The 59,242-nt window shown below is 42.3% G+C and overlaps 1 protein-coding gene across 1 annotated transcript; it reads left to right on the forward strand.

Annotated features, from left to right (window-relative positions):
• Positions 1-28,392: 28,392 nt before the first annotated feature.
• On the forward strand, positions 28,393-57,176 carry DDR2 (discoidin domain receptor tyrosine kinase 2; the record flags this gene model as incomplete). Its single annotated transcript, XM_080823918.1, has 15 exons — positions 28,393-28,472; positions 29,908-30,139; positions 30,448-30,595; positions 30,982-31,087; positions 34,966-35,149; positions 38,761-39,004; positions 42,176-42,238; positions 43,011-43,141; positions 45,822-46,032; positions 47,453-47,676; positions 48,898-49,025; positions 51,273-51,464; positions 51,737-51,971; positions 54,692-54,841; positions 56,829-57,176. The coding sequence occupies 15 exons, from the start codon at positions 28,393-28,395 to the stop codon at positions 56,961-56,963; spliced, it is 2,463 nt and encodes an 820-aa protein (XP_080680044.1). The 3' UTR covers positions 56,964-57,176.
• Positions 57,177-59,242: the final 2,066 nt, after the last annotated feature.

Genomic DNA, 59,242 nt, shown 5'->3' on the forward strand with positions numbered 1-59,242 from the left:
CATCCCATGCGTTCTGCTTCATTCAGTTAAAAACCATTCTTGAGTACCTGCTTTGTACAAAATATAAAGTACTCTTTTGGAGATAGAAGAATGAGCTATTTTGAAGGTAATGACTACATGGATCATTTTGTAACTATGTTAGGGAGGACCTAATAGAGGCAAAATTGGTGTGTATTTTGGTGAAGGGAGTGGGGTGTAAGAGACAGTCCTCATAGAAGGAAATCCTGGGGAAGGTTCTAAAGGGGAGGAAAGTTATGGCCCACAACTCCTGAGAAAGGTGCCATAAGAGAGAATTGTAGGACTCCTCTACAAAGGGAGAGGGTGGTTAGCTAAGGCAGGGTTTGCACGGCCAAATGGTTGTACGTAAGGAGCTTGGGTCTTTGTGGAAGGACATCATGGATCATGGCCATGGGCAATGCTGGTTTACAGCCATGGCTGTAATGATCTGTAATGTCTCCAAGATCTGCCTGTGTGTTTCTTTTTCTGGGCATATTAGTCTGGGGACTCATTTATGGAAACACAGTGTTCCTGCTGCTGACAGTGATGCGGCACACCAAGACACATATTCTAGCCCATTTAAATCATGCCATGAAACCATGATTATCATCCTTTTGAGGTCTGTGGATCACCCACCCCTTATCTTCACCATTAGCCTACTTTGGTCTTGTGTGTTTGATTAGTTTTGTCTCCATCCTTTTCGGGCATCTGAACATCTGCTTTTTTTTTTTTCTTTTTTTTTTTTTTTTAAACCACTTTTTTTGAGGAGGGCAGGTCAGAGTTCTGCCTAGAAAACATCATAGAAAGCTTCTGTTTCACCAAAAGGGGTCTTGGCTACATTAGCATATTATTTACTCCATTCCCGTTATAGTCCATTATAATCCAACTCAGCCTTCAAGACTCTGATCAGATCAGATTTCTCCATGAAATCACCCCAGTTGAATGGAATTTTGTCTCCCTTTATAATTATGTATTATTTATAATAGTAGATCCAATGTTTGGTTGATGATTAGTGTTACCTCGTGGAAACTTTTGAATAAAATTTTTATTCTAGAACAGTTTTATACTTACAGAATCATGCAAAGATAGTGCCTAGAATTCCTGTTTACCCAATACCAAGTTTCCCCTATTATTAACATCTTACATTAGTATAGTATCTTTGCTACAGTGAAAGAGCCAATGTTGATACACTGTTATTAACTATTATTAACTAAAATCTATACTTCATTCACATGTCCTCAGTTTTCCCCTGATGTCCTTTATCTGTTCAATGATCATCACCCAGGATGCCATTACATGAGGTTGTTATGTCTCCTTAGGCTCCCTTAGCTGGGACAGTTTCTTGGGACTTTCTTGTCTCTTGTGATCTTGACAGTTTGGGGGATGATTCAATAGGAATTTTGTAGAGTGTCCCTAAATTGGGATGGGTCTGATGTTTTTCTCATGATTAGACAGAGGTAATGAGTTTTTAGCAGGAAGACCCTGGAGGCTAAGTGACGTTCTCATCATATCATATCATATCATATCAAGGAGATGTAGTATCAATATGACTTATCAAAGGTGAGATTAACCTCAATCACATGGCTTGAGGTAGTGTTCATCAAGTTTCTCTACTGAAAAATTCACTGAAAAGGCCACTGTGTGCCATTCACCCTAAGGGGTGAGGTTATTTGCCGCCTCCTTAAGAGCAGAGTGTCTGCATAAATCATTTAGAATTCTTTTGAATGGGAAATTTTTCTTTTCTCCCCCATTTGTTTATCCAATCACTTGTTTATATCAACATGGACTTGTAGATATTTATCTTATTATACCTTGAGTTATAGTCCAATGGTACTTTATTTATTTTGTCACTCACATTGTTCCAGCTTTGGGCACTGGGAACTCTTTCAAATGTTTCCTGTGTTCCTTTGGTACATCCCCATCATTTTGGGGGTATATACTTTCTCAATTTCTGTCACTAAAAGATTCTGTATGTGTTCTGACCCAGGGCTGGGATCAGCCACTTATCCAGGGAGCTCCGGTTCCTTTTACTGGAAAATAGCATTCAAAACCAAGATGGCGGCACCAGACTTACTTGCTGCTATTGTGGTATCTGGCTTCTAGGCCCTCTAGAGCCACATGTGTATATACTAACCTGTAATTATGCTATATCTTTAAATACTCCATATGTAACTGTATGTATCTCTATTAAGCCGAACTTGAGTTCAAACTAATGTCTCAACTCTAAACCCTTACCACACAGGTCATTTGGGGAAATTTAAAGATAGAGAATCCCAGGCACCTACCACTCCAGAGCCAGTAAGTCAGGATAAATAATGAACTTAGATCTTTTGAAAGGCAAACACATTAACATCACTGACTATTTTTCTTGGTTTAACATTGGAATGAGTATAAAAGTTATGAAAATTTCATAAATTTAAGTTGTAGTTTATCACCATTCACAATTTGGATAAGTATGTATCTTAGCAAAACCCTGTTACCTGCCTATGGTTTGGTGATTTTAATTCCATGATCTAATAGAGTTTGGAATTTCTTACATTATGTGATCATTGAATGTCCCACCCGATTCTCAGTCTATGATTTGAAGTCCCAGATATAGAAATAAAGACTCTAAGAACAACAAATATAATCATGCAAATTGTATTCATCCATGTTGGTAGTATTTATCTCACTCATTTCCTCTCCTCTTTCTTGTTTTCTCACCTTTTTTGGTGGGCTCCAGGCTCCAGTTCCAACACCATCTTCTGAGCTGACCTCCGTTCCCAGGATGCCCTTGGTGCTGCTTCTGCTGCTGCCCCTCTTGAGTTCTGCGAAAGCTCAGGTTAATCCAGGTAGGACAGTCATTGCTCAGCCACATGCTAGAAGACCAGCTGGACATTCAAGTCCACCAGTGTTCATCTTGGGAAAGGCCCTGCCAAGGGTATCCACAGGGCTTTTTTTTTCTTCTCATCTTTCTTTCATCTTTCTTTTTTCTTTCTTCCTTCCTTCCTTCCTTCCTTCCTTTCTTTCTTTCTCTCTTTCCCCCTCCTTCCTTTCTCTCTCTTTCCTCCTTCTTTCCTTTCCTTTCCTTTCTTTCCCTCCCTCCCTTCCTTCCTTCCTTCCTGTCTCTCCCTCTCTTTCTCTCTCTTTCCCTCATCCTTTCTTCCCTTCCTCCCTCTCTTTCTTCCCCTTCCTTCCTTCCCTCGTGTCTTTCTTTTCTTTTCCTTCCTTCCTTCCTTCCTCCCTCCCTCCCTTCCTCCTTTCCTCTCTTCCTTCCTTTTACTTTCATGATGAAACATGTCCAAAGCAGAATCAGAAACTAAAGTCCTGTATCTGTATAACTTCTTATCTATTGTGAAAGGGCTCCTGATATTAAGTAGAGTGGAGTGAATGGGAATTAAAAAAAAAAAAAAAGGAAATGGAAGAAGTAGCCATTTGCTTCTGCATCTTCTAGGAAATAGAAGGAGAGAACTTTTTAGGTGCCTTCTAGAACCTCTGTAGGTTGGGTTTCCAGTTATTTTTCACTGGTTCAGGCCTGTGTTTTACTTGGGTGTCATGTTGTGCTTTTGGGACACTGGTCTTGCAGGATCTTAGCAGTCTCTCCTACCTGGTGTGGCCATACTCAAAAATAGATGTGTGAAGAGAAATCTTTTTGTTTTCCCCAATTTTTTAAAAAATTAGATGTCTGTTTTAACTTTACATTGATGTGTACAATTTTATCACTTTTCTATTACACAACAGTGCCTCTTAACAACCTGTGTAGTGCTGGTGATTTAGTCTGGGCTTGGTTGAACTATTGTTCTGATCTCTGGGTTCATGCCCATATCCGGGAATCAGCTGGTTATTGGTTCATCTAGGATGCCCTTGGTTCCGATGACTGGGTACCTCGGCAGTGCTCTCCTCCAGCAGACTAGCATGGATATGTTTTCATGGAAATTGCACAGGAGCAAGAGCGGAAGCGGAAACATGTGGCATTTGTCAGGATTTCATTGGTGTGGCCACGCCCAGCATCAGAGTGGGCAGGCGTAAAGAGTTACCTGGGGGAAGATCTGGGTACAGGGAAGGGGGATGGACTGCTGTCCATTTTTCATGTATGCACAAATATAAATATAGGAAAATACCCACAGTGTAAGTGCTCAGTGGGATGCATTTTACAAATAGAATACATCCATCAGCAGGATCCAGGTTAAGAAACAGAACTTCACCAGACTTTAGGGGCTCTCCTCGCACTCCTTTCTAGCCACTTCTCCCCACCCTCACCCCAAGCTAATTGTTATCCTGCTTTCTAACAATATAGATTAATTTTGCCTGTTTTTGTACTTTGTGTAAGTGGAAGCAGATGATGCCTAAACACGTTTTTGTGTCTGGCTTCTTTCATTCAGCGTGGTGTTGGTGATGGTCTTCTGTAGGGTTGCATGGAGTTGGCAGCTGTTTGTTTTCATTGTGTAATGTTACTTTGTGTGACTATTTTATTTATCCAGTCTTCTGTGGATGGGAATTGGGATCGTTTCCAGTTTGCGTTCATTATGAGTAAATCTGCCGTAATCATTCTCATAAAGGTCTTTGGTTGAAGTATGTGCGCAATCTTTTGGGGGTAGACCCCTAGAAGTGGAATTGCTGGGTTATATGTCACATGCAATATGCTTTTCTACATACTGCCAAAGAGTTTTCCAAAGGGCTTTCACCCATTTATCCTTCCACAGTTGGGTCGGAGAGTTCCAGTCACTGCGTGCTATATTTGGATTTTTGAGGACATTTTATTTTGTCCTTTTCCTATACCATGAGGGTACATTGTGAACATTCTCACCCTCTTCCCCTCATAAGAATTCCCTCTTCATGGGATATTCTTCATACCTGAAAAGGAAGATCAAAGATTTATTGGTTTAATAAACCCACTGTGTTACTACTTTCTTGTAATGAGCTTATTTGGTACATCTGAACTCAGATCTGAATTCGGCCTCACTATTCTTTCATTTTTCACCTCTGTGTTCCTCATGCCCCGTTGAAGTGTGGTTGCCTCCTGCTCCATGTAACAAGCCCAATGTCACCTGCCTGACTGGGTCTCCGAGGAAGAGTCACTATGTGTACGCAGAATGGTAGAAAGTTTTGGCGCCAGACACATTCACAGGGACCGGAATGACATGAAGGCATTTCCGTGAATACACCTAAAGAGCTAGTCATCTGTTTGGAGAACACTGCTGTAGCCCTCTGGCAGGAAATGAACTGTTTGAAGACAGCAAACAGTTATCTTTAGAGCATTTTCTCCCTATTCCTACTTTCAACTCTTTCTGTTGGCTCTTTCTGCCACAGAAAAAAGAAATAAACATCTTGTCCTGCAAAGATCTTTATAGGAACATAACATATTTGAGGCATGTTGAAGAACTAATCCTTCTCTCTTCCGTGCCTTCTATTTTATCAAGGTAAGCTGGAGACAAGCAGTGGGAAAATGTAATCCGTGTTAAAGGATATGGTCACAAGGCTTGAGGTTCATGGAGTCTAGGGAATGCACACTGATGAATATAGGGTAGGTAGGTATATAATAATACGTGTGTTTATGGATTTCTGGATGACTTTCTAGAAGTCCTTATTGGTGTCTCTTGAAAGATGGAAATTCTTGGCCAGCTAAGTTATCTCCATAGGTTGGGCACATGGTATAAGTAGATGGCAACTTGGACTTGAGGCAGGAGAACTGGGTCATAAACAGATCTGCTATAGAGCCAACTATTAAAATATTGACACATATTTTAATAGATTATTTGATATGAAATATTGGCTGGCAAATAGTAACTGGATTAAGCATCAGACTTAACCAATAATATAATTAATCTCAAACAAGCTCATTCATTTAAGCCCACTTTGGAGACTTCATCATGACTGCTGGTATCACCGCGGAGGCTGCAGAGTGGTGCTAGGGTGATAATGGGTAGTAGGTTGTGACATGATGGCGGGGGGCTGTCAGCTCCCTGATGTACAGCACCGGAGCTCTGACAGTGGCAGCAAAGCAGGTGATGGGGCAGGTGGTCATGGTGGCATTTCTGGTAGTGGCAGTGTTGAAGGCACCATTGTAGGCAGTAGAGGCTAGGTCCCCATGGGAAATGCTGACCTGCAGGACCATGTACCTGGTTCTAAAGTGTGGGCAGTGTGCTGAGCCATCTTCTAATTCTAACAGTGCACCAGGAACTGGGTCCCGATGACTATTGATTCCATTGGGAAGTCACTGAAAAAGTCTGAGGCAGTTTCCTCTGTCAAAAATCCTGGCTCAGAAGTATCAGTTAGCTGTGACATCTCAACAATGACAAACAGTCATACCAATACTTTCTGAAAAGCATTTCTACAAATTGACAAATGATTTGGATATTATTAGGACATTCTGGTGAATGATTTGCAGCTCACTTAGAATATACTATTTAACTCACTTAAGACGCTATTTTGAGGAAAAACCTGGGTAGGATCCTGGCTTGGTCTTAAATCAGCTATATGACACATAGCATGCCATTGTACTTCTCTTCACACTTCCTTAATCCTTTCACCTATAGTGAGGTAAAGTTGGATTAGATGATCTGTGAGAACCTTTCTGTCAGAAACTTACCATGCTTTTATTGTGTGGGAGCTTTAGTGCCTGTATTGGAAGATGTGGATGGGCTTTGGGCGTGGAAGCAGGTGCTCTGATCTTGCATGGCTGTCCTTTGTAAGAAAATCCACTTGTCCCTAACTTCCTGGCACCTCTCAGACTCAGGGATTTAAAATCTGAACTTCAAGACAACCTTGCCTTGGAGGTGAAGCACAAAGAAGATAGCTGATAAAAATTTATTAAAATATAAATTTTAATATTTATATTAATATTTATATTATTTAAATTATAATTATATTAATTATAACATAATATATTATATTTATATTAAAACCCTCATGACAGGTTGGGTACAGAAAACCTGCCCCAGCCTACCCTGCAGGAGTTTCATAGTACTAGAAGCCTTTTGTAGGGCTTTTGTTCTGTGGAGGTGGGTCTAAGAAGTCTTTCAAGAAGGAATAGCGTACACAGTGGCTGGAAGGCAAGGAGAGGTACACATGGGCTGCCTAGTGGAGGGCGCTGAGTGAGGGACCCAAAGGGCAGCTTTTCCATCCTCTTACAGGTCCTTGGGTCAAGTTTCCCCTCCTTCCCAGCTTGGGCTGGGCTACAGGACTTAAGTGGAGAGCTTGGGAGTACCTCCCGGAGATAGGGAAGTCTTTGGCCTTCGCAATGAAGCATAATACTCTGGGCTGGAGTCGTTGTTTGATCAGCCACCAAGGTCAGACTCCTCCAGGCTTCTCCTTCTCCTTTAATGATCAGAATCTTGTGGATTTCCAGGTAGGGGGGTGGGTAGAAGTGACCTGATTGCCTTGGACACAGAGCCGATGGGTCTGAGGTCCTAAAGACCCACCCAACCAACCAGATAATTGCTATATGTGAGGAGCACAGTGGTGATTGGTCCCAACCTCTGACTTGGCCTGTGACAACTGCTTTTACTTGAAAAAGGGAGAATCAGCTCGTTTCCCTAATAGGCAACCCTGGCACTCAGGCTCCATGGTGCGGAGCCAGGGCAGGGCAGAGCTGGGGCTTCCTGTTTCCATTCCACACTTTCCCCTCATAGGAAGCAGGCAATTTACTAGCAGTTCAGAGCCCTCAGGTAGGAGAATCCTCCTTTGGTGTCTAGAATGTTCTACTTTCAGGGGAGGGGCAAAGACTTTAGGTTGGGATTTGGGGAGGAGGAATTCTTCTCCTATAGATTCCACATTTGTTTTAGGTTCATCACTGTGGTTTTGTTATTTCCAGCATCCATCCTACCTTCCAGTGAGTTCTTCAGGTCCAGGCAACTAGCATCCTAGGCTGTTTGTATTGCAATAGACCATTACAGTATTCAAGTCCCTCTTCCTCATTTTATAGGTAAAGGAAGTGGTGTCAAAGGGGGTGAGTGATTTGTCCATGGGCACACATCTAGCTAATGATAAAGCAGGAACCCACGACACCCGTCTCCTGGCCCCAAGTTCATTCCACTAAAACCACCCAGCCCCATGAGGGAGCCAGTAAGGAAACGACCGATCATGGTTTCCTTTTTGTGATTGCCAGTGTGTGTTCATTGAGGTGAGAGGTCACTGCATTGGAGGGACCGCCTGAAGTGGAAGAATAGAAGAAGACTAACAGGATCCTACAGGGCTCCTTCTGGGAGCCTTGGTCTCATTCGCATGCCCAGCAAGCAAGGCTGGAGCTAGAAGCCCTTCAGGACTAACTCAGCTTCAAAAAGAAACTGAAGCACTAGAAATGCACTGGCTCCCTTCTGCACAGGTTCTCCCTTTCTCCTCACCCCCTTGTCTCCCACCAAAGCTGATACATGTTAAGTTATGTACACACATTTCCAAATTGGAGAACCATTTTTGTTTCCTTGGGTTCTCATCATTCATGTCCCCAGAGACAAGTGAGAGGGTTTGTGGGGCCTCATCTAATGAGACTGTAGTACTAGTTTCAGGTTTCTGAAACCAGACCTGAGGTACTAGTGCTGCGCCTGTGTGTGTGTGTGTGTGAGAAAGAGAGAGAGAGAGAGAGAGAGAGAGAGAGAGAGAGATTGGTTGCTTGCTTTATTCAGCTTGAGCAGGGCCCTCAGAGGGAGATAAAAAGGCTGGGAAGAGACCTCCCTGCTTGCATTTCTCTTAAGCAAGCAATGCCTGATGCTGCCCAGATTGGCTCTTTCTTGCTTGTATGTTTGTTTGTCAAGTCTAGCTTGAGGTCGCCTTTGATATCCTTCCTGCCAGTAAAAAGATCTTTCTCTGGGGACAACAGAGACTCATCTGCCCCTCAAATATCCTTGGTTGTGCCAAATAGGAAAAAGAGAATGCAGAGTTCAAAGAAGAGTACCAGCTAATATCCAGTGAGCACTTACTGTAGTCCTGGTGCCATTCTGAGTGGGTGTCAGCAAATTTAATCTTCATAATAATTTATGGTATATAATCTTAGGTTGTATTATTATTCCAGTTTTAGAAAGGAGAAACTGAGGCCCAGACACGTTAGGTAACTCATTCAAGATTACAGAGCTAGCTAGGGGGCAAGCCTACTCTTGATCTCTGTGCTCTACTGCCTCCTGGAGCGTCAGACTTCACAGAATGTTCATATGCTACTCAACAAGGTCAGGTCTCCAGTGTCCTATTGGTTGAAATACTGAAGGTGTGAGAATGAGCTGGACATGAAGGCATTTGCGAGGCTAGGTGAAAAGAGGAAAGGAGAACATTTGAGCTTAAGGAAAGGCACAGAGCACAAATAGAAAAGTAAGAGTATGGAGATGTTTGTCATTGAGCACTCATGAGGGCAAAAGTGAGGTTAGGGTGGTACCCAAAGCAGGAACCACATAACTGTGGGATCCTCAGTATGTGACAGGTGCTTTCTGATCACAGGCTTTGTCTTTACCCTGTGATAACAAAATGCTATGCCATGTCCTTCCTCCCAGGATGCAGGTTCTTTCTACTACCTGCCCCCAACAGTTAGATTCTTTGTTTTACTTTTTAATAAATTTATATCCCCTTCACCTATTTCTCCCACCCTCTACCCTATGCCTCAGGCAACCACCAGTCTGTTCTCTATATCTGTGAGCTTTTTGTTGTTGTTGTTGTTGTTTGTTTTTTTAGATCCTGCATATAAGACATCTTAGAGTATTTGTCTCTCTCTGTCTGACTTATTTCACTTTGTTTAATGCCCTCTAGTTTTATTCATGTTGTCACAAATGGTAGAATTTCCTTCTTTCTCATGACTATGATTCTGTTGTGTGATACCTCACAATTTCTTCATCCATTCATCCATTGATAGACACTTGGGTTGTTTCCGTATCTCTTATAAATAATGCCACAGTAAACACGGGGGTGCATACTCACTAGTTCAAAAAGATTTTTGAATTAGTGTTTTCATTTTATTCAGATTGTGCAAAAGTAGAATTGCAGGGTCACATGGTACTCCTATTTTTTTTTAAGATTTTATTTATTTATTTGAGAGAAAGAGTGCATGTGTGAGAAAGCAAGCAGGAGGTGGGGCAGGGTTACATGAGGGGAGAGCAGAGGGAGAGGGAGAAGCAAGTGCCCCTCTGAGTGGGGAGCCTGACCTGAGGCTTGATCCCAGGACCCTGGGATCATGACCTGAGCTGAAGGAAGATACTTAACCCACTGAGCACCAGGAGTTCCCTTGGTAGTTATTTTTTTTTTTTTAAAGATTTTATTTACTTATTTGGGAGAGCATGAGCACAAGCATGGGGAACAACAGAGGGAGAGGGAGAAATAGATTTCCCAGTGAGCAGGAAGCTGGATGCAGGGCTCAATTCCAGGACCCCGAGATCATAACCTGAGCTGAAGGCAGATGCTTAACAGACTGAACTACCCTGGTGTCCCCATAGCAGTTCTATTCTTAATGTTTTGAGGGAACTCCACATTTGGTTCCTTTGTTGTAAATTAACTGACCATGTGTGTGTGGATCTATTTCTAAGCTCTTTAGTCCATTGATCTATATGTCTTTTTTTATACCATACTGTTTTAATTACTATAGCTTTGTATTGTATCTTGCAGATGAGGAGCATGATGCCTTCAGCTTTGTTCTTCTTTCTCAAGATTACTTTGGCTATTCAGATCCTTTTGTGGTTCCATATAAGTCTTAGGATTATTTGTTCTGTCTCTTTGAAAAACAAAGGGGATTTGGAATTTTGATAGGGATTGCATTGAATCTGTAGATTTCTTTGGGTAATATGGACATTTCAACAATATTGATTCTTTCATCCAAAAGCATGGAATATATTTCTATTTATTTGTATCTTCTTCTATTTCTTTTATTAATGTCTTGTAGTTTTCGGTATACAGGTCTTTCACCTGCTTGTTTAAATGAATTTCTAGGTATTTTATTATTTTTATGTAATTATAAGGGGATTATTTTCTTTATTTCTCTTTCTGATACTTCATTTTTAGTGTATAGAAATGCAACAGATTTTTTTATGCATTGATTTTATATCCTGTAACCAGGAAAAAGATTCCTGTTGCTATCATGTTTTTTTAAAGGCTTTATTTACTTATTTGAGAGAGAGAGCATGAGCACAGGGAAGGACAGAGAGAGAAGATCTCAAGCAGACTCTGCATTGAGCATGGAACCCAACATGGGCTTGATCTCACGACTCTGAGATCATGCATGACCTGAGCTGAAATCAAGAGTTGGATGCTTAACCAACTGAGCCACCCAGGTGCCCCTTGCTATGGTATTTCAACAAATCTGAGACCAAGATGTTCTAGAATATAGACAGGCAGTAAGCCCTCCTGGGTCCTCTGTCCAGATTGTTCCCCAGATTGGTGGCTCCTCTTGACCCTGAGGTCTCATTATAGATAGTGTGCAGAGTGAGTGCTGACACAGAGTGTTATGCTGATGTGGTGGTGAACAGACCATGGCAATGGAAATCTGGAGACCTAGAGTCTGGGTCCAGCTCTGTCACTACTTAGCTTTGTGACTTCAGGTGAAACTCTGTATCTCACTTTGCTCACTTATAAAACGGGCAAAATTAACTCCACTCTCTACACTTCATGTGGCTATTCTAGAGGGCCCAAATGAGATAAGTGAAGTTAATGGGCCTTGGAAAGTTATATGCAAATATTGAGGGTTGTGATTTGTTACTTTTGGAAGAAAAGGAAAATAAAATAAACCAAATACCATAAAACAATGGTTTCTATTTAGCAGATGATGGGGGAGGAAAGAGAAAAAGAGTTCATTAGTGACCATTATGGTCCATTGTGGTTTCCAAGAAAGACTCAAGTTACCTTTGGGAATTGGGGATTCTAACAACCCTGAATTCTGGCCATCAAACTCCAAGGGAACACAGGGCCCTGTACCCAGCCGAGCTTATCCACAGCAGTGTGTTTTTCTGGGGGAGAATAGTGCGATTGTTGACTTAGCTTTTGGTCCTAGCCAGCAGGCCTCTGAAGAGCATGGATGTGGCAAGATAGGCCTCCCAGAATTTTTTGTGGTTTGGATGCGTCCACAGTAAAGTAAAGTAAAAGTTAAGACATTCAAAACAGTGAGGTTGGGGCGCCTGGGTGGCTCAGTCATTAAGTTTCTGCCTTCGGCTCAGGTCATGATCCCAGGTTCCTGGGGTCGATTCCCACATCAGGCCCCCTGCTCAGCAGGAAGCCTGCTTCTCCCTCTCCATCTCCCCCTGCTTGTGTTCCCTCTCTTGCTGTGTGTGTGTCTCTCTCTCTCTCTCTGTCAAATAAATAAAATCTTAAAACAAGACAAAAAACAACAACAACAAAAAACCAGTGAGGTTTTGTGGGGCTTAAGTAGGAGGTGATGAGTTGTTTAAAAATATGCAACTCCCCCCCCACCGACCCCCGCGCTTCACAGATGTTATGACTTGGGTCTTCGTCTTATTTGGGATGGCAATGATCTCTTACGTATTCACGAGCAACACCTATCACAGTCCTTGGCTTACACAGGCAATCGACAGATACTTGAGGAGTAAGGAGAAGGCGGGAAGGAAGCCAGTCAAGGGGATCCCAGGCTTTTCTCTATTTTTCTGCCAAAAAAAGGTCCAAATTATGCCATTTCAGACTTCATTTCACAAAGATATGAGGAACCTGAGAAGGAGTTCATTAGAAGATCATCTCTTTGAAGAATAGGGATGCTAAGTACAGAGGGAGTGAGCCAGAGGTAGGATGAGGGACCAAAGCTCTAGCTACAGCTGCTACAGTAAAGTGTCAGGGGTCCAGCCTCCTGGTATCTGAGGGCCAGGGGAGCTACAGCCTATGCAGAGAGAGAGAAGCCCCTATGCCTTTCCCCAAATGCTAACAGTCTCCCTGCTTTGGCCTAGCAGCAGAGCATTTTAGTGGTTGTAAATAGAGGGAAGTGTGCTTCAATTTACCCAAGTATGTGTAAAGCTCTTACTTTTGGCATTATGGGAGAGGAATTCAGTCTTTTGGGTGCCATAGCCTTTATTCAAGATATCAGGCCAAGCAATGAATTGTATTTTCTATGGATAAAGCCTGATTAATGTAAGAAATGATTCATCCTGGCATTGGAGAAGCCCTGGCTATGGGGGTAAGGCAGATCCACCTTGGGAAAGTGGTCATTTTAATTCATTGGCTTTCAGTAGGTTAGACCAATACTTAGGACTTTGTTGGGGCTTTTCTTATTGAGAAACTTCCTCACCAGTGATAGATAGCTATGCATTTGGCAGATGTGCTCAGGAGGAAAAATGCTGTTAGCTAGTGGGATCCCTGGTCTTGTTCAAGGGCTCTGGGATTTTGCTCCCTGGGAACACTCTGCCTGTGCAAAGCCCAGAGCCAGCCCTCTATCCCTGCTCCAAACTGAGGACTGGCTAAACGTGGCTGCAAGAGTTACAGGGCCTCTCAGATTTGCCCTTCTCTGAAGTCCTAGTCCCCTGTGCTCACAATCTCTTTGGGAAAACAGCTGTTTTTAGATTCTGCCCATTTTAAACTTTTTTAACCTCAGGCAGCAAGCAGATGCTTTCAAATAGATGCTTTATGAATTTTATCTAGGTCTTCCAGATATGCTCAGGGGGAGCACTGGTTACTGCAAGCTACTCCATCCCACCTGGAAACAGAACTAAAAAGTTCACTTTTACCTTGTTGCCGTTGTGATTCGTGTTAACTGATTATCTTGTGCTCTTTTCATTGGCTCCTGGGAAGCTCAGAGCCAAATTTGAGAGGCCCATCACCAACAAAGGTCTAGATCCAAATGTAATATATTTCCGATATTAACCTTAGCTCTCTGGCTTATCTTATTGTCCCTATTCTCTTTCCCCTTGCATACCTTTATTTGTTTGTTCATTTGTTTGTTTATTATCTTACACAATTTTGGAAGCCAATTCCAATCTTTGTTTTAGAATGAGTCAGAGTCAAAATACCTAAAAAAAATACATAACATCTAACCTTTGTTATTACTGTTCTAAGCTTTACTCTACTTTAAACCATACAAAGTACTTGATATATGTTAACTCCTATTTCCTGACAGCATTCCTGTAAACAAATATTATTATTATCATTAAGCTGAGAGGCTGAAAGTGAAGTAATCCTCCCAAGACCATAAAACCTCCAAATTGCTTAGGAAAGAGTGAATGTAATATTTAAAACAAATAATCCCCTCTCTTCCTCTTTCTGGATGTCATTCCTGGATCGCTATTCTATTTCATGAAGCCCTTTGTATTCATTGTATTAAACCTCTGTAACAACCGTCTTGGTAATATTATTAGTGATGAGGAGATTCGGGTTCAGAGAGGTGTAGTAACTTGTTTTGGAGTCCCATGATCTGGAAGTGGCGGGCTCCAGTTTTCAGCTTCCAGACCATGCCCCAGTTTTCTTCTCAATTCCTAACCTTCATGGCGACCCTGCTGTCCCTTCAACTCACCTCCTTGTGGGAGAGAGGGACGTACTATTTCACTGTGAAGCCTTCGCTGACTTTGTGAGTCAGGATGAAGAATATTTCTTGGCGGACTCTCACTTTACTACCCTGGACTCCAATACAGCCTGGGGACCCCTCTTTTGCAATAACTGTTTCTGGGAAGTATTTTGGGCTTCTAAGAAAGCTGCAATTCAAAAGGACTAATCCTAAGGGGAATTTCAACTTCAGCAAAAAGTGTGTTGGCAAAATAGCTCCGTGTACCTTGAGGAACCCAGATAATCTTCCTTGACTCCTAGCAGCATCCCATTGTGCAGGTTTACCTGAATAGTGAACCAGTCTGCAGTAGCCTCCAGTGTGGAGCTCGTGGTGAGCAGCGACCCAAGCGACAGCTTCTTTAATGGGACCATCTTGTCCTTTCTGGAATTGGAAAAATTCCATCAAGGTAGCCAAGTGTTGAAGAAAGAGGAACCAGGGATCAGGAGACCTGAATGTCAGTCCTCATTACACTCTCAGCAGTACATCCTTGAGTAAGTCAGTTCACTTTTGGGGGGTTCAGAGGTTCTCATATTTAACATGGAGCCATTGGAAGGATTGGTTCCTGAAGTTCCTTCTTGGGTTCAAAGTTTATGATTGCAGATGTTCTTTTAGACCATAGATTGCCTTGGGTCCCCTGGTTGACCCCAGTAACCCTGCTCCCAGTCAGTCTCATCTTCCCGGTGTCCAGTGAGGCCCAGGTGTCAGCTCGCCATGCCCCAGGCCTCACATGTGCTCTGTGTGTGCATGTGTGTGTGTTCCTGGAAGCGGCACATAGGACACTCATTGATGGGTAAGCCCGTGGTCTGGAGCTAGCAGTGAGATGGTAAACATCACGGAACAAGCAGCCCTTTCAGGCTTTCCACCTTGGCAGCATGGTGTGAAAATAATTCTTGGGAAGCTGGGGCCGGTGGCAGCTGCACCTCCTCAGCCTGCCTGCCAGGCGCTACCAGCGCTCAGGACAGATCAAGCTCTGCCTGGGCATGTGGGCAGCTGTAGTTTTCCACTCTGGGAAACTGGAAAGTGAATTGGCTTCTCTGGCCGGGAGATTGGCGGGTAGCGGAAGCGTCAAGAACCACCAAGACAACTCAGCAGGCAAAATCAGGACACATTTCTGTGCTGCCGGATCTCTTGCTTCTCTTACTGTTCTCTGCCTTTTCATGCTCCCCTGTCTTTCATAATGTGAAGTACAGAGACAGATGGAGGGGCGCTGATAAAAAATGAAGTGGGCTTGGGGAAAGGCAAGGGGGCGTGACACTTAGGACTTGGCATTCTGTGTCTTTGCTATTGGCTGGGATCCCTTCCACAGAAGGAGTTTACCAAAAATAGGCATACTCAATAGGAAAACCACAGTGGTACTGCTGAGAAGTGCCACGTTGGTTGCCCTGGGCCAAAGCTTATCCCAGTTCCAAAGACCCACTAGGATGCGAAAGGCCATCCAAGATCAGCTTGTCTATTTTCCTATGCCCTTTCTCTGAGGCCCCTGGGGATACTGATTCACCAAGAAACTTTGCCTAACGGCTGCTTTTCTGGCTCTTATCTCTGAATTCTCTATCCTTATCCTTATATTCTTTGGTCCCAACATCTAGACCTCCAGGCCCATTCCCATTGCCTAAAGAAGGTTTGTGATACCAGTGGCTCAGAGCCTTGTTCTGGAGTTGAGCTGGGGATCCTCATCAAGGCATATGGTGGGATTCCCACCTCTTTTCTCATCTTCTGTGCCTCTTGTCACCAACGCTTGAGATCCCTCCTTAGTAAAGCTTGTTGGACAGTTATCCAGTGTCCATTGACTAATATCCTTGCCAGAGCTGCTCTTCCTCTCATGCAAATGGCCACAAAGCCCTTGAAACAGCATCCCTACTGCTTGCTGTTGTTTAGAGATGGTTGAGAAATAATCATTTCTGGAGACATGAACCAGTCACAGCAGCTGTCCTCTAGAGTTCAACCCATGTGAATTCTCCTTCGTTCAGCCTTGCATCCATCCATCCATCCATCCACCCACCCACCCACCCATCCACCCATCCACCCACCCATCCATCCACCCACCCATCCATCCATCCATCCATCTACCCACCCACCCACCCATCCACCCATCCACCCATCCATCCATCCACCCACCCACCCATCCATCCATCCACCCACCCACCCATTCAGCCATCCATCCACCCACCCATCTCTCCATTCCTCTACCTTTATTTGCCAAGTGTGTATTGAGCATCTAATGGGCACCATGTGCTGGCAGTTGCTGAGGAGGAAAAGGAGGAGTCTGACCTGGTTACTATTCTCAAAATTGCTTACAGCTTCAATAAGGAGGTAAACAGGTACTAGGGAACTAGAAAATCTCTGGTGAGGATTACCTCAAAGAACACACTGACCGTCTCTGTTAAACCCCTGTCATATTTTAGCGTTTTTCCATAGTTCTGTCATACTGTCTGAAATAGTACCAACTGATAAAAGCTGTGGTCAAATAGACAATTTAACAATAAGCAGGAACTTACTTGTTCAGTAAATTCAGTAAATTCGTGAACATTAAATAAATTTACACTAAATACATACATTCATTAAATTAATACATGAACGAAAAGATGGGTTGCCACAGATACGTAATGACCCCAAATAACAAGGAAGTCTTATATGTCTACTGGCTGGTTAAAGATCACTGGTCAAGGCGACCATTGTCTGATCTCCCAGGTCTCTGTTTTTAAGCCCCATAATTATGAACAACAGAAAACTCCTCCTTTATTGCTTTTTTTTTTTAAGCAGATATTTACCGAGCACTCAGTTAATGCCAGACACCCTACTAGAAATTAGGGAAACAAAAGGAGAAAGAAAGACAGGCTCCCTGGCCATATGCCACTTAACTGTTTAGTGGAGAGAACCAAACTAACCAAATAACTATTTGTATTACAAGTGTGAGGAACACTAAGAAGGGAACCAGTGCGTTATAAGAGTATGTAATTTCCCCAAGGGCTCAGAGGAATTCCCTGAGAGTTGGAGGATGAGAGGGAGTCAGCAGGTAAGGGAGGGGAAGGGAAGACCATTCCAGATAAAGGAAACAGGACACACAGAGAGACCTTGAGGTCGGAAGGTACTTCGTGCATTTATGAGGTAGGGATGAGACCAGTGTGCTGGGATCTAGAGAGTGGAGATGTGGGGAGAGCCCAAGGTGAGGCTGGGGAGGTAGGCAGAGGTCCGATCCTGCAGACCTCATGGGCTACACGGTCCCAGGAAGTCCCTAAGGCTGTTAGAAGGTTCTTGTCAGAATAAGGTTTTAGGAAGCTCTCATGGGCTGCCATGTGGACAAAGGCTGGCGGAGGAACCAGGAAGAAGAGCTAGATGGCATTAGAGAGGTTCAGCTGTGAGGAGACAAACAGCCGGACTCCCGAAATTTGCAGGAAGTAGGAGTTGTGGGATTTGCTAATAGACCTGACAACAGACTCCCAAAGGACAGGTTTATTTCTCACTCCTCGACTGCTTCCTCGCAGGAATAAACATGTTGTCTGTCCTTCCTGTCCTGGTCCCCAGGTCCCCAGGTCTCGGGGAGACCTGCCAGTTCTTGTCCTGGTGTTGCCACTGCTGTCTACACGTGCTTGGGTGAGGGAAGGCCTGGAGGGGATGAGAAGTAGGGGCACACCGACAGAGTTAGAATTGTGGTTTTTTTTTTTTTGTTTTTTTTTTTTTTTTAATGTGGAGAACTAAAGTCTCCTTTTGTACCCCAGTCCTTCCCGTTATGAAACTGGGGCTGCGTCAGAGTCCCTTGGAGGGCTGGTGACCACATAGTTGGTTGGGCTCCCCCTCAGAGTGATTCTGTTAGTCTGGGGTGGGGAATGAGGCTTTGCATTTGTAGCAAATTCCCAGGTGGGGGTGGGGCTGCTGGTCCCTGAGCAACTTGGAGGATAGGCCCCAACAGTCATAGATAAGGGAGCAAAGAGCCTTGGGACGGGGTGGGGAGAGGAGGGGGAAGGTTGGGGGAAGTGGTGCACCTCTGACACCAAACGGAGTATCCTAGGTGGGAACTCTCTCCCTCTTTCTTTTCCTTTCTTTGTTAACTATGGAAAGTACCTACATAGTTACAGTCAGAACACAAAATAGACAGGATTCCTGCGCCCAGGAAGCATCGACATATTTCGTAACGACAGCTCAGCTACAAGCAGCTCTGTTAAAACTCCCTGGTTGCTGTTCCCAGGATAAGCCGTGCTTGGTGGAGAAGTTATTTGCAACAATATCATGACTCACCCCATGCGACCCTCTTTCCCCATTTCTGGTTTACTTTAGATGTTCCGAGAAACAGAAGTTCTCACTACACTTGTGGCCCAGGGACTGGAGATGCATGAGAGTCAGGAATGAGAGCCCAGTGGGACTGTGAATGTGGATGTCTCTGGACTTTGGAGTGACCCCAGAGAGTCACCATGTGTCCAGGCTGGAAGGGACTTGGGAGCAGTGATTCCTTAGCCTGAATGCACAGCAGGATCACCTGGGAAATTTTTTAGATCTGCAGGTTCCTGGGCAGTTTCAGATGTCCCGGAGTCTCTAAGATGGGGCTCTTACCGGATGTTCTACAACCTTCCCAAGCAAGTCTAGAGCGAGTGGTTGGTCCATGGACCGGCTTTTGGGAACCCCTGCCTTGGGAAAGATCTGATGCAGCCCTTGCTTTTCACATGAAAAAACTGAGACCCAGAAAAGATGTGAACTTTGCTCAGGTCCTGGAGTGGATTTGAGATCTCTTTGTTTTCAGAGGTTGTATAGCCAAGAGGGCAGTCTTTAGAGTCAGATTCTAAAAGTGACTTAGTATCTACTCAATGAATGGCCTTGGGCAGGTTTTTAAAAAGATTTATTTATTTATTTTGAGAGAGAGAGAGAGGGAGGGAGGGAGCATGAGCAGGAGGAGCAACGAAGAGGGAGAGAGAATTCCAAGCAGACTCTGTGCTCAGCACAGAGCCCTACGTGGGGCTTGATCTCATGACCCTGAGATCACGACCTGAGCCAAAACTAAAAGTTGGTCTCTTAACCAACTGTGCCACGCAGGCACCTCCTTGGGCCGTTGTTTAAACTCTTACCTATAGATGGGTGATTGGTGAGAAATATGAAGTAATAAGTGCAAAAATACCACATTGTCTGACACTTGATAAATGATTTTATTTTATTTTATTTAAATTCAGTTAATTAACATATAAGGTATTATTGGTTTCAGAGGTAGAGGCCAGTGATTCATCAGTCTTATATAACACCCAGTGCTCATTACATCATGTGTCCTCCTTGATGCCCATCCCCCAGTTACCCCACCCCCCACGAATACTTTTAAATGGATGCTAGTATTACTGCACTTCATCAAATGTAAGACACTCCTGACTGTACCATGTCTCACTATGTTGTGTAACTCTAGGAAAAAAACCCCAGACAGTTGAGCTCTGACTCACCATTTGCTTGTAAGATGCATTCCAATTTCAGATATGTTAACATGTGAAAAATAATAGGAAATGCAGTCTTTCGCGTCTCTTTCCTCAACCTGCACAGATTATTGCCATCACTAAATTAAATACTGTGATGCCCGAAAGAGAAGCATACTTAGTGTGTTTGAGGAACAGCAAGGGAGCCAGAGTGGCTGGACGGCGGCAGTGGGTGCGCCGGATGGGTTTCCAGGACAGCTGAAGACCAACTCTGCAGGTTCCTGGAGACCACACATGGCATTTTGAATATCATTTGAGTGAAGTGGGAAACTCCTGGAGGGTGATGAGCAGAAGAGTTATAGATACATGAGGCAAGGTGGAGAAAAGGAAGTCTGGGGTGGGGGGAGATTATTTTTCTATTCCTGGTGATAGGAGACAGTGGATGGACCTAGAATGGTAGCAGCATAAGTGGAAAGTAAATGGGCTATGGGAATTTTTTAGGGTGGCTAACAGGATTTCTTATCAGCGGATGGGGTGGATACGGAGTATGAAAAGAGTCAAGGGTGGCCTCAAGATTTTTGGCTCAAGTAATTGGCAGAATGGAGTTGTTTGAAACGGAATAGTCTGGGTGGGGGGTAAGGTTTGCAGGGAGACATATTTTACTCAATTTTATCCTTACTCCTAATCCACATCTATCTCTTTTTTCAATCAATATTATGAGCACCTATTGTCTCTCCAGATGTGCACTAAGAAATAAAATTGAAGAAGATATTATCCTCCTGTTCCCCCTTTTTCCCTCCAAGAAGTTTGCCATCTGCGGGGGAGATCAGACTTTCACACAAATAATTATATGACAAAGTACTATGTACCTAAGGCTACAAAACAGATATTTAAAATGTTGGAAATTGGAGGAAGGAGAATTTAACCAAAATTGGTACTATTCTTTCCCAAAACCATTTGGTTTAGTTTTGTCCAAGTTTGTTACAGGGCAATGGGACAATGCTGGATAATAATTTAAGCTAGTCTGTCCACTTCAGGTATGCAACCTCCGTGCTGATCTGAAACAACCAAGAAGACTTTTTCTTGTTTTCCTGTCCCTTTTCCATGAAACGTCAGCCCTCTAAGAGTCACTGGGCTCACTGTCTTCCTCCACTCAGGCCTCTGCTTGAAGTCACCTCGTCTGAGAGGCCTTCCTTATCTCTTTACAGGAAAGACTACCTATTTCCTTTCCACACTTGTTTTTCTTCACAGCACTTACCATCTTCTCTCATCTTACATTTGCCTGTTTTGTGTTTCCCCACACTAGAATGCAAACTCCGACACAAGGCACTTTGTTTTGTTTATGGCTATATTCCCATAGTGGTCCAAAAAATCACTGAATGAATGAATGAATGAATGAATGAAAATAGGAACTCGAGGACTGCATAGACTCGAAAAGCAATAAGCAAACATGCAGAATGTCATGCTGGGGATGGAGATAGGACTGGATTCATGAACAAAGCTTTGGTTTCAGAAAGGAGGGAAGGTGCCAGAGACAAACTCTCTTACTAATCTGCAAGACTCTGCCTCGGCTTGACGTGTTGGGAGAAACAGCCTGCATCGTGTTGTAGCTGTGGTTAAGGCAGAGGGGGAGATGAACCATGAGAGACTATGGACTCTGAGAAACAGTCTGAGGGTTTTGAAGAGGCAAGGGGTGGGAGGTTGGGTGAGCCTGGTGGTGGGTATTATGGAGGGCACGTGTTGCATGGAGCACTGGGTATGGTGCATAAACAATGAATTCTGGTACACTGAAAAGAAATTAAAAAAATAAAAATTAAAAAAAAAGCAGAGGGGGACTGTCTAGTACATTGGGACTCATTTTGGATTTGGACTGCTTAATAGCTGTGGGACTTTCACTGGTTTGTTTCCTCGTGTATAATCTGAGAATAATAACACAGACCCTGTCTACCATGTAGGGTTATTGTAGGGGTCAACAGGTAGAAACAATGGGACACCACTTTGAAAACTGTGAAGAGCTGTATTTTAGGAGTCAAGATAGCAATTGGGGGCACGAGGACATGAATGATAGCCAAAGGAGCAGGGGTTGCCTGCCTCGGCCAGCCAGGCCCCCTCCCCAGAAGGTCCTTGAGGGAAATATACACATAGAGAACAGTAACAAAGGGAAAGCAAAGGTCTAGTTTATTAGTAGCTGGCCTGTGTCCCAAATGCCAATGTGAATGTTCTGGCAAACTGGACTGGGTCACATGGCATGTGGGATAAAGCTGTCCAGAAGCTTCTCCTTGCCATTAAGTCACTGATACTGAGAGGTACTAAGCACCAGGATTAAAACACTTAGCATAGGCCTTGAGTCAGGGTATGGCCTTCACGGCATGGAGGGGCAGACCACAAGAGAGGGCACACCCTGTGAGTGATTTCTGAAATGTTCATTGACCTCACTCACTGGTAATTTTGGCCTCACTGGTGTCCTGTATCAATATTTCCTCATCCTTACTCCTCCCTTCAATTTCACATTCCGGAGGGTTTAGAATTTGAGAATTTGATGCTTCATTCCTGAACAGCTCAGAATTACACTTGAGATTCAGGCATAATTATTATTTGTAGAACCTGTCACCTCAGATGGAGAAATTATACATCTGACCAGAATAGACAAAATGATACTAGATCCCACGTTCCTCCCTTGACTCAAATTTGACTTGGAAAAAGCAGTGGACAGGAACCCTAGAAGTGTTTCAGTGGGTAGATGGTCATGACTCTTGCCAAAGCAGCTGGATATGGTTTTGCTTCATCATTACTGTTTCTGGAAGTATCAAATGACATCACGGATGTTGTACATTGTCAAATGCTCTTTCTGTATCTGTTGAAATGATCAGATGGTGTTTATCCTTTCTCTTATTGATGCAATATAGCATGTTGATTGTTTTGCAGATATTAAACCACCCTTGCATCCTGGGAATAAATCTCATATGATTGTGGTGTGTGATTTTTAAAAGTATATTGTTGGATTACATTTGCTGATATTTTGTTGGGGATTTTGCATCTATGTTCATGAGAGAGTATATTCATGAGAAATACTGGTCTGTAGTTCTCTTTTTTCGTGGTGTCCTTATCCAGTTTTGGTGTCAGGGTGATTCCTTCCTCTTGTATTTTTTGAAATAGTTTAAGAAGAATAGGTATTAACTCTTCTTTAAATGTTTGGTAGAATTTTCCTGTGAAACCGTCCTTTGTACTGATTCAACTTCATTGCTGGTGATTGGTATGTTCAAATTTTCTATTTCTTCCTGCTTTAGTTTTGGTAGTTTACATCTTTCTAGGAATTGATCCATTTCTTCTAAATTGTTCAGTTTTTTTTCTAAGTTGATCAGTTTTTTGGTGTATGGGTTTTTATAATCTGTTAACCCTTGTTTGTATTGAGGGAATTCCTTTTTTTTTAAAGAGCAAGCGAGTGAGAGACAATAGGGGAGTAAGGGCAGAGGGAGAGAGAGAGAGAGACTCTTTTTAAAAAAATTTTATTTATTTATTTGACACAGAGAGAGATCATAAGTAAGCAGAGAGGAAGGCAGAGAAAGAGGGAGACACAGGCTCCCTGCTGAGCAGAGAGCCCAATTTGGGGCTCAATCCCAGGACCCTGAGATCATGACCTGAGCCGAAGGCAGTGACTTAACCCACTGAGCCACCCAGGCACCCCGAGAGAGAGAGACTTAAGAAAACTCCATACTTAGCATGGAGCCTGACTCGGGGCTGGATCTCACGACCCTGAGCTCATGACCTGAGCCAAAATCAAGACTCAGATGCTTAACGACTGAGCCATCCAGATACCCTGAGGAAGTTCCTTTCTATTTCTAGTTTGCTGAGAATGTTTATCAGGAAAGGATGTTTGATTTTATCAAATGCTTTTTCTGTATCTATTTTTTTTAAGACTTTATTTATTTATTTGACAGAGAGAGAGATCACAAGTAGCTAGAGAGGCAGGCAGAGAGAGAGGAGGAAGCAGGCTCCCCGCTGAGCAGAGAGCCCGATGCGGGGCTCGATCCCAGGACCCTGAGATCGTGACCTGAGCCGAAGGCAGAGGTTTAACCCACTGAGCCACCCAGGCGCCCCTTTTTCTGTATCTATTGAAGTGATGCTACAGTTTCACTTTTTAGGTTTGTGATGAATTTCACTGAATGATTTGTGAACGTCAAACCAACCTTGCATTCCTAGAATAAACCCCATTTCATCATGATGTATTACCCTTTCTATATATTTTTTTATTCAATTTACTAAAAGTTTGTTTAGAGTTTTTGCATCTATATTGATGACGGTTATTAATCTATAGTTTTCTTATAATGTTTCTGTTAGGTTTTTATATTAGAGTAATGCTGATTTCATAGAATGAATGAGGAAATATCCTCTGATTTTCTGGAAGAGTTTGTTAGTGCTTGGTATTTTTTTCTTTCTGAAATATTTGGTAGAATTCAACAGTAAAGTCATCTTGTCCTGGAGGGTTTTTTTGTAGGAAGGTTATTGACCATATATTTAATTTTTTTAGAACATACAGGGATATTCCAGTTATCTATTTCCTTATAAGTGAGCTTTGGTAGTTTGTATTTTCAAGAAATTTGACTATTTTATCTAAGTTGTTGAAATTGTTGGCATAAAACTGCTTACAGTTTTAACTGTATATTTTTAACACCTATAGTATCTGTTCCTCGGTAACTTCTCACATTCCGGGTATTTGTAGTGTATTCTTTTTTCTTTCCCAATCAGTCTGGCTCAAGATTCTTTTTTGCTTTTTCTTTTTAAATCTTGTCAAGGAGCCAACTTTTGGTTTTAAAGAATTTTTCTGTTTTCTATTTCATTGATTTCTACTAATACATCTATTATTTTCTTTTTATAATTACTTTGTATTTTTTTTGTTCTACTTTTTCTAGTTTCTGAAGGTGAAAACTGAGGTCATAGTTTCAAGATCTTTCTTCCTTTCTAATATAGGCTTTTACTGTGGTAATTTTCCCCATAAGTACTTCTCAAGTGGTATCCACAAATTTTATTATGTTATATTTTCTTTATCTTATAGTACAGAATACTTTCTAGTTTCCCTTTTGGTTTCTCCTTTGACCCATGGCATATTCAGGAGAGTTTCATTTAGTTTGCAAATATTTAGGGATTTTCCAGATATCTTTCCATTATTTATTTTTCTAAATAGTAATTACTTTGTGACAGAGAACATACTTTGTATGACTTGAATATTTAAAATTTATTGCAGCTTGTTTTATGATTCAGAATATGGTCTATCTTGGTAAATGTTGCATATGCACTTTAAAAGAATGTATACTCTGTTGTTGGGTAGAGTTCTGTAAATGTCAGTTATGTAAAACTAGTGGATAATGTTGTTCCAATCTTCAATATCCTTACTGATTTTTCTGTTCACTTATTTTCCAGTTATTGAGATGTAAGTATTGAAATCTCCAGATATAATTGTGGTTTTGTTCACTTTTCCCTGCAGTCTTTTTTTTTTTTTTTTTTTTGCTTCATTTGTTGTGAAGTTCTGTTATGTGCATATTTAGGACTGTCATGTGTTCTTGATGAACTAACACCTTTATCATTGTGAAATACCATCTTTATTTCTTCTGTTAAAATCTGCTATGTCTGGTATTAATATAACCACTCAAGCTTTTTTTTAAATAAAGTTTTTATGATATATCTTTTTCATCCTTTTGCTTGTAACTTGTCTGTGGTTTTCTGCTTTCTTTTCAGTGAATTGTATTTTTTTATTCCATTTTATCTCTTGTTGACTTATTAGCTATAAATCTTTTTGAAAACATTATTTTAGGGGCACCTGGGTGGCTCAGTTGGTTAAGCATCTGCATTTGGCTCAGACCATAATCTCAGGGTCCTGGGATTGAGCCCCACATCAGGCTTCATGCTCAGCAGGGAACCTGCTTCTCTCTCTCCATCTGCCTGCTGCTCTCCCTGCTTATGCACTCTCCCTCACTCGGTCAAATAAATAAAAATCTTAAAAAAAAAGAAAATGCTATTTTATGCTTGCTTTAGGATTTGTCATATACATCTTTAATTAAATAAAGTCCATCTTTAAGTGATATTATATCCCTTCATATAGTATAAAAATCTTCCAAAAGGATAACTTCCATTTTTCCCTTTTCAGCCCCATCCTATTGTTTTCATGCATTTTATTTTTGTATATATTGTAAACCCCACCGTATATTGTTACTGTTTCTGTTTAAATAGTCAATTACCACTTAAAGAGATGTAAATAACATGAAAACCCATCTTATGTGTTTACTATATAATTACTGTTTCCAGTAGGACATTTGCTGTCATTTTTATCTTTGGTCCTCTTTTCATAACGTGTTCTTTTACTCTGGCTTCTTAAAAACTTTTCTCCTTATCACCTGTTTTAAGCAGTTGGATTATGATGTACTCTAGTGTAATTTTCTTCATGTTTCTCATGCTTCAGGTCATTGAGCTTCTTAGGTTTACACTTTCATCAAATTTGAAAAAAATTTCCACCATGTTTTATTCAAATACTTTGTTTTCCTCTCTCCTCTTCTTTAAGGGGTCCATTTACATGTGTATGAGGATATTTGAAATTGTTCCAGAACTTAACTAATGTTCTGGGTTTTTTTTGTTGCCTGATTGATTATTTGATTGATTTCTGTCATTGTTTCATTTTGGATAATTTCTATTTCTGTCTTTAAGTTCACCAATCTTTTCTTTAATGCATGATCTTCCTTTAATGTTATCCAGTGTCTTTTCTCACACAGTCAAGTTTCTTCTCTCGAAATTTGGTTTATATCCTTTCTATATCACCTATAGCTTTCCTTATATTTTTATTTTTTGTTGTTATTATTTTTATTCAAGTACAATTAACATACAGTGTTATATTAGTTTCAGGTGTGTGATATAATGATCAAATAGTTCGACATTTCTCAGTTCTCAAGATTAACTGTACTCTTGATCCTCTTTATCTGTTTCACCCATCTTCACCACGTACCTTCCCTCTGGCAACCACCACTTTGTTCTCTGTATTTAAGAGACTGGGTTTTTTTGTTTCTTTCTCTCTTTCTCTTTTTTTGTTGTTTGTTCATTTGTTTTGTTTCTTAAACTCCACATGTGAGTGAAATCATATGGTATTTGCCTTTTCCCTGACTTATTTCACTTAGCACTATATGCTGTAGGTCCATCCATATTGCTGCAAGTGGCAAGATCTTATTCTTTCATGACTGACCAATATTCCGTGTGTGTGTGTGTGTGTGTGTGTGTGTGTGTACCACTTCTTCCTTATCCATTCATCTGTCATTGGGCACTTTGGCTGCTTTCATATCTTGTCTATTATAAGTAATGCTGCTATAAACATATGTATGCATATATCTCTTCAAATTAGCATTTGTGTATTCTTTCGGTAAATACCCGGTAGTGGATCATATGGTAATTCTTTTTTAAATTTTTTGAGGAACATCCAAACTGTTTCCCACAGTGGCTGACCTTGTATTTTTGGACATGTACAATATAGTTATAGCTGTTTGAATAGTCTTCTTCTTAAATGCTAACTTCTATATAAGTTCTGAATCAGTTTCAGTTTATTGATTTTTTCTCATTAAAAGTTCTATTTTTCTGCTTCTTTACATGCCTGCTACTTTTAAAATTGCATCGTACATATTTACACTAAAAATGATGTGTTATTTATCTGAAATTTAAGTTTAGCTAGGAATCCTGTATTTCCCTGGCAGCCCTAGATCCCCGTGGCCTCTCCAGACTCTTCTCTTTATCTCCTTGATTTGGGGAATCCTCTAGACCGTGCCTGAGTTCTCACTCACTGTGCTGCAAACTGACTCTGTCACAGCAGTAAGCTGGTGCCATTGTAGGACTCATTTTCTTTGTCCCCGGTCTCTCAGGGATGTCGTTGTATTGAAACCCAGTCTTTTGTATACTTTGTCCATTTTTTGGGTTGTTTCACCCAGGAGAGCAAGTCTGGTTCCTGTTACTCTGTCTTGGCTGAAAGTAGAAGTCTCTCTCCGGAGGTTATTATTTTTAGCCGGAGGCCAAAACATGGTGCTGATGAGGGCCAAAGATGTGTGTTCAGTCCCTTCATAGGAGAGTTTGTTGGCTTTGCACCATAATTTTGTGCAATCAGCTACCTAGAAAAAAGAATGCTTTGGATCACAAGTGGTACCTGGTGACTGTGAAGGTGATTCAGCACAGTTGGGGAACTGGTTAGAAGTGCACATCTTCTAACAGGGAAATGGGGGGGGGGCATGAGCTTATTACCAAATAAAAGGATAAATCAGCACACTGAATTATGTTACATTACTTGTCAGATTTTGGACCAAAAGATAGGTGTGGCTGAAGGTCAGTTCTCAAGGGATTGGATGCTAATAAGTTTGGAGGCAGGGTAGGGAGAAAGGCTGAGAGAGTCAGGGTAATCAAACTGGGGTCATAGAAAGACTTTGAAAAATTTAAGCCCCCTGTCCAGTAATCAATTATGTTATTCCTAAAAGGGGCAGGGGATCTTCAGAAATAAGAAGAAAAGTATTTCCTCTCTTTTTTTCTTTGGTTTCTCTTGGTCTAGCCATATGCCGCTATCCTCTGGGCATGTCAGGAGGCCACATTCCAGATGAGGACATCACAGCTTCCAGTCAGTGGTCAGAATCCACAGCTGCCAAATATGGAAGGTGAGGATGGATACCCCAAGAAAGCCTAAATCCTGAGTTGGGTCCATTTTCTGACTCAAGGGACTGGGGAAGAAGGGTGGTATTTAATGGGACCTGGGAGGCGTGAGGGAAGAACATCAAGTGGGCCTGTCCTGTTCTGTATGTTTTCAGAAAGAGAATTCAGGGCTGGGCGCCATGTGCTGGTCTGGCAACCCCATCCCAGTCACAGGGCCTTGCTCAGCACTACCCACAACAGATGGGTTCATTGATATGCAGTGGATTTGCTTTACTCACCTTCTCACTGTGAGCAACTGCAGGAAGCTGGTGACAGTGGTAGGTAGGGGAAGATGCAGATGAGATAGGACACTGGGAACTAGGAGACTCAGTCCTCCTCTCAGTGGGTGTCTGTGAAACATCACTCACAGTGCAAAACATCAAGGCTTTCAGCATATGATGAGGCCTCCAATAAATTCTTCCCTTCTCTTAAGGATACCTCATTGAAGGGCCATCCTCATCCATAGAGTATGGTGGGTTCCTAGTGGCCTAATTGCAGGGATCCTCTAAAGCAATGAGCTCCCTTGTCAAAAACTAGTCTGCTTGTTAGGGCATAATCCTCCTCCTCCTGGAATCTAATTCTTTTGGTGTAAAGTGTTGATTTCTGTTAAAATGGAATCACCCGTAAGAAAAGCAACCTCAATAAACCTTCCCCTAGTTTCTTAGTATGTGAAAGATGAGAGTGATGGTTGGTGGAGTTGGAAGAGAACAGTGATGAGTAGGTGACATCTGTGAGAAAAGGGACATTTTAGGGAAGAGGGAAAGTGGTAAGAGGCTCCCAAAATAAACCTTATACTGATTTCACAATTTTGTTCACTGGTAGCTCAGCTTGGAGGTAATAAAATGAAAGCAGATTATTTACTGCTCCCCTGACACACTCCTGCCCCTCACTCTCATCATGGATTCCCATGGATTTTTGCTGGGCTGCCATGCCCATCCCGTTGGTTAAAATTCCACTGCATTACATAACCCACAATGGGGATCTTATGATCCCTCCCTCCTCCTTCCTATAACTTGATATCCAAGCAAGGAGTGGCCACCCTTGTTATGCTGGGACTGAAAGTGGAAGGGGGTGGTAAAATGACTCATGGGGGGAGTATAGGGTAGAAAGGGTTTCATTTCCCTTGAGGTCTTTAAATCAGGATGAGACATAAGGACTAAATCTGATCTGAAGGCCTCTAGGCCCTGGTGGTAAGTGTCTCTCTCAGTTTCATAGTGCCCCAGGGCCAGGGGACTGACCACAGGTGGTGGCAGTCAGGCTTGAGGGGAGACCCAAAGAATCTTTTTAAAGTGGGGTTGCAGCCTTTTCTCTCCCCTCAGGACAGGGCAGCTGCTTGCTATGGATTGGTAAACAACTCTGGTTTCATGGTTCCTCTTTGTCTCCCCAACCCTGTGTCTCAAGGCTGGACTCAGAAGAAGGGGATGGAGCCTGGTGCCCTGAGATTCCAGTGGAACCCGATGACCTGAAGGAGTTCCTGCAGATTGACTTGCACACCCTGCACTTTATTACTCTGGTGGGGACCCAAGGGCGCCATGCCGGGGGCCATGGCATTGAATTTGCCCCCATGTACAAGATCAATTACAGTCGGGATGGCACTCGCTGGATCTCTTGGCGGAACCGGCATGGGAAACAGGTAGGAAGAAGAGACATCCAGACCCTGAGATGTCCAGGACCATATTTTGACTTAGGCTAGAAGAGGAAGTACACAGGCTGTCTTGTAGGTATGTGCACACACAGACCTGGCATGCCCTTGTCCATGTGGGACCGAGGATGAGGGAGGGCGAGGTGGGAGGATCAGGAGGAATCTCAAGGTTGCTGAGAAAACGGAAAGGATACATTCTGCTCCTTCAGTTCAAAAGAGAGGGTTCCTGAAAGGGTTGAGGAGGGAGAGTCAGCATAACCTCATAGCATCTTCCCCCTTTTTCTCTTCTCTCTCCTCAGGTGCTGGATGGGAATAGTAACCCCTATGACATTTTCCTAAAGGACTTGGAGCCACCCATCGTGGCTAGATTTGTCCGCTTCATTCCAGTCACTGACCACTCCATGAATGTGTGCATGCGGGTGGAGCTCTATGGCTGTGTCTGGCTAGGTAGGTTTCCAGAGAGAGAGAGAGAGAGCTTATAGATCTTATTAAAAACCCCAACCCCTGGAAAATAAAGGCAAACAAGTCAGAAAGGTATGGGATTAGTCATCTCTGGAGTGAAGTGATTCCTCTAGGTTTGAGCCAGGAAAGGACATTGTTCCTTCACCAGTGTGTGGTGCTCTATACATTAAATGATGCAATCTGAGTCATTTCACTGAATGCCACTGAGGAGTGCTCCTTGGCAGTGCTCCCTCTGTGCCCAGATTGAGTTCTGTGCAGACACACTGAACGAGATTTCATCCCTGAAGTCTTGTGTAGCTCCCTGGGATAGTTGGTCTAAGCAGTGGGTGCCTCTCCTTCCTAAGGCACTGACACACCTGTTTCCTTTGCAGATGGCTTGGTGTCTTACAGTGCTCCGGCGGGACAGCAGTTCGTACTCCCTGGAGGCTCCATCATTTACCTCAATGATTCTGTCTATGATGGAGCTGTTGGGTACAGGTAAATTCTGGGAAACTTTGGTCATCAGAATGGAAAAGTGGCCACTAGAAGAGAATAGCATTTTATTATGGTTTTGGATTAATAATTAATCAACTGGTCAACCAACTGGTGTTTATTTAGACCCTGTATTAGGCATTGTGAGATAATTTAGATAAAGTAAAATAGGGACTCTTTATTTGCAAGGAACTGAGGTCCTAGTTTGGGAAGACAGGAGAAACAATAAATTACACAAAGTGAGAACTGAAATTGTGGTATAGTTCTAAGTATGGTAGATATATCTATCTATCTATCTATCTATCTATAGATAGATAGATAGATAGATACCCTTAAAACAGGACATGTGGTCTGACACAAATAATGGCCTACTTATAGAGATGAAAGACCAGAAGAACTGAAGTTATAAGTATACTAAATTGGACAGGTCAAGAAGTTCAGGAAGACTGTACCCCATAAATGGAAATGCTTTGGAAGTCATGAAAAGGAGACTGGTAAGGCTTATGATAGACAAGGAGAGTTTCTAGGATGATATGATTTAGAGCAGAGGAGGTGGGCAGAAAAGTGCAGAGGAAAGGGAACAAGGCTGAGGACAGAAATGGTCTGACTGTAGCAGAAGCTCGAGCTGGGAGCAGCGAAGCGGGCCAGTGTAGTCCTGAAATGGGCCTATGGAGGGCCATGGTGGAGGAGTCGGACACAGTAATAGGGTTGGATGAGAGATGTTCCTCCTATCTCACTTCACTCTGAGCCTTGCCATTCTTCTTCTAGTCCATTTTGACACTTTTCTCTCTCTTAGCTTGGTCTTTGTCTGCAAAGATTACACCTGGAAGAGAGATTAAGTCCAGACTAGAGGATGGAGGTTTCTAGTGGTTGAGAGAGGAAGAAATTAGTCTCCGGAAAGGGAGTGAGGGATTACAGGACGTCCATTGTTTTAGGTGTGAAGAATAACTCCTGCCCCCCATGCCTCCCCCCACCCCCCGCAGTGCCCCGGCAACTGCCATCCCCTCAGTGAAGACCTGACTCATCCAGTATTTGATTTCCAGCTACTTCCTTTCCATCTGCTTAGTCACTGTTGTTCTCTGTTCACTTAAACTGTCTGGGTATCATTTCATTCAGCCACTCCCCAACTGACATTTACTCAAGGTATAGAGGAAATTGAGATCAATTGAATTCATTTTAGATTAATAAATCTTTGCTAATCCACTCTTGCTATCTACAACGAATTTGGCCAGACTTGGTAGGTATTCAAAAATATAAGGAAGTCCTGGATCCTACCTTAAAGAAGCTCCCAGTTAGGAATGGGGACTAGGGCAGGAAAGCACAGCACTGGGAGTGAAAACACCTGGATTCATGTCATGAAAGTTATTTCCATTTGCTTAAGTTATAAAAATGTATAAGAAAGCATTTTGTAAAGGTAAAGTGCTAAATACATGTAAATTTTATCTGATTTGGAAAACCAGCAAAGATATGATGGAATAGCTGAAACTAAAGTGGGCCCCAAAGGATGGGTAGAACTTTCACAGGTAAAGAATCTTGAAATGGTATTTGAGGCAGAGCGAATAGCATAACAACAAAAGAATCACACTTAAGGTTTAGGGAAATGTCTGCTAAAGATCAATCATTTAGTTAACCATCAGCGATACTTACGTAGCAAAATAGTAGATGAGAAGCATGATTGGGCAGATGATGTTGTATTTTGGAGGAACTTGAATGTCAGGGCCAGGAAGAAGAGGAGGAGGGGGAGTTGTTTTTTCTTCATAAATATAACCATCGACAGGACAAGTCATAGAAGATTTTTAAAGCTGGAGAAGGACAAGATCGGAACTGTGCTTTAAGCAGATTAATCAAGCAGCTCACAAAGGTTAGATTTGAGTCAAAAGAGGAGGTGATGGGGGACATTTTCTAATTGTGAACTCTGTCCAATGAAAAGAACGAAGGACCAAGGCCAAAATGGTGACTGTGGGAATGGGAGGAGGAGACATTCACATAGGGACCATTTGCAATCCGACTGGGTTTAAGTGTGAGACAGTTGGGTGAGGAAAAGAGGTAGATGAAACCTTCGGTTGGCATTTATTCATCAACAGTCATACTTTGGTACATATGGTGTTCCAGGCACTTTCACTGAGCCACTGAGTGTGAAAGAATATAATGGACAGAAATGGGAAACTTAGGTGAAAGACTTAGTTTAGAAAGGGGTAGTGATGGATTTAGTTTGGGATATAAATTTAAGGGAATGGCAGGACATTCAAATGGATAAATAAGGCACTGGTAACAGGAAAGGTGAAGAGGAACAGCAGAGATTTCAACACAATCACTTTCCACTTGTTAACTGAGATAGTGAGGTTATCTCTATGGAGTGTGCCTGGGTGATGAGGTATAAGCTACCTGATTCAGAATCTCAGGAATAGATAGTTTTAATAGTAAAAGGTACTTTTTTTTAACTAAAAAAATTACAGAAGTAATACATGCTTGTTGTAGGAATTCTAACAATCTAAAGGATATGAAGTAAACCAGGAAAGTTTCTTTCCTTACCCATCCCCATTTGATTTAATTTTGACTAAAAGAAATTAATTTTTCATTTGTGTTGCTTTTCTTAAGTTTCATGGGGATTTATTATTATGGGGACAATGGGAAATATATTTATTGCAAGTAAACTTATGTTCTCCTAGCCTTCTGATCTGTAGAGAGAAGAAAAAGATGGCAAATCCTTGGAAGGGAGATCCAGGCTCTGGTCACTGTGGATAAGGCCAGTCAAATTTTATAATTTGCCCAACATTTTTCAATGAATATATAAATTTAAAAGTGTATCTGTAAGGCTGGCATAATCACTCAATTTTTCTTTTGTGAATCCATAACTTTTTCATAACCTCAAGGGGCACATGTATTATTGCTTGAGGGTGAGTATCCCAATCTCTTCATTTGAGAGACTCCTGACTTATCATTTGAGCTTGCAATGCAGAGCATGAGGAGAGTGAAGTCCCAGTGGATGAGTTCTTGCTCTGTCTCTCCATAAAAAGAAGGCCAAATAGAAATAGAAAGTTAAAAATAATAGCCAAATTAACATAAATACACAATCATCCCACATACCAATCAACCAGAGCCTTACAATCAGACGTGGAAAGCGTGCCAATCTAGAAAACAAGATTAAATCCAATGCCTGAAACCCTCATGTAATTCATGCGTTCTATTCTATGGATCTGTATCCTACCAATTTAATTAAAATTACACATAAATTAGTATTTAAGTTTGGCATTGATGACTTTTCCCCCCTTTAGTTTGACATCAAATTGGAATGTTGGATGTGGGGTAGAAGAGGGCATGACTGACTTCTGTGGAATTGATTCACTGAAAAATGACAACATACAGTCAAAGGAGAGTCAGGAAAATTTCCAGCAAGCTCTGGGACTATTTATTGAGTGATGGTCAAGTGCTACTACCTACTGTGGTGTTCATTCTATGCATCCATCCATCCATTCATTCATTTACTTGTTAATGGATTAATTAATCAAATGCATTTGATAATACTGAGTTAGTATATAAAAACATTACATTCAGTCTACAAGAATAGGTAAGGATGCAATAGATTATAGAAAGCTTTTCTTATAAAGTGATAAAATATTGTTTAAAAGCTTGGCTACTAAAGCAGTAAGCATTAAGTATTTTGTAAAATTCATTTATATGAAATTCTTTGTTCTCCATTGATGCAGGATAGATGCATCAATGCTATAAAATATACTGGATTTTTCATAATCCTTCAACTTTCAAGATAATCAGCGCTTACAAAACCCGGGGTGAAGAAGCTGGGTGTAAAAGCTCTTCCGTGAACGTGCAATTAATTCCGGGTTCCTCTCTCCCTTTCCCTTCTCTTCCCCTGGCCTGAGCAGCATGACTGAAGGGTTGGGCCAGCTGACAGATGGGGTATCTGGCCTGGACGACTTCACTCAGACCCATGAATACCATGTGTGGCCGGGCTATGACTACGTGGGCTGGAGGAATGAAAGTGCTCCCAGTGGTTACATCGAGATCATGTTTGAATTTGACCGAATCAGGAATTTCACGACCATGAAGGTCAGTGGTGTTAGGTGTGGTGGAACGTGTGCAAAGAAGCCAAGATAATGGTGTAGTGAAAAGGCATGCTAGAGAGAACCTTGGGTGGTGTCAGCAGAACTGGATTCAAATTGTTATTTCGCCACAAATGAGCTACATGCATTTCCAAATCACTTCATCTCTGGGCTTCTTGCTTCATTTGTAAATAAGGGGGTTAGACTAGGTCACTATTTCTCAATGTTTTCTGTTATTGTTCCAACATCAACGTCTACATACCATTAGGCACAGTGGGTCCAGTGTCTAGAGCCCACAATACTTTGAAGGCCTATGGAAATGTTTTAACTTCTTTTAATGTTGGGGGGAAAAAAGAGCTTTTAGGGTCAAACATAATTTTCATCTGTTTTAATGACACAATTTCAAAATACAATTTTAATTTTTTATGGAGGGAGGGGCTCACAAAAGCAAAAGTAAATAGAACCCATGGAAATCATTTTATGGCCCTGCCCAATGCTCCTGAGGGACGTGCTTTTATCAGTAAGGATGGCTCATTGCCACTCTAATTCTCAATGGAAGAATGGAGTATTTTGTATTTTGTCTTTGAAATCACTTTCCAAACCTACCCTGTTTCTTCTATTCTGCGGTCACTGAGAAGTCATGACAGAAGGCTCCACACTCTTCTGTTTCCAGAGTTCTTTGTTTCCTTATCTCTTGCAACAGCATATCTTCTGTCTGGTCGTCCTACCAGATTTCATGCTCCTCCAACGGGAACTCTAAGCTTGAGGAAAACTGGGGCTTAAAAGTGGAAAGTCCTTTTGTTGAGTGTAAGGGAGACCCCTGAAGTTTTTGTGGTCCATGTATAACTCTTACTGGTTTATTGAGGAGCATGAGAGGACACCAGGATGAGGCCCAAGAGAGTGGGCACGTGAATTTGACCTCACACATGGACCCCTATTCATCTGTTATGTTCCTTCTTCATAGATGGGTACAGAATATTAATGGCCAACAGATTGGTGATGCTGCCTCTGTCTAAATCCTCTTGGGATGATTTGCCATTCAGTAGGGGGGAGGCACCATTTATTTGCAAATGGAGATATGTACAATGAGATGAGGACCCAGAAGAAGGAAATCTTTGTTATGGTTAAAATTTATTATTCTTGGCACAAACTTGGAGTCAGAGAGGAAATCCATGTCTGTTATATTACCCTCATATGTTACTGTGATAATATCTCCTAACTGGATTAATAGCTATTAGTTAAATGAGCAAACATTTAGGTTGAGAACAGAAGGATCAACACAGGCTCATCTACCCTTATATTGTTCAAGGATGGCTTCTTGGCAGTTGTAAAAATGTAAGTGTGTGCAGTTGTGTGTCTAACACTTATCCTTCACAGGGTTTTCTGGAGGGGGGAGGGGAATACACATAGTGCCAAATATGTACCTCCAGGGAAAATTTATTTCTATTGCTGAATAGTGAGATACCCACATGCACCTATGAACAAATGTATTAATTCACAAAAATATACCATTGGGGTAATTTTTAGTCTCACATATAATAAAATGTATTTTAAACTCTCCACAAAGTTTTAATATTTAGTGAATAGACCTTGATCTCCCTGAGTCCCCTGTAGTTCCTATCTAATTAGTTTATCACAGGTCAGAATTATTCAAAAGCATATTCTGCAGTAAGCAGGTACCAGAATCTTCTCTATCTTAGAGTCCGTCCTCTCGAGGCCAAACAAGTCTCTAGTGTATTTTAATTTTTCTGAGACAAATAAAATATAAAAAATGACTTACAGGTCCCTAACATCTTCTAGAAAGTAGTTATTGGTTTCTAGGCAAATTACTGTCATATAGTAAATATAGTCAAAATATATAAATATTTTATATAAATATAATCAAATATTTATATATTTATATAAATAAATACAGTCAAGATATTCTATTGAAATGTATTACTGTCCTTTTAAAATGTATTGTATTTATTAAATAAATGTGTTAAGTCCACAGGGGAATGAAATTCTATATTATTTATTTGCATTCCAGGAGAATTCCCAAAACATCTGTAGGAGAGCTTATTACCTCCCCCACAGGCTACTTATCCAACACTTTGCAGATTGCAAAAAAATCTGAAAAATCGATTGAAGCTGTAGATGGTATTTTTTTAGATTTTTTTTTTTCTTAGCCTTGCTCCATTGACTTGTGCTCAGTAAACTGGAACAGCTAATTCATCCCAAGGAAGACACTAACAGATGTTTTCATCGTTAAAACATTTACAGGAAAATCCAAATGGAGACGTCAAGGCGACTTGTTCCATTTCTGTGTGGCGTGGTATTGGTGAGGGCACTGGACTAGGAGTCTAGGGTTCTAGACTCCATTCTGTTGTTGACTGGCCACGGGCAGGTCATACCTACCTGAGCACTAGCTCATTAAGAAATAGAGTCAGAGTAGGTGATTTTATTCTATGCTTTCAGAGTATCTCTGCTCATTTCTTCAATCATACCATTTCTACAATCATTGCTGCTGTTTCTTTAGCTAAACATAAATTCTGAATGGTAGTCCTGTAGTTGCCCTCCAGAATACGGAGGAGGGTATCAAAGACAGTCAAAGGCTTACAATGCAGGGCCTAAGCAAGACATTAAAATGCAAATAGCAAATATCTTCCCAGAATGGCAATGAGACAATTCCAGCCTATGAAGTCTTCTGATTCAGGGGCTTGAGACCAGCACAGCTCCGTTTTCCACGTACAACTGAGCCAGAGGAAATGTCAGTGAACAACCACGAGGGACCTGACCTAGTTACAAATATGCACATTCCATTTCTGAAGGATGTTGAGCACACCAAGGTGCTCCAGAGGAACTGTTGTGGGATCTTTGTTTCTTATGACCCTTTTACAAGTCATACAAATATCCTGGTGAAAGTGTCAGGGCAGCAGGGAAGAGAATGCAAGCTACTTTCTGTAAGACCTTCTTTTCTCGTCTCAGAAAATATCCCTGAGGAAGATTCCATGTCCTCATCAGAATGGCATTACCTAAACTGAACTTCATCAAGACAGATCATTAAATCTTGTGTCTCTGGCTGAAAAATGCTAAAACGGTGCCCTTGACATGAGATTTTTAAAGAGAAAGATGAAATCATTTTTGGAATGTGTATTATTTCAGGTTTCTCAGTTAAACCTGTTGGAAGGAGTGGACTGGTTTAGAATGCACCTGGGAGGAAGGAAGACGGAGGGTGTCCCCTTACCTCAGTTCAGAACAGCTTGTTTCTGAGTGAACAGCCAGTAAGTGTTAGGGGGGGTTAGAGACTTGGGAGTGTTAAGGGCAAGGAGGGCCCCTGAGAGGATGCTGGTCTGACCCTCACTTAACTGGTGAGGTGACAGGAAAGGAGGTGGCTGGGGGCACACAGTTGCAGATTGGTGACTGGGGAAGCCACACCGTTTTTAGGGGGCCAGACCAACGTCTCACAGCTGCTGTGAAGAGGATGGAAAGGCAAGTCCAAGAGACTGCAGAGCTAGTCACCAAGAGCGGAGCTCAGAGAAACGGGCAGACGGAGGATCTTACCGGGTTAGGTTGCCCTGTGTCCCTGCACCACTTGTGGGTGTCAGCCTGTCCCTCACATGCCTCCTTCTCCGCCAGGTCCATTGCAACAACATGTTTGCCAAAGGTGTGAAGATTTTTAAGGAGGTGCAGTGTTACTTCCGCTCAGAGGCCAACGAGTGGGAACCAAACGCTGTGTCCTTCCCCCTCGTCCTGGACGACGTCAACCCCAGTGCTCGCTTTGTCACGGTGCCCCTCCACCACCGCATGGCCAGCGCCATCAAGTGCCAATACCATTTTGCTGATACCTGGATGATGTTCAGTGAGATCACCTTCCAATCAGGTTGGGAGCTGGGGGGCCTCCTGTGGAGGTGGGAGTGGGGTGGCGTGGTGAAGGAGGCAGGTGCACCCTGGAGCTGGGTGTCTGAGGAAGAGGGTTGCACGGTGGCTTCTCACTGGTGGATAGAGAAATCTGCGTGCCTAGAATATTTACTGGGCTCTCACATATTTATTTAAAAGGCATGTAAATTAAAGGATGAAAACATGAGAGCACAATGAGTTAAAACTGTATAAATTAAGCCAGTTAAGGGGAAGCACACTATTAAAATATTTAAATGAAAATTTCCAAATATACACAAAAGTAGAGAACAATGAGCCTTACCAACCACTCTCAGCCTTACCAACCACTGATGCTGTGAATGTCTTTCGTTATTTCTCCATTTTCACTATAGTATTTTAAGCAAATTTGAGACATTATTTGAGTTCATTACTAAAAATTTGAGAATGCATCTAAGAAAATAACATCCTCTTTATAATCATCATGCCTTGTAAGCATAAAGCAATATAACACCTAACAACATTTATTAATAATTAATTCCTTAATATTATCTAATAGGCTGTCCACGTTCAAGTATCCCTGATTGTCTAATATCCAAACAGTTGGCTTGATCAAATTCAGATCCAAATAAGGCCCTCTTGGGGGATTTCTTTTATTATATTCCTAAGTGTCTCTTTAAAAAAAAAAACAATCCATTCTGGTTTGGCTGATTGCTTTTTGTGATGTAATTTTCTAGAGCTTGTATTTTTTGTCATTCCTGTAGACGGGCAGTTATATCTACATGCTAATCTGATTCAAGTTCAATATTTATTTTTGTAAAGAATTTTCATAGATAATGCTGTGTCCTTTTAAAAAAAATTAACATATTTAATTTAGCTGTGTCCTTTGAACATCATCATAGATAATGCTGTTGAACCTCATCGTGGGGATGTAGTGTTATGTCCTCTCACCTTTAGTGATGCTAAGATTGATTTCTGGGCTCAGGTTATCACCACAAACTGGTGACCACTGCTTGAGTTATTTATTTTATTAGGGATTGCTAAATAGTGATTTTCTAGTTCTTGCGTTCCTTCTGCATTTATCAGCTGAATTTCTTCTGACTAGTAGAACTGTTCCTCATGCATTTGCTTCCTCTGAGATATAGTTCACATCGGAAGGGCAGGATACATGATTAAATTTTTTCTCTTCGTCAATTTTCAGAGCTGATTCCCTAGCAACCTTCAGTAATGTCTAATGAGGTTTTTTGTGTGTTTGTTTTTCATACTTGTTTTGCTTTTTAGTATCATTATGTACTCATTGCTTTTTAAAAAAAAATAAATTCCATATGTTTAATCAGTTGCAATTATTAATTCTTTCTGGTACTCACACTGTCTTACATTTGATCAGAACACACACCTTTAAGCTGGCTCTGTGTTCTTTGGATCTGATCCTATAAGCCTTTGATGAATATTTTATTTTTTGGAAGAAGAAAATTACCCAAGTTCTTTTTGAATGTTTGTGTTCCAGATATGAAGCCAACCATTTCCTTAAGAAGTTGTGGTTCCTTTTAGAGGAGAATGGTGCTTAGAGACCACAAATTGGGCAGTAAGGATTATACTGAGTGCTGAAAAGTTAAAAGGCATTTAGGGCATTGTCTATACCACTGCAGTGTAGATGGGGTACAAAACCCACACAATGATTTTTCGAAAGATGCTCAAAGTGATACCAACAATAAGTGATCAAGAAAGAGGTCAGTAGAGAGTGGCTTTTTAACAATCAAAAGAGTGAGCCTTGCACTGGACCTGGGCAAAAGTGTAGGTGAAAAATAAGGCAAAAGAGACTAATATAAAGATAAAGAAGAAGACTCCATGTTTTCTGATTTAACTTTTATTTTTTAAATTTTTATTTATGTATTTGTTTATTTATTTATGAGAGAGAGAGGAAGATGAGCAGAGGGTAGGGAACAAGCAGACTCCATGCTCAGTGTGGAGCCCCACATGGAGCTCGATCCCTGACCCTGACGTTATGACCTGAGCTGAAATCAAGAGTCATATGCTTAACTGACTGAGCCACCCAGGCGCCCCTAATTTAATTTCTAAAAGAAGAAAATTTCAATATGGTTCACTCATAAGATGTCTTGACAAGGAAATAGAACATCTGTTTAGAAAAACATGTTTGGTGCCTCAGTGTCTTCTGTTATAAAGATTTAATTTAAGAATAAATGTATTGATTATTTTATATGGAGTATTTACTAAGATCAGAGATTTAGATGTTCAAAATCAGTGTCGTGACATTGTGTTAACTAGAAGACCACAGATTCTCATCCAGCCTCAGGGATCCTATTCCCTTGGCAGAGTAATTAGTATACTTACCTTGTTATAGCCAATTGCCACCATGGACTACAGTTTTTGACTCCTTGAAATCTCTTGAGTTTTAAATCTGATGTCATGATAATGTTCATTTCCACTGGAGCCCGAGGACCCAACACAGAAAATTACATGTAGATGTAAGCTACCTCCCAATCTGCATAATTTAGTTCTAAGAAGAAGAAAAACTAGGACTTATGGAGAACGTGCCTCTTAAAGGGAAATGCATATTCTAATTCTTGACCTCCTTGGTTACACAAATCAAAGGGTAAAATGAGTTGCCAATGTCAATATAGCAAATACATTTTTGGGGGTCTAGTTTTAGAACATCACAGTAAAGGACACTCCAGTATCAATAATCTACCTATAAGGGTGAAGTCTTGGTTTATAAATTAAAGGGCTGGGTCAATGAGCATACTGAAAACAACTTAATTTCCTTAAAGGAAAGAACCTCTTAGCACTATGTCTGTGCCACGCCTGCATACCCATCATGTTCTCTCCATTTTACAGGTCTGACTTCCTGTGCATGTTTTATGCTAATGTGTGGTCACAGCCCATTGAGCCACCATTTCTTAAACTTTCTTTATACCATGACACCTTGTATCATTTAAACAAACACTTTACAAAAGAAGAATTGCCCTTACTGTCTAGGTGAATGGTGATTTTTGTTGTTGTTGTTGTATTTAGAATATTCTATGAGTTCATTTTTAAGAAAGGCTGTGGCAACCCACTAGATTGATTTCACAGTGTTCTGGGTCACAATCTACGACCAGAAAAAAACAATACTTAGTTGTCTTCTCCCCAGCTCTGACTCATGCTTGTTTTGTGACAGATGCTGCAATGTACAACAACTCTGGAGCCCTGCCCACCTCACCTGTGGCACCCACAACCTATGGTATGTGTGATATCTAGTTATAGAAGTTAAAGTTGAAGGGACCTTCTACAGGATGAAGAAAGGTGGAGATTTTGCAAGGGCCTGACTGTGTGGGAGGCTTTATACCAGGTGGCTTTGGATAAAGGGTAGTTCTGGAAAGGTAGGCTCCAAAGTAAACGGCCCAAACTCACTCTCCTCACTGCTGGCTCATGTGATTCTTCAGCTAAAGCAGAGTCTGGAGTTGTTCCAATTGTTTCATGGAATTTAGGTAGCTTAGAACAGAAACAAGGAAAGGGACATTTCTAGGTAAGGCCCGTAGTGGGGATCTCAATGAATGGATGGAAGCCCATTAAATGAAATGGTAGTCTCTCTAATTGGAGACATATGCAGAAGTGTACCCTGTACTTCAGATGGTCACTGGCCATATGAGTCAGCAATCTGGGAAACACACAAAATTAAGTGTCTCCAAAGGAGACTCCTCACCTATTTTTCATGAGGTGTGATTGTGAGCCAGTAGACCTAGGCTGTGGTAATAAAGGAACAAAATTTGGGGATGAATGGAAAACCTCTCCATTATCCAGTCTGATACATGAGGAGAAGGAGGCATGTACAATGGAGGAGCAAAGTCATATAAGAGTAGCAAGACCGAAACTAAGCAGAAGTATTAAGGTGGCATCTTGTGGAATTATCTTGGAAGGAAAATGTTCTACCTTTCTGTCTCTAGTCCAGTCTGTCATGCTTTCCTTGCCCCATGAGATGATGGTGTTCTCCATCTTTCTCTTCCTGGTCACAGATCCAATGCTTAAAGTCGATGACAGCAACACACGGATCCTGATTGGCTGCTTGGTGGCCATCATCTTCATCCTCCTGGCCATCATTGTCATCATCCTCTGGAGGCAGTTCTGGCAGAAAATGCTGGAGAAGGTGAGGAAGTGCAGAACAGTCGTGGTATAGGAAGCTGCTCCACCCTTGCCTAAGCTACTGTTACCCAAGGAGAAAAAGGCAAATATAAGACCTTGTAAATACTTAGAGTGCTAACTGAGGCCACCAAGAAGCATGGGAGTGGTGAAGCTTGGTGCTAAAGGGAGTCAGAAAAGAATAAGCTAAGTCCATTTTCTCATGTTTAGAATGGGGATTTTGGAAGCTCCCTAGAAAACTCAGAAAACTATTCCTAATCCATTGAATCTCAATCAAACCTCTCGCTTGAAGGTTTTGATCCACTGGGTTTGGAGGGGAGTGCATGCATCTGTATTTTTTGAAAAAATTAACAGATGCACAACTCGTACATTTCTGATAATGCTGTTCCTTCTCTTCTGTTACTGTGTGTGTGTGTGTGTGTGTGTCTGTGTGTCTGTGTGCATGCGCACAGAAAAACATTCAACCTCATTAATATCCAAGCCAAGTTTTTCATAGTCTTATTTCTACTTCTTTATGTATTTGGAGTTATGATGCATCCTTCTGGGCCCTACCTCAGATTTGCTTTGTCCAGTCTAACTTATCTGAATAATATTTACACATTTGTCTAACATTTGACAATCTACAAGGCCTTTTTTCACATGTATTATTTTACTTGGACCTCATTGAATAACGGTGAGCTGGGCCCAGTGGTTGTATGTAATGCTTTTTCTGTTGAGAAAATGTCATTTGCACAAGGTCATACAACTGATATCCTATTTTCTATGCTCATTCCAATTGTCAGTCTTGAAATTTGTAAACTTTTTTTCTTCCAATATCTATCTATTCCACCAAAGATAGAATATGTATGACTTTTCTTGGCTTCTTAAGCTAGATAGCAATTCTCTGGGCACTTCTGCTAAGTATCTGATGCTCTTGGGGTCTGCTGATGGTTGAGTGTTTCTAGAGTTGACCATGGAGATCTACACTGATCAATGAGTTCAAATGGATGTGGGACTGTGAGGTTTTAGAAGCTCTGAACTGTGAGGCTGTTCAAAACCTTTCTTCTAGAATGCTGGAGCACACTGGGTATCTAAATTCAAGATGAGGGACAATGAAGAGTGCTGGTGGTAGTAGAAGCTGGTGGACTGAAGGTTCATGGGATGGCTTGAAGCTTATGTGTATCTTACTGAGTATCTTGTTATGACTCCATTTTAATTGGGAAGAGGGAATCTGTGTTATTTATTCTGTGAACTATTTTTCTCTTCATTGGAGCCAGAATTTGCCATACTTCTCTGGGTCTTTCTTCAGAGTCTGATTGGAATATGTCCATGGGCTGGAAGAGGAGTGTTGGATTGGAGACCCTTCAAGTAAAAGGGAGGGCAACAATTTTGCCTTGAAATATTTAACTTGGTCCTTCAAGAAATTCTTTCTACCCTGCATATCCTAGTAATAAAACTCCAGATGCTCTGGAATGGCACAAGATTTTTTCCTGGGGACAGATGTGTGTGTGTGTGTGTGTGTGTGTGTAAAACCCTTAAGCGTATATATATATTTCAAGAAACATTACTCAAAATAGCTTTAGAGTAATCAATATTTGTAGGATCATTTTGGTAGTGTCCTTAACATTTTTCCTTTGTGAGAGTTAACCCATATTTATTGAGTACCTACAATGTGCTGGGTTCCATGCTCAGTATTGGGGGTGTTACTGCAACAAAGGACTTTTCAGTCCAGGGAACAAAGCAGATATCTAGGTCTCTCCATTGAGCATTCAAAGTGTGTTTGTTGGCTGGGATATTTTACATGTTCAAATCCAAATAGTCGTATGTATTCAGATTCTGGCATTTTCCTTTGGAAGGAGCAGGAACATCACATTGGATAGGATGCCAAAACAATATGTTATTTTATTCTTTTTCTTCCTTTATTAGGTATAATTCACCTCAGTATCTCCAGGGATTTCCTTTCCCATTTTTTTTCTTCTTTTAAAGATTTTATTTATTTGACAGAGATCACAAGTAGGCAGAGAGGCAGGCAGAGAGAGAGAGGAAGGGAAGCAGGCTCCCTGCCGAGCAGAGAGCCCGATACGGGGCTTGATCCCAGGACCCTGAGATCATGACCTGAGCCAAAGGCAGAGGCTTTAACCCACTGAGCCACCCAGGTGCCCCTCCTTTCCCATTTTTATAGCCATTTTATTTTTGCTTAGTAAAAATGCTGGATCGAGGGCATATTGCCCTAACCTACAGTGCCAGACTATTGCTCCATCATGTAACAGTGAATTTGTTGAATGAATGAGCATTTTAATGTGTCTACACAAGATCAAACCAATTAAGGGAAAAGTCTGCAAAAACCTATTATTTAATAGAACGTCGAAAACTCTGCAAGATTGAGAAGATCTTTCATTGGTAACTGATAGGTTCTCATAGTGTCAGGTAAATAATGCTTATAAATACTTTGATGAAAGTTAATGAATATTGACAACACGGAAGTTAGGGGGGTCAATTTCTGCCTTGAAGCACTCAATGAAGGATTATTCTAAGTTTCTATGACCCAGGCATTTGGGGAGCCAGACTACACTCCTGTCCCTTGTGATGCTTGCTGAGTTGAAGAGTAATAGAGAGGCCTTCCACCCGAGTAGAAGAGCCGGGTCTCAGAAGAGGAGGCAGCCCCATCCCCTTTGTGCCAATATGCCTTCCCCATCCTTCTCGTTCAGGCTTCCCGGAGGATGCTGGATGATGAAATGACAGTCAGCCTCTCCCTGCCCAGCGAGTCCAGCATGTTCAACAACAACCGCTCCTCGTCGCCAAGTGAGCAGGAGTCCAATTCCACTTATGATCGCATCTTTCCCCTTCGCCCTGACTACCAGGAGCCATCGAGGTTGATACGAAAACTCCCAGAGTTTGCTCCCGGGGAGGAAGAGTCAGGTGAGGATGACACCATGGCAGAGAATGAGGGAGATGTCTTGACAGGCGTTAGGAAGGTGTGACACTTGACTCCTACCCAACCAAATCTGGTTTTCGTCGAGAGCAGTCCACGTTTCCCTGAGAAGTCCACACTCTTTCTAGATTGATCTGCCATTGCTCCTACCCCAATCTGAGTGCCTCTGAGGTGTTTAACCACATAGTCGGTTTTTAAAGGGACTCTCAGGTCAGAAGAGAAAGAAAATAAATAGAGGGTGTCACTAAAGTGTTAATGCTGGAAGAACCTAAGCAGTCCAGCTAGTCTGGTATCCTCATTGTCCGTAGGAAGAAGCTGAGGAGGTCCAGACAGGCCACTCACCCAAAACCGAACATCATTAGCGGTAGATTCAGGACTAGCATTTCACCTGGAGAAAATAAACGAATGAAGCTAAAGACATCCTGGAATTCCCAATTTTCTGGCCCTCAAGAGCTTATCTAATTTTTGTTTATTTCTCTTTGTTGGAAATTTATTTGACTAATACAAGATCTCTTACGACAGCAAATATTTCTTGCCTTTCTTAGGAAAACTACTGCTTTGGTAAAACAGGGCCAACTGATTCACATCCAGTGGTTTTCTTTTTTTTTTTTTAACGTGCCGCAGAATGACATCAGGAGGGATTCTGGGGTCATCACTGAGGCTCAGAGCAGCTTTTCCAGAAGGTCAGCCACTGAAGAGTGATGCAAGTCAGTAGAAGAACTTGTGTTCAGGGGAGAGCCAGATGGAGGAGCAGACAGGACTGACTGGGAGCGCATAAGCTTTCCAAGGGGTCTTTTCAAAGGAAGTGAGGAAGCTCGTGTGAATTCATGGCTCAGTGGATAGCAAACATTGAAGGAGCACATTGAACTCAGGGAATTGTAGAAAGATAGCAAGATAGCAAGAATAAACTAATTTGTAACAGAGATAGCAAGAATAAACTAATTTATTTTAGGCTGGACTAAAGTAATTTACCTGTTTTCTAAAGTCTTAAAACATATTTTAATTTTTTGTAAGGAAGGGTGTGCTTTAAACTAGATCGTCAGAAAGTTCTAATCCCTAAAATAGGTTATTAAGCCAAGGATAGTGTCTTAAAGAAACATGTGATGAAGTCTTCCAACTTTAAATCTCCTGCCCTTATGTAACACGAAGTGTCCTCTAGTTTCACCACAATCCCCTCAAATTAGTCAAGGAGGTTGTTAATGATCACACAGTTTGAGAACAAGAGAGAAAATGATGTTCTACATTCTGAAGGCCACAAGAAAGAGTCTCTAGGGGAACCCTTCTCTGAGTGAGAATGGCATGGAGGCTGTCTTTGGGGCATGTCCTAGCCTTCCTCTCAGATTTTCTTCCTGGAAGGATCTCCAAAGATGCCCCTTGGAGTCGGACTCACTGTGGGTGTCTTCCCAGGCTGCAGTGGCGTTGTGAAGCCGGCCCAGCCCAGCGGGCCGGAGGGGGCACCCCACTACGCAGAGGCTGACATCGTGAACCTGCAGGGGGTGACCGGAGGCAACACCTACTCAGTGCCTGCTGTCACCATGGACCTGCTTTCAGGGAAAGATGTGGCCGTGGAAGAGTTCCCCAGGAGACTCCTGACATTCAAAGAGAAGCTGGGAGAAGGCCAGTTTGGGGAGGTGAGTTGAATCTCCTCGTGGGGTCTCCAGTTCTTGGTATCCCAAAGATAGTCATTGAATACAAATGGCCGGGAGAGCAGAAAAGTACCCCTTCCAAAGTGGATTTGTACCAGAATGTCCCCTTCCCTCATCTGTCCTTGCCTTGTCCTCTAGAAGCTGGGACTGGGTCCACCTCGCTCTTGTGAAAGAACTCACAAAGGTTCCTGGGTCTCCTGATTTCTGTATGGGACTTTTTAAAGCCAGCAAGTCACTAGACTTCAGATATCCTGAAAAACACTCAGTATTTTCAATTTTTTTTTTTACAATAGGTTACAGAGAGGGTGGGGACCCGTAAGATGTGATCATCTTTGATAAACTGTCCAAGAACATCCTGCTACTTGATAGCCACTTTGTTTTCCTCCTTTCCATGGGAGTTACATGTAAAGTGGTCAAAAACAACCTCGCCCCTGACTTGAGTCCCAGACTCAGCCACGAGGGGATGAATTGCCGATTGAGATAAGGAGGAGCACTCTTCCCGGTCACCCTCCGAGTGATGCATGTCATAGTGACTTTGCACTCTTACGTCAGTCACGTGAACCTTCTGAGAATCCAAAGCCATGATTTAAGTGGCGACAGGAGCCCTTCAACGGTGCCATCTGAAATCCAGATGAAATAGAAGAACGTGTTCTCGGTTTTCCGTGTGGGTGGTACCCTTTGCCCTTGCGTGGGTTTGGTGTTGGTGGAAGGGTTCATGGCATCTTTTTGTGATGTCATTCTGTCCCCGGGGTTGAAAACACATGCTCATTATTCTGTTACTCATACGTAGGGGTTCCTTGTAGTCCTAATGCCACACTAAGGGACTACCTTAGAGAAGAAATTGCCATTTGTTTCGTATGAACCAGTAACTAAACTTCCTTGAATCAAAATGGGAGCATTTATGCCGAGTGACATTTTATAGTGGACTCTACTGGAATAAAATGCTATGTTGTAGATTTGTTCACATATTTAATGTTCCAATCAGTGTATATATCTTTTATAAAGTAGTAAAGTGTCATATTAGCTGGGTTTTACCACTGTTTGTCTTGGCTATTTGAAGTAAAGGTATGTTATACCTATCTTAACAGTCTTTGATGATTTTGCTTGAGTTGTAAGAGTTAGCTTATCTCCTGAAAATGCCCAGCGAGAGTACTGAGCCATCTTCAGGAGAAACGATGATGCTGAGACTAGATAACTTTTGTCTAGGTTCATCTCTGTGAAGTGGAGGGGATGGAAAAATTCAAAGACAAAGATTTTGCCCTAGATGTCAGTGCCAACCAGCCTGTCCTGGTGGCCGTGAAAATGCTCCGAGCAGATGCCAACAAGAATGCCAGGTCTGTGGTCTGCATTTTGAATTTTCTTTTATGTATTTCACCTTCAGGATCAGGAACAGTCCTGAAAACCTGTGAGCAACTTTTTTCTTTTGAGATGGGAAGGTCTGTGAGCTGCCTCACCTTTCGCTCTTGTGCTCTCGTTTTCTGATGGGCCTGCAGTCCTCATCTGTCTTCTCTCTCTCTGGCAAACGCAGATGTCCGCCTTCCATTGAATTAGCTACATGTCGACTTCCAAATTCCCTTTGTACAGAGCTGTACTTCCCAACACACACAACAGCCTGAATATGTGCTCCTTTGACCATGACGCGTAGACGTACTTCTGAATGTCATTACCGCCTCCTGGCCGACTTCCTTGTTCACACACAACTTTCTTGCTAAGTCTCCTCTGTTCTCCTTTATTCGCATCTCTATTTACTTTCTTATTCCTTTTTTTTTTTCTCTTTTATGCTCCTTTTCTTCAATGTCCAGCAACCCCCAAAATGAGAAGCTACCTCTACTTGGCAAAGTATCCATGGACCTCAAAGCAAAAGGATCCTACATTCCTTTAGCAGTGTCCCAAACTGGCTAATAGTCTCTTGGATCCTTTAAAATAAATTGCAGTTTCCAGCCACACTCCGTTGTCTGACAGCCTTTCCATTACAGTAATGGTGAGTTAATCCTCACCCAGAGAGGCATGCTGGTTGAAAGCTGGTTGTCTCTGTCTCAGAGAAGTTTGCACGTCTGGGTAACGTATATATTTCCCCATTTGTGTTGACTTGATTTGTCTCACTGATACTCAGAGTGAGAGAACGGTTATTATCCCTCTTCCCCAAATTACTGGAAATTCCAGGAATGGTGATAGAGTTTCCACTGTCTTGCAGTGGGCAGGATATGGAATGAAGAAGAAAGAAAGGTGAGAGAACAGAACTGGAATTTTAACTGTGAGAACCTCAATCTTAAAGACATTAGTATGCATGAAAAATGACAACCTCTGAGTCCTTTAGAGAGGAGGAATATTCTTAATATTAACCTTGGCACACAATTGGAGATAGTGGCAAGAAGAAAAAACATAGGATATAACAAAGCCGTTGCCCATTGTTTTGGTTGGTGAGGTTTGGTGTCCCTTCACCTATACCTACTGTAATTTAGCCACGAAGGATGACCTAGACTCTGGGCTCTCCAAACTGTGGAAATCCCTGATTTTGAGTAGAGGGGGGAATTAAAGAGGGGGCATGTCACATCAGGAAGGCATTGATTTCAAGGGTTTTATACTGATACAGTATGACTCCCAGTTCAGGGTTGCTAGAAAACTCACAGGAGATTACTAACTGATCTGCTAGTGGGCTAGTGGTCTTACTTACAATTATTGTTCCTGGGAAGGTGAGAGCCCATTTTTTGACTCAAGGGAGTGGTCACTAGGTACTCAAACGGCTCTAGTCTTGGCCAAGTGAGTACTGTTTTTGAAATGACTCCACATCGCCACTGTGAGCTTTGAAAAGCTCTGCTTTGAACAGACTGCTCAGAGTGTGTTGTGATGGACTGCTGGTATGTCCTGTACTATGAACAGTCAGTATGAGAAAAATAAAGATGCATGAGATAAGGGGCCCCTGGTGGCTCAGTGGGCTAAAGCCTCTGCCTTCGGCTCAGGTCCTGATCCCAGGGTCCTAGGATGGAGCCCTGCATCGGGCTCTCTGCTCAGCAGGGAGCCTGCTTCCTACTTTCTCTCTGCCTGCCTCTGCCTACTTGTGATCTCTATCTGTCAAATAAATAAATAAATAATCTTAAAAAAAAAAAAAGATGCACCAGATAAACCAGAGGATGATTATTCACTTTATAAAAGATTTCTTTGCTCTATTAGTAGAGAGAGTCCATGGCTTTTAAAAAGGTAAATACCCCAGTGCACTTAAGATAGGATATCCAGGGAAAGGTTTCATTTTGCAGACTTGTTTTTAGCAGCATATATTTGATTCAGCAAACGGTAATCACTTTCTATATGGTGGGCCTTTTGTTGGATTCTAGGGATGCATATGTGAGCAGGTCATGGTTCATGTTCTCAAAAAGATTGCAGTTGAATAAGGGTGTATCCTATTCCGGGGTATGTAGAATAAGATAGTTTCTAGGTACCAACTTCTCTGTCCTCTCAAAGGTTATCCAAAGGGAAACAAGCCTCGGGATAATGGGTAGGACTAGGCTTTGCTGTGTCTTCTTCCCCCTCTTTTCTCTAACCCTGGCAACGTCTGGGTTTACCTATGTCTGTGTCCTCCAAAGGAATGATTTTCTTAAGGAGATAAAGATCATGTCCCGGCTCAAGGACCCAAACATTATCCGCCTCTTAGCCGTGTGCATCACCGACGACCCTCTGTGCATGATCACTGAGTACATGGAGAATGGAGATCTCAATCAGTTTCTTTCCCGCCATGAGCCCCCCAGTTCTGCCTCCAGCAACGCACCCACTGTCAGGTAAATATGCCAAGTCTCCTGGCTCTACCCTGTGTTTGTGGCACTAAACTGGGCTTTGAAGACAGGGAGCCTCAAACGTTCAAGTTTCTCACTATTCTGGCCTGGTGGGGAATAATGGCACCACTGCCCTCTGGGGGAAAGCACAAAGATTCACTGAGAACAGAGAAGGGATGTTGAGGTCAAAACTCCAGCTCATTAGTACCACCTGTCGAACGTGTGCCTCTCATGGCTTTCTCTTCCCATGGGCCACTTTCCTCTTTTTTATTCCCCAGTTATGCCAACCTAAAGTTTATGGCTACACAGATTGCCTCCGGCATGAAGTACCTTTCCTCCCTTAATTTTGTCCACCGAGATCTGGCCACACGAAACTGCTTAGTGGGTAAGAACTATACCATCAAGATAGCTGACTTTGGAATGAGCAGAAACCTGTACAGCGGTGATTACTACCGAATCCAGGGCCGGGCAGTGCTCCCCATCCGCTGGATGTCTTGGGAGAGTATCTTGCTGGTGAGTTCGTCACTTTTTTTTTTTTTTTAAGATTTTATTTATTTATTTGAGGGAGAGAGAGAGAGCAGAACTAGAGAGAGGAAGCATGAGTGGGGGGGAGGGGCAGAAGAGGAGGGAGATGCAGACTCCCTGCTGAGCAGGGAGCCCGACATGGGGCTTGATTCCAGGACCCTGAGATCATGACCTCAGCCGAAGGCAGACGCCTAACCAACTGAGCCACCCAGGTGCCCTAGAGTTCCTCATGTTTTTAAGCACTACCTCAGCAACTGACATGTAGGCAGGTGCACATGGCACATAGAGACAAATGTGAGACAGTAGGAAGCAAACAATAGACGTTGATATTTTCTGACTTGAGATGATTTACTTTGGTGAATTAATTACTATTTCATTTTTAATTACTATTTCTTAACACTTGCCTATTTCTGCTGATAAAATGTAACATGCTTACTATAGAAAATATGGGGAAAAGATTAAAAATGTACCTATCATCATAAGGGATTTAGTATCATTTTTTTTCTCTCTCTACCTTTTTGACATACCGATTGGTCTTCATTAATTTATTAAAAACCTTATCACTTAAAGAAATGTTATCCACAAAAGATATTTTTCTTCTGTATTAACTTCATAACTATATTTCTAATGAATAATTTAGACTGATGTCTATGTATTTGTTTTAATGAGTATTACTATTTATTTTTTATTTTAAGTTCATCATTTTTTTCCTTTATAATTAGTATTCAACTCTTGGTATTCTGGACCAAGAGTGAGTGATTTTTTTTCCAGATGTCTCTCTTGGAGGTATTTTTTCTGACCTTGCATATTTGAGACATTTTATTGTTGATTTTATACCACTTAGCTGATTTGTGGAATTATTAGACTTTAAACATTTACTTCCTACAATGGTGTGTACCTGTAATTTTGTCTTTTGTCATTTAACATGGCAGAGAAAAGCCCAAGAGCAATCTAGCTTTGTTCATTTATGTTAATCTGTGTATTTCTTGTTCATATTATTAAGGGATTCATTAATTAAATTCAAAGTGAAAAAATATATATAGTTATCCCCTTTCTCTCACTAAGATAACCATTATTAATATTTTGGCATATTTCCTTTGTGGGTTATTTTCTATACACACATTTCTGTGTGCGTGTATATGTCTATGTATGTGTACATATGTACATACATGTATGTGTGTATATATGTGTATATGTGTGTGTTTATGTGTGTATATACAGTAGTATCCCCCTTATTTGTGGGGGATATGTTCCAGGGCCCCCAGTGGATGCCTGAAACTGAAGATTTTTTTCCCATATATACATATTTATGATAAAGGTGTAATATATATATTTTAATATTTTAATATAGAAATCAGACACAGCAAGAGATTAAAAACAGTAGCTAGTAATAAAATAGAACAATTATAACAATATAATGTCAAAAGTTACATAAATATGGTTTCTCTCTCCAAAATATTGTTGTGTACTCACCCTTCCTCTTGTGACGCTGTAAGATGACACAATGCCCACCTGACGAGATGAAGTGGGCGCATTGTGCAGATGTTGTGGTGAGGGGTGAGGCTACTGCTTGATGTACCATCAGAAGGACACTGCTCTGCCTCTGGGTCGCTGTTGAATGTGGGTCACCGAAATGATGGAAAGGGGAACTGCAGATAAGGGAGACTGCTGGGTACCAACAATTACATTACAGAACCGGGACAGAACTGTGCGCATATAATTCTATATAGTTAGCATTTCCTATGTCATTAAATTTCTTCAAAAACATGATCTTAATGGCCGCATCATATCCCATTGGGTGGCTCTGTCCAGTAATTTAATAATGTCTCTATAATTTGATACGTAAGCGCTTTCCAGTTTCCCACTATTAACACCTGATGCTGTGATATATCCCAGTTTACGTGAGTCCTCACAAGGATCTTTATCATCTGCGTATGTGAATCAGTACTTCACCCATCTCTAATCTGATCAGTGGGCATTGCTCCCTTTAGAGATATTCTTTAGTGTTGGAAAAGAAGATCAACGCGAGAGCCACAGGATCCTGTTCCAAATCTCAGTTTTTCTGTTACTCATGGCTTTACTCTCGAGATTTTAGTAAACCTCCCTTGTCTCACTTTCCTGATCTGAAAAACTAAGGATAAGTCACATCATGGGCTTGAGCATTGTATTTATGGAATAGGAAACGTGCACGATTTTACTCGTGCTGATAGAGCCTGACTCCCATTGCTATCATGTGCGGGTCTCCCCTTCAAGATGGTGACTTTTACTGAGCCAGAGCCCTGGATTCTTCTCCCAGCCCTTAAACTAGGTTCCTCTATCTCTACATAAAAATGATCGATTTCCCATTCATCTGTTGCCATTCCCACAGGCATTTTCCCACGGGCATTTTCCCACGGGCATTTTCCCATGGGCATTGAAGTTTGAGCTTCTGACACTCAGTGGGAGAGTCAGATAGCTTACGGCTGCCCCTCTGGGATCTCCCCCACAGGAGAAGCAGACCTAAGAGACCAGGAGGACAAGAGAGCAGCCTCTGTAGCTTGATGTCAAAACAACTTGACTTTGTCGTTTTAGATTCTCCATATACATCATGGCAGTTTCAGTGTTCTGTGCCCCGGGTGGTGGACGGGGTACCCAGGTCCTACGGATCTTACCTGCTTTTGTCACGTACAGGCCACTCCTGTGCCCTCTTCTTTTCCTTGCGTAAACAGGGCAAGTTCACGACAGCGAGCGACGTGTGGGCCTTTGGGGTGACTCTGTGGGAGACGTTCACCTTTTGCCAGGAGCAGCCCTATTCCCAGCTGTCAGATGAGCAGGTCATCGAGAATACTGGCGAGTTCTTCCGGGACCAAGGGAGGCAGGTGAGAACTGCTGGGCTCGGCCTGGTGTGGATTTGGGTGCTCCGGAAGGTGAGAGGAAGAAAGCCCTGACTTAGCAGGTTAGCCTAAGCTGGAAGGTAAGTCACCTGGGTGGCAGCCTTTGGTCACTAATTATCCAGATGATGCGAAAGACTGAGAGTTACCCCTGTCCCTGCCCCACCAGCCATACACTCTGCCTTATCCACACGGCAACCCACGATCATTGGACAACACGAGGGGTGAGTTACGCCAGGTTCTTTCCCAGCGCCGAGATAGCAGGAAATAAAACCCTCTTTCTCACGTTTGCTCTGTTTCTTGATCTAGACTGTGCGGTTTGCCCTCCTGGTTAAAATATATAAGGACAAAAATATAAGTTTAAAAGTGAATAAGGGATTTACTGGCAGGGGTTAACAATTCGGTTTGGACTAAATATTTAGCCATGTTTCTAGACGTATATGCCCAGAGACCATCAGGTGCCTGGACCGTGGCTTCTTAGAACTTGGGAAAAGCTAGATTCCCACGCTGACAAGGATCCCATTTCCTGGTCAGGATACTCTAAGATTTCTTTGGCTGGCTCAGTTTGTAAGATCCCTGGGAGATGCAGGACGCAGGGCTAGCTGATGCAGTTGGAGCAGTGAATCTCCCAGGAGTGGCCTGGCCATAGCACTCTCGAGCACGGCAGCTCAACCCGACATCCGGGGATGGGGAGAAGGCTCTCGAGCAAAATAAAATTTCGATTCTCTGAAGGCTTAAATACATCGAAGCAAGCAACAGATAAAGGAATGACAAGTGGTAAGACAATATGCAGGTTGAAAATAAGAGGGAGGGGTCCTGGAATATTATTTTATCTTGACACTCTAGAGATTTTGGGAAGAGGGGATCCAAATTATCTTTGTTAGTTATAAAAATAATTGCTTTCTTACCATGACAAAGGGCAAATTTATTCATGTGTGCAGAGATAAGTGAGTGGACTGAGGGTAAGATGGTTTTTTTCCTGGACAAATCTGTCATGACCTCAGGTTGACCTACTTTTGTTTTAATTTCTAACAATCTCCAGTATTTTATGTTTCTTATTTATTTTTGAATACTCAGCTTAAAAGGGCCCACCGTTTTATCTTCACTAAATACTAGTAGTGAACCAAATATATTTTCACCGACCACCAAACGGTCAAATAGTGAAGTTAAGTATTTGATTGAAGCCTCACTCAAAATCAAAAATTACCGTTATATGCTGAGTAAACTTCTCACCTATAGGTGTAAGTTTAAATTGTCAATAAAAATTTATTAAACTGAATACACTAATTACTAAACATAATTTATCAAATTTATACTTGATTACCTTTTACAACATTTAATTACTTTAAGTTTTGTTAATAACATTTCAGGATTCACATTTTGAACGTTTGACATTTTGAATGTTTGACAGGGACAGTCATTTCTCAACCCTATCAACTGCGAGGCGGGCTCTGTGGTCAGCAGACTCCTCTCCACGGTCCAGTCTGGGGGAGGTGATCACAGAGAACATGACAGTAGGAGTGACATGGGTACATCCTGGGACCGGGATACACTGCAGTGTCTGTGTCTGGCCAGGGTCCTATTCCAGGGGAGGAGCTGAGATAAGCAACACACTTACCACCCCTGCCCTACCATGATTGGCTTGGCCAAGGTCAGCCTCAACATGCGTGGGTCATAAGCAGAGGGTTTCGTGCTCTAACCACATGCTTTCCAGCCTCAGGGCTCATTTTGCTTCAGGTTCATATTTTGCGTGGTGGTAGGGACCTCAGGGTGGTCCATCAGGAGATCCTGGTCCAGACAACGAGGCACAAGGGGAGGGGAGAGGGATCCAGCGGGGAGTGGGAAAGACAGACACCACACCCATTTCAGTTATCAAGTTCAAGCATCGGGGGAGGCAGATAAAACCACAATGCAGCTACACTTCCTTTTTGCCTTTCTTAACACTCTGGGTTTTTGTGGACTTTTGTTTTCCAAGACATACCTCCCGCAGCCTGCCATGTGCCCGGACTCTGTGTACAAGCTGATGCTCAGCTGCTGGAGAAGAGACACCAAGCACCGTCCATCGTTCCAGGAAATCCACCTTCTGCTCCTTCAACAAGGGGACGAATGATGCTGTCACTGCCTGGCCACATTCCGATGGCCCAGGTCCTTCTCGCGAGACCTACCACTCACTCACCCACGCCTAAGCCACTCCATCTGGACATTGAATGGGCTCGGGAGATGGAGGCTTGCTGGCTTCTCTCTCTCTGTCCCTGGGCTCCCTTCACTCCACTCCCTCACTCTCTACCCCGACCCATATTTACTCTTTTTTTTTTTTTACATTAAAAAACTAAAAAAAGAAAAAAAAAGCCTAGGGCAGATAAAATCTAGTAAAGAAATCTTACTTAATATACCAAAGTGTTGGATAGCAGCCTAGACAATTTAGATAATTTATAAAGGTTAAATATGCTATGTTTATAAATGTGCAGATGCTACAATGTTTTTCCCATGTCACCTTTTAAAACGTATTTTCGGAATGAAAAACTTGAAGAATACTAATGTCTTAGGAAACATGATGAGGCTTAGGGAAAACACTCGGTAAGTGTGGAGAATCGGATGGAATGGTTGGTATTCAGTAACTGGTCATGGATTTCTTGGTTTCCTAATTTGGCCCTCTGGACGTGTCCTACCCTCTGCGTTTCCCTCTCCTGTCAAAGCAGAGATACGTGCTTGAAAAACCCCTGCTTCTCGGAGTGGGTGTTTTGTTCCTTCGTGGGCAGGGGTCAGGGGTAAGGTCTATGTGGTCTATTTGCATAGACAATACAGAGGATGTGCATAAGAGAGCGTATCTGTCACAAGGCTGTATGAAGGAGAATTGTCACTTGCCAAAAAAGTACCTCGTGCACGGAAGGATTCTTGAACAGAGAATGGACATGGGAAAAGAGGTCTGTGGGGGACAGGCAATAGGTGTGCTATTCACCTGTGATTTCTGCAGAAGGTCCTCTTCTCGGTCAGATGTTTCCAGGTGTGTGTTTCGCTGAGATCCTGGTTTTGAATCCGTAAAGCCTGGTGTTTTGATGTCTGGATCACGGGCCCTTAGGTTCATCTTCTGTAAGTCTTCTAGCTCTTTTGGCAGACGTATCCCCTAGAGGACCCCTCTCTGAAGGCCGTGTATTTTAGGGAGTAGATCTGCGTGTTTACAGAATGTTGGCCAAAGAGGGCCGAGGAGGAAAAGTTACAAGCAGATGGACTTCCACTCCTTATTCGAGAAAGCCTAGCCCGCAGAACACACAGGGTGGTCGGGCCACCCCCAGAGGGTGGGGGATGGGAGGGGGGCGGTCCTTTGTGCCTGAGGAGCTTCAGATGTAGGCTTTCAAACACAAGGTCGTATGAGATGGTATTTAATGTCTTTTTCTCCCTAAGAGTCCTTGATTTCAGAGAGACACAGGGTGAGCACCATAGAGAAGTCATTCCCTGCTCCTGCTTCGTACACACTCGGGATGGTGTGGGCAGCAGAAGAGAAATCGGGAAGGTCTGGGTTCAGATTTCATGGAGACTGATATGTTGTCCAATGAGTCCCCTCAGAACAGACTGGGAGCTCTGTGCTCCCAGTGGAGCAGGAAGTGGGAAGCAGGAAAGGAGGCCTCTCTGCTCCAGCTGAGGGGAAATCGGAAAAACTTACAGAATAAACTTCCCCAGCTCAGAAGAAATAGTCTTGAGTCGTCCTTCCTTGGGTCTGCTGCTGGAGCCCTCACCTGGGCCTCCTTGTGCACAGTCGCTCAGGGACTTGACTGTTCTCCCTTGGTCAGCCTTCGGCAGCGCTCCAGGCTACCGCAGAAGTGAACTTCCCAAATCCCCAGATGGTCTTGTGACCCTGGCATATACCTGCCCCCATCACTGTTCTTTGACTCTGGGCTCCAGCCTCTCCCAGGACTAATTCTGTGGAGATTGTAGGTTTGGGAGTCAGGAGAGTGTTAGTTTGGAAATTGGTCCTACTCTGCCCCAGGCCAAGCGTGTCACCTTGGACAAGTCACTTCACCTTTCTGGACGCCCATTTCCCTCTCTGCAAAATGAGGACATTGGATTAGAGGGTCTTAAAGCCTCTCCCATCCTGAAACGTGCAGGGGTGGTTAGATAACTGGATGGACAGTTGATATGGATTCCCTTATCTGGTCCTCCCCTGCTCTGAAAATCGTGGCCAGCAGGAGTCATGCAGGGAACTTACTATAACAGTAATGGTCACGGCTGCCACAGGTACCAGGTACAGTGCTCTGCAGTGTCACCAGATGTTTCCACAGACTCAATCTCAGTTCATATGTGCGGGGCCAGACATGTCCTTATCCCCTATGCTCTGCCCTTAGGACCAGGACAACTTCATGTATTAGAGAGCTCTCTAGAGAAACAGAACCA

The sequence above is a fragment of the Martes martes genome (assembly GCF_963455335.1).
Source record: "Martes martes genome assembly, chromosome: 15".
In the NCBI taxonomy this organism is placed as follows: Eukaryota; Metazoa; Chordata; class Mammalia; order Carnivora; family Mustelidae; genus Martes; species Martes martes.